Here is a 70764-nt window from a genome sequence, read left to right as displayed (position 1 = left end):
GGGATGTGATGGTGGGCGAGAAGCTATCCAGGGAGCTGTCTTAGGACCCCTCCTGGGCAGAGGAGCAGCAGCCTGCAGTTATGGGGTTTAAAGCTCTGGCTGCTTTCCTGCTGATCATTTCATTGCTGAGGATGAGTGGCTGTGTGCTAGAAGAAAGAGGAAGCCTTTGCAGCTGTAAAAGCATGTGAGCATCTCATTCACATGCTGCTTACCAGAGTGGTGCTCAGCATGGGCACAGGGCTGGGAGTATATCTGCATGGGACTTCCTATTATTATAGAGGAGCATCCTCTATTATTGTTGTTGTTATTATTATTATTAAAGCTCTAAAGCTGAAATGAGAATGGCAAAGGGTGGTGCTGCGCTTTGCAGAGGGTGGTGGTAGGCAAGAGGCCACAGGTGTAGATAGAGGTGGAGATGGAGTTGTTATACGAATCAGGTGGGTTTATGGATTGTGCTGCAGATGAGGAGCTCTGCACTCACTGGGAAAGGACAGGCAGTAGAGGGGTTGTGAAGGCCCAAGAAAGAGGAGGACAAAGATGAGGCACTGGCAGGTGGAAAAGTGATAGGAACTGGTCACTGGGCTTAGGATGATGGAAAGGGACAAGGAGAATCCACTGCCTTGAAGCGTGCTGAGAAAGCAAGTGAAGAACGAAGGGAGAGGAAGGCAAACAGGCTGAGGTGCTTGGTGACCAAAGCAAAGATGAAGGTGAATACTGAGAGCTTGGGAAAGCTAGGACTGAGCTGTAGTAGTTTTGGAACACTGAAAGCATAAAAATACTAACACTATTTTAAGCCGATAATGATGAAAGATGAACTGAGGACGAGAAGACAGGATCAAAGTGTTGAAGCACTGAGGTTCTGAAGCAGAAGGATCTCTGTCTTTACAGAGGCATTTTACTTGCATAGGCAGGGGGATGTGGTGCTGCTGCCTTTAGTGGGGAGCTGGTTTTGTGGACGGCTTTGCTGCAAAGGACAGTGGCAGCTCCTGGCAGTGGGGTCCCCTTGAGAACCTGTGCTGCCCTCTCAATCTTTGAATGAAGCAGCCTGAACCCACTTCAGAAACACCAGTGGCATCTTTCTCTGATGGCTTTTCTTTCCAGACCACAAACCGCCTAGAGAGACCCAATCCTGTGCTAGCAATGGCCTCTCAGCAAGTGATCACAGTCCAGCCACAGTGTTCAATGGCCCCACGGGCAGGCGAGTGGCAGTCAGGGCTGATGGACTGCTGCTCCGACTGTAACGTGTGTGAGTACTTATGTACCCCTTGCTCCTGGTGTTGGCTCACAGTGTGTTTCTGGTGTTTTCCCCACTCATTCTGCAGCATCACCTCTGCTGCAAACCCCACTTTTGTGGGTACCAGCAGTAAAGCAGCTTTCATCTGAGGTCAAGAGCCATGGCCCCCCGACCAGCTTTGTCCCCTTACCTCTTTCTTTGCACCCCTCAGCCAAGCCCATGCCCATGTCTTGCTGTCCACAGGTCTTTGTGGAACCTTCTGCTTCCCCTGCCTGGGGTGCCAGGTGGCTGAGGACATGGATGAGTGCTGCATGTGTGGCCCCAGCGTGGCCATGAGGACACTCTACCGCACCAGATACAACATCCCGGTCAGTGGCCCAGGCATGCCCTGCTGGCAGTGACAGTCACAAGCTGGGTGCTGGGGTGTGAGCTCAGGGGAGGATAAGGTGGAGTCCAAGGGGAAGAGCAGTGGTAGGAAGTTGCATGGGCAGCCCCACAGGCAGTGAGCCAGGGACACATCTGCATCACTGCTGTGAGCTTCTGGTAATCCTATTGCACATCACCTTATCCCAATCCTTGCTGGGTGTCAGCAGTGCACTGCAGAGCTGGAGTGAGATGCCCAAAAGTGTTGGTGATGAAAAATAGGAACACTTAAAAGCTGATGTGGGAAGGGGGTTATTCAATGTCCCTTGCTCCACAGGGCTCCCTTCTGGGTGACTTTGCCTCCACTGTGTTCTGCCCCATGTGTGCTCTCTGCCAGCTGAAGAGAGACATCAACCAGAGGAAGGAGCTGGGCATATTCTCGTAAGGTGGGTGTGCTGGTGCTGGTTTATAAAGTCACTGCTGCACAGAACCAAATGTGTTCCCAGAGTCTCCCTTTCTAGAGACACCTGACTTAAGACACAGGGTTGCTGTGGTGTCAAAACAGCAATGGCCAAGTGAAAGAGTGACCTGTCCCTCAGCAAAATGTTGCTGAGAATCTCTTGAGGATGGGGGATCTGCTAAGGGCTCATCATCTGGGTCCAACCAGCACGGCTGGGACACACACACAGTGTAGCAAGGCATGGCCCTACTCCCTGACTCTCCCATCTCATCCCACTGCAGATGTTGCCGTCCTCACTACGCCCTGCAGAGCTGCTGTGGGCAGGAGTCTCCAGCGCCTTGGGCTGTTGGGAAATGCACCATGGAGGGGTTGTCTTGATTGTGATTAATTCCCCCTTTGCTGGGCAACACCACCAATAAACAGCAGAGTTTGTCTTCCTGCCTGTGTGTAACAACTATTTATTTCTCTGCATCCTCCTGCCGCACCAGAAGAGAGCATTTTACTTTTGTATGCTGTGTGGTCAGAGCAATGCTGAGGTTATCAGAGAAAGGAGACTTTCGCTTGCAGCCCTACACTGGGATAAAACCAGATCACAAATTTCAATGAGAAGTTAATACAAACCAAAGGCCTGCTGTGGACAGCTCAGCTGCTCTGTAGACACTGGAGCATGCAGAGCTGGTGAGAGCATCACTGTGCTCATAGGCCTGAGAGCATTGAACCCATCCCTGTTTCTGCCTGGACCATCTGAGCAGCAATGGGGGAGTGATGGTGATGGTGTGGGGATAGCAGTCCCATTCACTTCCCTCTCCACAAACCTTGCTGGGAGTCCATAGTGTTGGAGCAGGGTTCTTGGTGTGGTGAGACATCCACAGCTGCAGGTGTTGGGTGTAATACACTGTGGTGGAAGAGCTGGGAGTATCTGAACCTTGCTGGGGCTTGGGTGTGCATTATCCATTACCTGCCATGGTGAAGAATGGTGAAGAGGTAACTCAGGCTGGGGCTGATCCACTGTTTTCACTGCTGCAAATCCCATTGTGCAATTCCCCTGGTGTGAAGAGGCTGTGGCCCCTGTTGACAGTGTGTACATGTGCATTTGCACATTTGAAACACGATGTGCACAGAGAAGCAGAAGAAAGCGGTTGTGGCAAGGTGACAGCCTGAGCAGGGGCCAGAAAAGTGTGCGTGTTGCTGTGGGTCCAGGTGTTGCCATGCTGGCTTGTGTGTGACCCACAGCCCTGCTGGGTCACCTCTCCTCAATCCTGGCTGCTGGTCCCAAATCCCCATCTCTCACAGTCTGTTAGGCATGGGGACTGTGCCTCTCCCTGTGGCACAGGCAGCTGTGTGATTCAGGGTGGCAGGGTCAGTGACAGCCCTGCTGCTCTGGAGCTCATGGGTGAGCTGAGAGCTCCCAGGATCAAGGTCTTCAAAACCACCCAACCATGAGTGCTGGGGTTGCCCCTTTCCAGTGACAGGTGAGCCCTGTGCCCTCATCTCCCCTGCCACCATAATGGTTGTTATGGGGTCCCCCTAAAGTCATTCCTGCTTGGGGCCCTTCTATCCCTTGGCCCATCCTGGCAGGGGCTGCTGGGCCCCCATGTCTTTGCCCATCCCTACTCATGGTATCTCTTCTCCAGGTCTGTTTTTCTCCCAACACATACTTGGGACCAGAACTTTGCCCCCTGCAGGGACCTGAATCCTCACAGGGCTCTTGTCGTAGAATCATAGACAGGTTTGGATTGGAAAGGACCTCAAGATCAGCTGGTTCCAATCCTCTTGTCATGCACAGGGATGCCTCACACTAGACCATGCTGCCTAAGGCCCCATTCAACCTGGCCTTGAACACTGACAGGGATGGAGCATTTACCACTTCTCTGAGCAACCTGTTCCAGTGCCTCACCAACCTCATAGTGAAGAATTTCTTCATGATGTCTAATCTAAGTTTACCCTCTTACCCCTTCTCTTATTACTACAGTCCTTAATGAAGAGTCCCTCCCCAGCATCTTTGTAGGCCTCCCTCAGGTACTGAAAGGCTGCTATGAGGTCTCCATGCAGCCTTCTCTTCCTCTTCTCTTCCTCTTCGTTCCTGCAGGCAATGCTGTGGCAGTGCAGTGAGGAGCCAGGAGTAGCCAGCCCTGGGCCTTGGTGCAGGGCACCAGTGCCCACCTCATCCGAGGAGTCTTAGAGGTGCAGAAACTGCAGGTGATGCCCAGTGAATGCCCAAAGCAACTGCTGGCAAGAATGGATCTTGGGGTCATGCTGCAGGAGAGGTGTTGTGCCACAGGGGCAGGAGGGTGGTGGTACTGCACTCACAGCAGAGCCCAGTGAGGCGAGCATGCCACGGCTGTGTCTGGCTGTTCCACAGAAAAACTCTGCTGTGGGTGGTGGTATTGGTTGTTGCTGCATACATGGCTGGGGGGCATTCTGAGGGCTGCTGGGGCTGTGTGGGGTGGCAGCAGGTCTGTGTCACCACATGGGGGGTCTCCCCCTGGTTTGTCAGAAGGAGCTATACCCCGGGGCACGTTTCTCCTCTGGGGGTAGTTTCTCAGCACAGGGGCTGTGGGGGAGGTGAGCGTGACTGCTCCGGGCAGCAGGGTGACAGCAGCCCACGGCTTGTGACCCTATGGGAGCTCCACGCAAGGCTGATGAGGCTGTGCTGTGTCACTGCCACAACCTGCAAGGGTGACACAAGGGTGTGAAGACTGCAATACCAGGTTTGTAGGATGCTGTAGAAACTTTGTTTCTGTGAATTTATTACAAGTTACGACTAACAAGGCAAGTACATACGTATGATCAGTTACCTACAGGCACACCTATACGTGGTTTTGAGGTGTTACCAGCACAGTATTCGCCAAACCACTGGCAAGAGCCAGCGTGACAAGAGCAGTCTCCTCACACACCATCCATGTCAGAAGTGAGTCAGGCACCCCTAGCAAGGGTCTGCCTGGGCACGAATGCGGCTGACCCAGCACCCTCCCGCCCGGGACACGGCTTTGGTCCTCCCTCACTCGGCTCCTGCGCGGACAGCGGCTCCCGCGAGAACCGACCGGGGACCCCCGCGGCCGCACTCCCACGGCTCCCGGAACACTCCACTCCCCGGCGGCAAGGACCGCTACCTTCCTCCGCTCCGCCACCGCCTACCTCCGTCCCGCCAGTCGCCGCCGCACCGGGCTCCGTCCCCACCGGCGCCCGACCCGCGCACTTGGTCAGGGCGTCCCGGGGGAGGCCTGCGATCACGATGTCAAAAGACGGCGGCTCCGTGTACAGAGGTGCTGCCCTCTACGGGCGTCGGCTGCCTGCTGCAAAACGGCGGGGTATTGGAAGAGTGAAAGCTGTGGGTTGAGAGAAGAACAGTTTAATAATTGAAATAAAGGATAAGAGGAAGAATGCCAACAATGACAATAATAGGAAACAACAAGAGAAGAACAATCAGAAAACCCAAGTGATGCACAATATAACTGCTCACCACCCACCAGCCGATACCCAGCCAGACCCAAGCAGCCATCTGGGCCTTCTGAGTGACTCCCCCCACTTTATACACTGAACATGACGTGCTGTGGTAAGGAATACCCCTTTGGCTAGTTCGGGTTGGGTGTCCTGTCTGCTTCCTCCCGGCTTCCCTTGCCCCTCCTCACTGGCAGAGCATGAGACTGAAAAGTCCTTGATTAGGGTAAGTGCAACTGAGCAACAACCAAAACATTGGTATGTTATCAGCACTGTTCTCACACTAAAGCTAAAACAGCACTGCACCAGCTACTGGGAAGAAAATTAACTGTTACAGCTGAAACCAGGACACACTGAAATACCACCAGCCTTGAATAGAAAGACCTTCTCAGTGACACTACAGCACCAGCAAGCCCTGCCCGTTCTGCATCCCCAGGGACACTGCAGTATCACCCAACTCATGCTGTTATGCCTCCCTGCTGACAGTGCAGTACCACCAAACTCGGACTGTAAAACCTCTGGTTGGATATGGCGATACCACCAAATTCAGGTTGTAAAACCACCACATTGCCACTGCAATACCCCCTGCAGTACCACCAAAACACTGCCCTAATATTGGTCAACAAGAGTATTACCAGCTTCTGTAAGACCTCCACAGTGCCACTGCAGTACTACCAAACTCCTACCAGAAGACCTCCTCTGCAGTACTGAAATGTCACCCAGCTCCTCTCTGGAAACCACCCTCTAAAAGGCCAGGGCCAGAGGTACCCACCTTAGTATAGGGGCTACTCCAAGCACGTCCTGCTGAGCCAACAACCCCCACCACTCATGCATTCCCAAGAAGCCCCATGGAGCAGGAGGCTCCAGCCCATACTTCAGTTACAGGCTAAATTGAGGAAGAATACATCAGTGAAACGTAGCCCACTCCAACCTACTGAGGAGCCTGCCCACTCGAGTACAATGTGTGATGTTAACACTGCAGTGGTGATTTAACTGGTGCTTTTCAGGGGTATGGATGTAATCACTCGGGGTGTGAATGTTAAGCCTTGCAGGGAAAAGGCCCATCATGTTAGTTTCATAATAAGGCAGACCAAAGGGACTCCTGACAGATTTGCATATAATGCCAAACTGTAAGTACTGTACAGTACCATGCCAGCCTGATCCACCGCTCAGAAGTAATTCTTGGTGAGCATCCTATCAAGCAAGATTAGAATCAGGCTCCACAGTCTTTCCTAGCGTTCATCACTTCAAGTCTCTTAATAGCAATTACTCAAACAAGATGTGCTTCCTTGTCCTGTTCCTGTAATCATAAATGATTATCACAGATTTAAAACATTGTCTCCAAGTGCTGGGGTGAAGGTGCAGAGCCCTTTTCACCTCTGAACAAAAAGGGGCAGACCCAAGGACCTCGCTGTGGTTGGTGTGGTGGCTGCATCCATTCCAGCTTCTGAACTTCTTAATGGACAGCCAGGGTGGTGAGCGTCTGCCAGATTTAATATTAAACAGCACATGCAAATGCATCAAAGCTATTTGGAAGCACTGTCTGATAAGGCTATATCCCACTCGTGGTGTGTGTTACTTATTGTGAACTGACCAAAGGTGAGTTGTGTGCTATGGGTGTGCCCCACATCAGACGAAGCACAAAACACAAGTCAGAAAGGTTGAACTGCAGGTTTAATCAGTTACTAATATTAAATATTTTTATGATGTGGCCACAGTTTTGTCTAGAGATAGATGAGAAATGATCTATGAATGCTTGTTATGAATGCATGCTCATCTGACAAACAAGCAGACGGGGCAGGCATGGCCTTGAAAACATTAAGATAAAACAGAATTTATTTGGGTAGAATTTGTTAGTGAGCTTTGTGCTCACTTCTGTGGGTGGAGGTTTCGAGCCTTGCAGAAGTACATGAGCCCTGGGTTCACCTGATCTCCTTGAGGCCTCTGCTGTAATAAAGCCAATGAGATAGCAGAGTCTGCACTCAGAAGAAATCTGTAGTCTTATCACTAAGGAATCGTGTTCTAACATTATTATTGTTAGTATTGCTATTTTAAATGTAAATAGCTATATACTATCTTTCTACAAGACTATCAAGCATTTCAGCAGCTAACAGAGTTGGTAACAGTCTCAGCAGCAGCCTCTCTAGTACACGTACTTTAAGAAAGAAAACTTCACAGTGAAGTTCACTCTTGGCCACCTCCCAAAGCTGCAGAAAGACAGGCTGAATAACTTTCACTCAGTGTTTCAGACTATATTGAAAGCATGAGCTGTGTCTTTTCTTTAGTGTTCTCTATGTCTGAAGACAGGAACATCTTTGTATTCACAGAATCAGGCATGGAATTCCAGGTAGGAAGGGACCTCAAGGATCATCTGGTCCAACTTGTCTTGGCAAAAGCAGGGTCTAGACAAGATGTCCCAGCACCCTGTGTATCTGAATGTTAAAGGTGTCCAAAGCTGGGGAACCCACCAGAGAGATTATTCCAAAGGCTGATTTTCCTTATTGTGAAAATTTTTCCTCTTGTGTCCAATCAGAATCTTCCCAGGAGTAACTTGTACCCATTATCCTCATATTTTTCATGTGCCTCCTTCTAAAAAAGGAGTCTCCATCTTCTTTGTAGCCACTCTGTAAATGCTGGAACATGGTGACAAGGTCTTCCCTGAGCCTTTTCTCCAGTCTGAACAAACCCAGTTCTCTCAGCCTTTCCTCAAACAACAGGCTTCCCACTCCTTGGATCATCTTTGTGGCCCTCCTCTGGATCCTCTCCAGCCTGTCCTCATTTTTTCTGCATAGCAGGGAGCAAAACTGAACACAGACTCCAGGTGTGGCCTGAGAAGAGCTGTGTACAGTGGGAAAATGACACTTTATTTCTGCTGGTGATGCCCATGTTGGTACATCCCAGCATCCTGTTGGCTTTCTTTGCCACAGCAGCACACTTCATTCACATTGAGCTTCTTGTCTGCCAGGACCTCCAGGTCCTTTTCCACAGAGCTTCTCCTCAGGCAGGTAGATCCCAGCCTGTGCTACAGTCCTGGATTATGTTTTCCAGGTGCAAGATCTTCCACTTGTCCTTGTTGAACTTAAGGTTCTTGTTAGCCCCCTCTTCCAGCCTATCCTCTCCCTTCCAAAGTATCCACTTCCCCTCTCGGTTTGGTATCATCATCAGACTTCATCGAGGTACACTTGATTCCATTTCCAGATCACTTATGAAGACAGTGAACAGTGCTGGGCCCAATATTGATCCCTGGGGGACCCCACTACTGACAGGTCAACAGTTTGAAAAGGAGCCGCCAGTTCCCACCAGTGCACACACCACTTCTCCAGGCCATAACACATCAGCTTCTCTAGGAGGAGGCTGTGGGAAACCGCACTGAAAGCCTTGGAGAAATCCAGGTAGACAACGTGCAGCTCTTGCCCTACACCAACCAAGCAGGTTTCTTTGTTGTGGAAGGCCATCAGGTTTGTCAAGCGCAATTTGCCCCTGGTGAATCCGTGCTGGCTTTTCCCAATCATATGCTTCATTTGGCTTGTGGTATCCCCTAGGAGGATTTGTTCCATAACTTTCCTGGAGACTGAAGTTAGACTGATGGGACTGTAATTTCCTAGATCCTCCAGTCTGACCCACTCAGAAATTATCTGAAAAAAAAACCCAAAAAACATATTAGGTTTTACCAGTAGTGCAAATATCTGTGAGATTTTAACATCTGTAGTTTTTAATCTCAATTCTTTGTTGTTTTGTTTCAGCATGAGTGCCAGTCATGAGATCAGTAGCTACTTCTTACTGCATCCTGTGCAAATGCTTTTTCGTGACTCACTTGGGAACAGCCCAGATCTGACACTACGAACAGTCTGCTGAGATTTCCAGGCCAGACAGAAGATATGCTCCTTGAATGAGACAACAGTATTTTTGCATCTATTTGGTCATATGTGCACCTTCTCAATTGCTACTGTGACTATGCAATGGTTTCAGCTACCTGCTAGGATGCTTAAAATTCTTGTATAAATACAGTACAGAGTTATTTATAAAATTACTGATAAAGAACAAGATCCCAGGAGTGTGATTCCTGAATGATGGGGTACTTACCCATCCCAAGTTACAGCCAGCTAAAAAAGCTGGCCTTGTGATGTTCTGGCCTGGGCAGCTCTTACAGGCAGCCTTGATGTTTACTAATTAGTGATGAGTCTTGGTAGGAAAATGCGAGCATAAAGCTTATGTTTTTAACTGGAAACTGTCTGTAATGTATGCTTTTCTGCATCTCTCTGCCAAGGGGAATGACTGTGAACGCACTGGTTCCTGCTTTTGCCAAAGCAGTGGCAGAGCCCTCCTGCATGATGGTACCTGGGATGCTGGCCAAGTGCAGGCAGCCTGTCTAAACTGAAGGATTTTCTTCATCATCCTCCAGGGCCTGGCCAGCCTCATCTTGAGTTACTGGACTCAGAAGCTACAGCAGTCCTGGCGAGCCAAACTGTGTCAGAGGGCAAAATTGAAGAAATGGTGTGCCTGTCATCAGTGCCGCTCCAGATGTTAGTGCAGCTCCTGGAAAGCTGAGGGCTGCACTGCCCAGTGGGCCCAGTTGGGCAGACAGCATGTGCCAGAGACCAATGCCCCTGCCTCATATAATGAAGCTGCCTCAGCTTTGGTTCCCTCCATAACATCACTTACCTGCCCACATGTTATCATGTGAAAACCCCACTCTGATGGCCTCTGTACAGCGTTCACACTATTGCAGGTATTTTCAACTGAAGAAAAACATACTAAGGTAATAACCATCTGGAGGCCACTTGGGGAGAAGACTTCACAACCAGCTGTGCCTTGTCTGACATGCCCTGCTGGCATTCAGCAAGCAAATCTAGAAGAGGGTCATAAAGATGTTCAGAGGGCTGGAGCACCTCTGCTAAGAAGACAGGCTGAAAGAGTTGGGCTTGTTCAGCCTGGGGAAGAGAAGGCTCAGGGGAGACAGTATAGAAGCCTTCCAGCCCCTAAAGTGGGCGTAAAAAATGCTGGAGAGGGACTTTTTATGAAAGCAAGTAGTGATAGGACAAGGGTTAATGGATTTAAACTGAAAGAGGATAGATTCAGAAGTTCTTGACTGTGAGGGTGGTGAGGCACTGGCACAGGCTGCCCAGAGAAGTTGTGGGTGCCCCATCCCTGGCAGTGTTCAAGGCCAGGATGGACAGTCTTGGGCAACATGGGCTAGCGCAAGGTGTCCCTGTCCATGGTAGAGGTGTTGGAGCTGGATGAACTTTAAGGTCACATTCAGCCCACATTCAGCATTCTTTGATTCTGTGACTCAACATGCCCTGCCGGCTCTGCCAGACATGGCCATCACTGCAAGCCTGTGGCAGTGGAGATGCTGTGCTTCATTCAGATGTCACCACTGCTGATGCGGTTGGCTCGGGGCAGCTAAAAGACTTGCTCAGATGAAAGGAAAAAAAGTGAAAGTTTTGTCTGGCCCTGCCCTCCCCACGAAGCTCTGTGGTGCAGGGAGAGGGTGGAGACTCCCTTGGGTAACAGAGCGCAGGGAACCCAGCTCACGGCTCGCAGCCGTCTTGCAGCAGATGTGATGACACGGGTGGGACTGCCCTGCCCTGCAAGCTGAGCGAGCCACCGGGGCTGCCTTCCTACACACCACGCTCTTCTCATCTCTGCCTCCTGCTTCCTTTCCACCACCTCTGCCGCTTCCTCAGCAACCCTGCAGCACTGACCCAGACCTGCTGCTGGTAAGTGAGCTGGTAGCAGCAGTTCAGCCCTTTTATTAAGATATAGATAGATAGATAGATAGATAGATAGATAGATAGGTTTAATTCGGGGTAGTGACTTGCTTTCTCATCCATGAATTGCTTATGCTGCCATTGCTAAGGAATTATATTCAACAGCTGCTTCCCTCCAATAGCCAAGGAAAACACAGAAAAATGCTTGCTACATTTTCCTAGCTTTTCAAGGGAAATTAATAAAAATATGTTTTATAAATGGGGGACAAAAGCCTCAAGGCTTAAAGTAAAACCACTAAAAAGGTGAAAAGTTAGACTATTTTGCAGGAGCTCCCATACTCAGAGTTTGCCCATGCATGTTAATGCACTGCAGATAGCACACGTGCAAATGCCTGCACACACAGGGTGCTGTTTACTCAGTCCCCAGTTAACACAGAGGGCTCTTTTCACAGAAGGTAGGTTACAAATCCCTAGTAAATCAGTTGGCAATTGACTTACAGATTGCCTGAATCGCATTATCCTTTTTTACTCAAATGGTTTTAACTGCCTACACATGTTCCTGAGGAAGATGACTGTATGGTCCTGGGCTGGCAGTGCTAGGCTGTACTGTCCTCTTTGTGTTGACCACATCCATTCTCTGGCCAGTCTACACCCCTGCAAGTGCATGTGAGTAGGGGAAATAAAGGTATGCTTCCAACCTCTCTGAATTTATATGTATCCAAAGCCTAAAATGTGCATCTGTAGTACATGGTACTGTTTCAGCTTGCAGGTTGCAAGACTGAACTTTGTACCCATTAAAACTAAGAGAAATAATAGCTCACTTAATTGTGGTTTCTCTGACAAGTTCAAGTATTCAGAAAAAAAGAAAACAGGCTATTTTTTAAGGGGGTTGTGACAACTTCCTTTAGAAAACTCTGCTGGAAAATGCCCATGTCTCCAAGATTCTTCCTTCTAAAGTAATTTCAGTGCTTATTCTCAATAGAGAAGTACTTTGAATAACTGCCTGGATTTAAAAACAAAACAAAACAAAACAACCCCCAAATAATTAAAAACCCTTTAAAATGCACTTCTGAATTTTGCCATTCAAAATTTACTACAACTCCTGTGCTATTGCTTTCTTCATTTGAACTACAAATCCTGCTGGTGCCAAAAGCTTTGCTGGAAGACTGGCAGGAATGAATGCTACTTAGCTTTCTGTATAGACAACATATCTTAAAGCATACAAATAATTCACTGAAATTGCTTGACAGACTCCAGACATGGTATTGCTGTGGTTGAAGTCTGTTTAAGTCAATGAAACTTTGCAGTATATTTTGTTGTTGTTTGATGTTTTTAGTGTCCCTGTGTCTGTAGGGGAAAATGACACTTTGTACTTTAGATGTCTCAGAAGAATACACAGGAAAGTGACTGTATGAGACCTTCATTTTTTGGGCATCACAACAGTCAGTGGTCAAAGTGACCTTAAGAAAGCAGTTTAATTTTGCCATTAATTAAAGGTTAAATCTCAAGATCCAGTAGTTTGCCTACTGACAAATTATTATGACACTGTCTCTGAAGAAAAGGGGTTTGTATTGGGCTTGAACTGAAATTGATGCTGGCAATAAAAACATTTTGGAAAAAAATGAAATTTGTAAAATTCCTAAAGAGTTCATAGATTTTTATATTTAGCTAATGCAAAAATAATGTATTATATCCAGAGCTAGTATCATGAGGATATGAAATGCATTAACAAATATTTCTGAATACAGCAGACAGTATATGTTGTCATTGAATCTTCTGCTTATTTCTGATCTGAAGTAGGTATTTGTATGACATTGACAATGAGTTCTAGGAAACTTCATTTAAAGAATTTTAGTTTGCAAAGAAGTTGATTTGATTAACATTCATCATGCCTGTTTCTTTGTCCTGCACGTGCTCTGACTTAAAATGTTTTGTGGTTGTTTGTCACATTAAATGTAATAAATAATTCTTTAAACAAGACCTAAAGCAATATTCTAAAAAATCCATTCCTGAAGAGCTATTGCAAAGAGTCAACAGTTATATGAGCTGTAAAGGCTCATGTCCTTGTACTCCTGTGGTGAAGTTTATCACTAGATCAAAAATTGAAAGGTTGGTTTCTACAATACCAAACTGTTTATCTCACTGCAAATACTTACCCACAGTGTAAAAAAAAGGTCTCCAAAAAAAAAGAAAAGCAAATCAAAAGCCTAACTCTAGTACACAGGTATAATTTCCACTGTTAGCACTTCATCTTCTCTCAGCACACTGTTAGCCAAGATCCAAATTTCCACTCTCGGTGGTTTCCATGAGTTACCCACACAAAGCCAAGGCTGCCCTAATCTTGTGGTGACAGCCCCAGTAAGAGGGTAGAAGTTGGGCCGTGGGCCTTCCCAAGGCTTCTTCGCACCAGCATGTCCAGAACTGTTTCATTTTGTCATTCCATGGAGCTGCTGTGATGAAGTCCTTGCGACAGTTAGTTACGCTCCTTTGAGAAGAGAGACGGCTAGCACAGATTTCATACAGCAACAGAGAAACAACCATTCCAGTTTTAAGCGGATGAGTATTCTTCAGTTTCTTTCTGTAACAAATTCTAGTAGTTCTGAAACGGTAAAATTATTTTTAGTATTAACCCAACATCTGAAATAGATTTTTTTTTCCTTTAACTCTGATAAATGGTGTATGCCCACAAATACACCTTTGCCTGAAAAGGCAGCCATCAGGAAGAATAGCACACAGACAAATCCATGTCTTCCAGCTAGAGCATCCTATCCTATCACTGCAAGCAACAGAAGCTCACTGCAGCTATGAGGAGCCATGCTGATTTACATCAGAGGTCTAGCTAGAATGTATCCAGCCTCTGCTTATCGCTGCCAGTAACCAACTCCTTCACCAGAGACAGTATCAAAGAACGCTATTTTTCCCTGAGAGATTTGGACAGTTGGTGGCCTCAGGCTCTCCTGAACTGGAGGTTTCTGGTCGACAGCTGTATTAAATAGCCATTGAGAAACTGTCTGCTATGGATATGTCTAATCCTTCTCGTAACTCGTTTATTTATCTTGCTTGTGCAGTGTTCTTTGCAGGGATGTGTACAGTCTAGTCATAGCTCAATTGGTAAATTAAATTTAACTTCAAAGTACTGTCTGTTCTTAAGAATGACTGTGAAAGTTGTGTGATCCTGTGTTTATGAAAATAGATTCTGATTCTGTGCTTATTGTCTGCCAGTCAGGTTCAGTCTGGAAGATTAACTCTGTTTCATTCCTACATGAAAAGTTTGTTTTCTAAAGAGCATTTCTGCAATTTCTGTACAAAACTTTTCTGAGTTAGGTTTTGTTGCTGGTTTGTGAAAGAAAAAAAACACCTAAACCCCAACAAAACAACTAACAAATGAAACAATGAAGAATTTAATTATTCTGCTGATAATACTGGAGGTCAGACTCCACTTTCCCCCATTTGCTCATAATTTTATATCAGCAATACTGAAACATTAAGCTGAGAAAAAAATCTGATGAGTGAAATACTGTTCTCATATGCTGAGTGTTTGGTACTTTGCTTGGCATACTAGCGAACATCTGCTCAGTGTGTGGTGCGACTTCCAGCAGAAAGTTCCCACTGTGGTTCTGAATGCACGTCTCTGCTTTACCAAAGCATCCTTGCAAATGCCAGTGTTTGATGTCAGCCAGGTTAGCCCAGGAATTACTAGATAAATAGCCTTAAAAAAATTAACTGCCCTCCTAACAGGTAGGTAGGTCTCCTCCAGCACAAGTAGAAAAAGTGTAGGCAGTTTATCAATAACAGGCTTCCAGTCTTTAAATGTTGCACATTTAATTGATGTTCAACTTACTTAAAATCCATTTTAGCTAAAATTAGAGCTAGACCCATTATAATTATATTTTGAACATGGTTTCTTTTCGTTCTAGGAAAATTGGGCCAGGATTACTGCTTACTAAACCAGTAAGACCTTGTATATTCACCAGCACAGAAGACTGCAGTTTTGACAGAAAACGCAACCTTGGGCTAGATTTGGGATAGCATCACTGGGAGACAGATGAACCCTCCTTTATGTGCATATAGGCTTGTTGCTGAAAGTAGGGCTTCCAGGGGTTTAACAGTGCTGATAGCCACAAAGGAGAGTTCAGCTGTCTGGTCAGGCACCCTTAGCAAACTAACAAAATAAGGGCTTGGTTTTTTATGCGATCATATGATTGTGTTAGATTAAACAGCTTTTTTTTATGTCTCTTTTTATTAACTGCTCTCATACTAATTAAACGTTTCTGAAACAGTCTCATAATTTGCCTTCTACCTTGCTGCAAGCTAGGGTGCAGGACTGATCATCCCAGAGCTCCTAGCTGCTCATCTTCCCTCTCCGTTCTCATGAGCTACTGCATTAATAACGTGTCCTGTAGTGACAGCTAGAGTTATTAGACTCAGGTGAGTCAACATGATATATAAAGAGAGGCCATATCCTGCCTCCCACCTAAATAGCCCTGTGACACTTAGGAAGCACAAAGGGGACAAAGGTCTGCCTGCACAGGGGGACGCCCCTGCAGTGCAGGTAGATGGCTCATAGGGAAGAGCCTGTCTGACGGGGAAGTGAGCTAACTTTAGTTATTCCACAACTACCTTCTAGTTATTAGATGGAAAGCAAATCCAAGGAAGAGAGTTACTTGGTAGCGGTGTCAGTTTCCATGTTGCTATACTGTTGGCAAAATTATTTGGATTAAAAAATAACCAAACAATTTTAGATTCTGTTACCTTTACTCAGGAGTGCTAGAGGTTGGAGGAGCATCTTTACTTTCAAACCACCTCTTTAAAAGAGTATCTAATAGGCAAACATTAAGCACATTCAAAACTAGAAAGAAGGCTGATGAAGTGGACAGGCAGAAGGTCATTTTGGACCTCAGTAATTTTGAGCAAGTTTTTCAATGAGTCACCTGTTGTACCTGTGGTTTCCAACAAGAATGCAGTTTATGTACAGCCCTCTCTGCCAGGGGCAGCCCTCCCGAAGGAGCATAATGTCATGCTAGTGTCTGCTGTGAGAGGTATCTACTTCCATGTGCCAGGAGAATAGATGTAGTTGGTACCCATGGCCAGATGCTGGTTCAGTGAGGTCCTGGGGCGGAGGGAGGAGGGGTTGGTGTCACTGCGAAAGGACCTGGGGTTGCTCCATGCTGGACACAGCTGCCTCCAGCTGGGACTAGCAGACCCACCACTGGCCAAAACCAAGTGTGTCTCAGTGATGCTGGTAGTGCCTCTCTGAACACCTGTTTAAGAAAGGGTAAAAGATGCTGTGCAGCAGCTGTGAGAGAGGAGTGAGAAAATGTCGGAGAAACAGCCCTGCAGATACCAAGGCCAGTGAAGGAGAGGGAGGAAATGCTCCAGTGGCTGGAGCAGTGGTTCACCTCAAGAGGGCAGCAGCTGGGTGGGCATCAAGGTCAACCCACCACAACAAAACCATCAGGGTGGAGGGAGAGTCTTCTACATCCCTAATACTGCAGGGGTGTGTGGCAATATGGCAGACTCGGCTTCTCATCAGCTCTGTGAAATCTCCAGGTCTGAGCCCACAGGACGCAAACTTCATGTCTGAAGGAAAGAGACATAGATGGACATCTACAAGTTTCACAGTAGGTCCAGTGCCGAACCCTGGATCCAACAGACACATCTTTCCTCTCTGTACCTAATTGAATCTTTCCCATCCTTGTTTTTTCATTTCTAGAGGAAGGATGGCAGAAGGCCAGCCACACTTAAGTATTCAGATGTCAGACTTGAATACAAATGGCACCCCCAGCAGAAAGCAGTCCTCTGCAGACTTAGCTGTTAGGGGAGGAAGCGTACTCACTTTCCACAGCATCTCCTACCACGTGAAGATGAAGACTGGGTTCCTGTGTTATCAAAAAACAGCTGATAAAGAAGTTTTGAGAGATGTCAAGTACGTATTTAAACATCTCTTTAGAGCATGTTTATGTAGTTTTTCTTTCTGGACTGTTGAGCCTACTCGAGTCACTGAGCCACTAAGCACAATATACAGAATTTGATCAAGATTAGAAAAAATGTGTGCATGTATGGTTCCTTTGTGTTTGCTATCTACTGTGCTCAAGCTTCCCAGTGGGTCCCAGTGGTCCTCAGTCATTAGGCTTGTACAATAGTACTAGTCTGTACAATAGAGAGCTCACACTGCTGGCACCCGAGAGGGACAGCCTTCTTGACTGCTAATCGGCATAGGGGCATACAAGCCAGCTGTGGTTGTTCTACACTACTTGGCAAGTCTCCCACTGTGCTGTGGTGTGTAACTGAGATACCAACAGCCTGTCCCCAATGCTTGCATCTCCTTTGCTAAGGTAGCCTTTGGGAAGGTTAATTTTGGGGGTTTTCACTTAAAGTGTTTGATACAGTAATATAAATGAGGATTAGGTTAACTTTGAAGATATTTGAAGTTTTCTCCCATCCCCAACATTGAGCACTACTGCAGTAAAGCGATCACATTATTATGGCCTTTGTTCAATAATATATGCATAAAGTTTGTCCATTCATAGTTCAGTAGTTAAGCTAAGTGGCAAGCACTCGTACAGTATGCCATTCCAAGGCACACATGACTTTCAGCTCCCTAGCCCCAATCTCTATCATAAATATTCAACCTTTTGTGTAGCTCTGTCTGTCCCACTCTTTGCACATGCAATTTCCACACCTTCTAAACATGAGCTCTTAAAATCTTGCCTACTTTCCTCAAGAGGCGTAAGTTATGGTAACTCAATTGATTGACATTGGTCATTTGCAATAATGTGAACAGAAGGCCCATTTTGTGGCTTATTGTAAAAGATGGATGTTAAACACGCATTATGCTTTTCTCTTTTAGAAAATGCAACATCTGCATTTATTTTATTACATATTGTTATTTTGTGTTAAAATCACATAAAATGTATACCATAACTTGTGTATAATCTATATGCTTCTTAACCTGTGGAACCATAAATTTTCACAATGACAAATTGAAGGCAACAATTACAGGAAGGAACAAATATGCTCAGGAAGAGCAAAAGGGGCAGCAGTTCTGGGCCAGGTCCACAGCCAAGTACTCAGATCACTGATAACAACCAGTACCAGAGTGCAGTTCAAGATAAACCTAGTATCATAAAAAGCAGGCAAGTATTTATATGTGCAATGTGATTCTTGTGTACACCAAAGTTTGTTGAGCATGCATTTTTAGGGGCTAGTCAGGAAAAATAGCAGTTATACCTTCACATTCTCCATTGTCCTGGTTTTGGCTGGGATAGTTAATTTTCTGCCTAATAGCTGGTGCAGTGCTGTGGTTTGGATTTAGTATGAGAGAATAATGCTGATAACACACCAATGTTTAGTTGCTGCTAAGGAGTGCTTACCCTCATCAAGGACTTTTCAGTCTCTCATCCTTTACCATTGAGGAGCCGCACAAGAAGCTAGGAGGAAGCAGAGACAGGACACCTGACCTGAACTAGCCAAAAGGGTATTCCATACCACAGCACATCATGCCCATTATATAAACTGGGGAGAGCCAATGATCGCTGCTCAGGGCTGCGTTGGGCATTGGCCAGTGTGTGGTGAGCAATTGTGTTGTGCATCACTTGTTTTTCTTCAGTTTTATTCACCTTTTCCTTTTTAATTACTATGCCTATTATTATTATTATTTTACTTTATTTAAATCATTAAGCTGTTCTTATCTCAGCCCATGGTTTTTACCTTTTTTCAATTCTCCTCCCCATCCCACCAGGACAAGGGGAGTAAGCAAGTGGATGTGTGGTACTTAGCTGCTGGTTGGGCTTAAAACACAACATCCAGCAAAAAGATAGAGAGAAGGCAGCTGTTTTTCCATATACTGAGTAATTTCTGTAGGGTCTTTTTCCCCAATACTTAATCTTTTCTATCTGGCCTTTGAGTTCCATGTGGCTTAAAATTGGATACAGAGGAACTATCAATCAACTGCAATTTCTGTAAGTGCAGACAAATCCCTAATATATTCTGTCTTTAGGGCCATTATTCTCTCTGATAAGAGAATAATACTGTGAGAACTGAATGGGTTAAAATAAGTGGTTGCTTCACTTCTAGAGATTCATGGAAGAAAAGTATGCATACCAGTTTTGCTATATTTTACTCACAATTTCTGTATTCATTGTACAAGGAGTAGTTCTTGAATTAGGAATAAAAAAAAAAAAAAAGGTGGAGTTTGACAGATCATAAATATTGCTTGTGATCAGGCAGCTTCATTAATTCCAAAATTAATGGGATGCAGAATGTAGTTCTACAGGTAATTTACACTAGCCTACCAGGTGACACAAGAGACAAGATCACCCATCTATTTTATAAAACCTATCTGTTTTGTCTTACAGTGGCATCATGAGACCAGGACTGAATGCAATTTTGGGACCCACTGGCAGTGGTAAAACTTCGTAAGTTCCCTCTTTGCCCTACTCAGAAATTACACCAAGGAGAGAATGACTCTGCACATATTTAGCAGTAATGGACAATACTTTCAGGGAAAGATTTTGTTTTCATTTAGATCTGTGCATATCTCACTGGTTTCTGAGAAATACCTGAATTCAAATAAGACAATCACCTTACATGACACAGATGTAATTCAATTTTAGTCCACACTTTCCTGAGACACGATCCTTATGTATCATTCTTGGGTATGCTATAGAACAAATGGACACAAATGCACTATGAAATTGCACAGATATAATTTCTTAGGAAACCAAGACAAGAGAAACTCAGCCCTTGAAAGTGGCTGGGTTTTTTCTAAATAGCTAAAAAAATCCATGGGATACTTTCATGTAGCTTTGTGTTCCATGAACTGGGTTTGTGGTTCAGGGAGCTTATCTCCTGCATACTCATCTGATGAAGTAACCAACTTTTCTCCTAGTCTGCTCGACATTTTGGCTGCAAGGAAGGATCCCCAGGGGCTTTCTGGTGACATTTTGATCAACGGAGCTCCTCAGCCTGCCAACTTTAAATGTACCTCTGGATACGTAGTACAGGTAAGTATTTTTTATCACTCTATCGATTTTACTGTCCTCTTCTGACTGCAGTTGCAAGAAGTTGCTGCTGTGTTCCAAGCACATTGCGTTGAATCAAGAATCAAGGCTGGTGTGGTATCAACTCTTCTTCACACATCCACCCTCACTGGAAAAGATACTTTGCTTTGTGTTTGGATCTCTTTCCTTAATGCTCTAAGTCAACAGGAGCAGGCTCTTTGGATCTGTTCTTGTTCTCCATTTGGGTGAACAGCCATAGGCTAAAAATATGCATGGAGTATTTTCTAAGTATGATGCTTTCTAGTAGTCTACAGCTTGTACCTCTGCATGCCCAGGGACAATGTCACTAGGTCTCATTTTAAGAACAGCTTTGTTCTGCTAGGGTGTGCTGGGGAGAAAGACATGTGAAGGACAAAAGAAGGAAAACTGTATCTCCTAATTTCTTCCCCTCTCCACTAACCGTGCTTAGCAGCATGCTTGCAGTTTATCAAGACCTGAAGAGATACATCTGTGAAAACCCCTCAAAGCACACATAACTCTCTGAACTGTCTACAGCTCACAGATCCCTTTTGCAAGAGACAAGCAGCTAATACTGAAAAAAAACTACCCTCCTTCTCCTTTGCTGAAACAAGCTTGGAAAACCTTCACCCTACCCCCTGTGGAGCCAACATCTCCTTCCTTAGGTCCCTTTAGCCCTTCAGTATCTCACTTAATGCCTCCAAAACTCTGACTAAGGTAAGAAGAGGCGAGGGATAGTTTTAAATACGTCATTATTTGTGCATTTGGTATCATGCATGATGGAGGATGTTCCTGTACTGCATTGTTTTATGAATAAAGGCAAATACAATTACGTGCATGAAATCAACTCTGCTATGACAGACATTGAAGATGCACCTTACTGCATGTTCTGGCAGTTGCTACCATCCCTTAGCATGCAGGGACAACATAAAAGACAGGTAGATGCAGTTTTCAGAGGAAAAAAATAGAATTGCTAAGTGATCACCAAGTAGCTAAATTTGCCTTATTTTGTTTTGGTTTTTTTAAATGAAGGATGATGTGGTGATGGGAACCTTAACTGTAAGAGAAAATTTGAAGTTCTCAGCAGCAGTCCGTTTGCCAAAGTCAGTGAAGGAATATGAAAAAAATGAACGAGTGAATCAGATCATCAAGGAACTGGGTTTGAGTAAAGTGGCAGATTCCAAGGTAAGGTGTGTGAGTATGGTGCTTAAATCATGAACAAATCATAGAATCATACAATGGTTTGGATTGGAAGGGACCTTAAAGCTTATCCAGTTTCAACCCCAATGCCGTGGGCAGGGACACCTCACACTAGACCAGGTTGCTCAAAGCCCTGTCCAATCTGGCCTTGAACATTGCCAGGGATGGGGCGGCCACAGCTTCTCTGGGCAATCTGTGCCAGTGTCTCACCACCCTCACAGTAAAGAATTTCTTCCTACTATCTAATCTAAATCTCCCCTCTTTCAGTTTAAAGCCATTGCCTCTTGTCCTATCACTATCTGCCCTTGTAAAAAGTCACTCTCCAGCTTCCTTGTAGGCCCTTTTTAGATATTGGAAGGCGGCTCTAAGGTCTCCCTAGATATTAAGTGATTTCTTTAATTAACCAAATGGCTCAGCTTGGCAGATAAAAAAAAGAGTAAAATTAAATAGACTATTTTGGTAATACAATAACATTTCTGTACGGCGATCTGCATAGACACCGCTGTAATACTGGCATATACTCTTATATTGAGGGGAAGGGAAAGGTAGTCTGTTGCTTGAGAAAAAAAGAGAACACCTCAAGTAATACTGATGTTGAGAGCTGGCCTGTGTGAGGTACCATCTACATCTGCACTGAGAGCAGGGTCAAAATTTCTTACAACATGACCATGTCAGCAGGATGCTGTTCACTCAAGTATTTGTTCTCAGGCCAAACAAGACAAGTTTCTTGTTCTGTGGCAGGTTGGCACCCAGTTCACTCGCGGGGTGTCTGGAGGAGAGCGCAAAAGGACCAATATTGGGATGGAGCTCATCATAGATCCTGACATCTTGTTTTTGGATGAGCCAACTACAGGACTTGATGCCAGCACTGCTAATGCTGTTCTACTGCTACTGAAAAGGTGATGGCCTTGGAAACAGCTTCCCGTTTTCATCACTCACTCTGCTACATTTCAGTTGTATTTGACTTAAATCACAGCTAGAATAGGCAAACAGGGAAATCAGAAATGTAATCATTTACAAGTGAGCCAAGGTGCAAAAAGATTTAGGAAAAAGGATGTATAAATTCTCTCACTCCAAAGCAGCTGCTTATGGCAGTGCACAAAACATCTTGCACAAAGCATGTGCATGCCAGGACTACAATTTGTCCAGGCAGCTTCCTTTTTCATGTCTGCCTGAGCCAGAAAAGTAATTAAAATGCCTGTTGTCTGGTAAAGTGGTCAGTTTTAATATGGACAGTAGGTAGAATACAGCTGGCTGTTTTGCCATCAGCAAAAAGTCTATCTTTGGGAAAACAAGCACAACATGTTTTTCGTTTGCAAATTTTACATAGTTTTGCATTTACTACAAGCAAACAGGACTCAAACGCCTCTTTTCAGAGCTTTCTGTTTGCATCAAAATCTTCCCCTCCAACACTCCCAGTGACAGAGAACCTTCTTTTCTCACAGAGGCACTACAAATATTACCCGAATATTTTCTTTTTTTTTCTTTCTCCCCACCCCAGCCTACTTAGTTAAACAAATTTAACTGAGGCTTAACTAAACTTGCAAATTCTCTTATCTAAGGGCTTAATCAAACTTGCAAAACTAACATCTCTTTTTGTTCTTCACATTCAGGATGGCAAATCAAGGTAAAACTATAATCTTCTCCATCCACCAGCCTCGGTACTCCATATTCCGACTGTTTGACAACCTGACACTGCTGGCTGCAGGGAGGGTGCTGTACCATGGCCCCACTCAGCATGCCATGGATTACTTCCAGTCTGTCGGTAAGCATAACTAACAGCAGGGCCAACTGCAGCAACATCTTTAGTTTGCACTAAAGTGAATGAAATGCCAACAGCGCTTGATCAGAATTGAGCATTGTGTATTAGCAAGCAGTGATTTTAACAGGCTAAGCATTTTTCTTGTTGTTTCACCTCTGGACCCATATGTGATTTGGATGATAGGCCTGACCTCTAATCAACTGTTCCTGAGCTTATCTTAATTAGACAAAGCCTAGGCTAGAGCTGGGAAGGGCACATTGCCAGCTGTCACCTTGCTTTCACTGATAGAGCTGTCCAGCAATGCCATTCATCTCTTGGATAAGCACAGACCTTTTGAAGCCTGCAGTGCTTACAGTACAGGCTGCTCAACCAGCACAATAATGTGCCTGTGAACTGTCAATCTGTGCTTGCAGCCCAGAAAGCCAACCTGGACTGCATCAAAAGTAGTGTGAGCAGCAGGTGGAGAGAGGTGATCCTGACTCCCTACTCTGCTCTCGTGAGACCCCACCTGCTGTACTGCATCCAGCTCTGGGGCACCCAACATAGGAAGGACATGGACCTGCTGGAGTGACTCCAGAGGAGGGCCATGAAGATGCGCCAATGGCTGGAGCACCTCTCCTATGAAAACAGGAGGGAAGAGTTAGTCTTCTTGAGCCTGTAGGATAGAAGGCTCAGGGGAGACCTTACAGCAGCCTTCCAGTACCTGAACGGGGCATACAAGAAATCTGGAAAGTGACTTTTAATAAGAGCAAGTAATGATAGGACAAGGAGTAATGGGTTTAAACTGAAAAAGGGTAGATTTTGATTAGATAGTGGGAAGAAATTCTTCACTGTGAGGGTGGTGAGACACTGGCACAGGTTGCCCAAGGAAGTTGTGGCTGCCCCATCCCTGGCAGTGTTCAAGGCCAGGTTGGATGGGGCTTGGAGCAACCTGATCTAGTGGAAGGTGTTGCTGCCCATGGCATTGGGGTTGGAACTGAATGGTCTTTAAAGTCCTTCCAACCCAAAGCATTCTATGATTATGATAGCCATGCACTGCCTTCTGCCAGTCACACAAACACCTCTTAAAGCTTGTAATGCTGTCACCGCAGGCTACGAGTGTGAGCCATACAACAACCCTGCTGACTTTTTCTTGGACATCATTAATGGAGACTCCACTGCAGTGGCACTGAGCAAGACCAATGAAACTGAGACAGGTATAAAACAAAGAGCTGTATGAAATTGTTGTCACGTGTATTTTGTCAGAAGAAATCACTTGCAGGTGTCAACCAGTAACCATATTGTACAAGCACATGATTGTTTGTATGCATGTGAGTATCACATACTGATGATCCATGGTGCTTTGTAGGAAAACCCCTCATAGTACTCTTAAATCCTTTTTGTTTATGCATGAAAACCAATTAGCATAACCTGAAATAAGTACCAAATTCACATAGTCCTACTACATAAAATATTCATGTCGTGTGTGAGACTAGTTTGCCTTTCATAAATAGATATTTAGTAATTTTTCATTGCTATCGATTTCTTCATATGCAGTGATCTGCATACTTTTGTGTCACACTCAAATAACAAGATGTTAAAGGTGAAAGAATATCTTTCTGCATTGAAGGTGTAATACATGGGAAAATAAACTATTTTGTTACCTCTCAACACAGATAAAGACCTTTCATCTTTGACGTAAATGAACTGGAGTCCTGCCAGAGAGATGATAAACCAGGAGAGTTGTTACAGTTAGGGACATAATTTGATGTGGTTTTGACCTGTATTTTTACCTAATGGAATAGTCTGTCTGTTATGAAATTACCGTTTTCCTTCCTCAGAGTAGGGTGGGAAAGGAGGAAGGAGATAGGGGACCAGTGTTCTGAAACTGCTCTGAAGCTGTGGTAAGGCAGAGATGATCCCAAAGTAAGAAAGCAAATCTCACCTATGTTCAGTAGCATGTTTTTTCATCCTATCTGTTGCTACTCGTTAACAGCACACTCCTTTCACATGAATGAAAAGGGAAATGTAGTATGAAGTAATAAATATGCTCTGTGCCCAAACACAGATTTTCACTGTATCTTTACCAAAGAAGCAGCATTTTACAAAAATGATGTCTGTGTTCAGGGTTTGACTAATGTTATAGCTGGCAACACGTTGTATTTGTCATTGGAAAAGGACACACTGTCCTACAGTTGAGATTAAAGAGTCCAGCTGAAATTTCTTGGAGACTTGACAGACTCAAACGTTTTACTGAAGCAGACACATGCAGGATTACCTGGATCTAGAAGTCTGAGAGGTGTAGGATTGTCTCATCAAATCTGCGAAACAGACCTCTTACAGAAACCCAAGGGGGTGTGGGGATGAAAATTCAGACTGTTGTGAGTTTGAAACTTCATTGGTGACAAGGGTTTACCTACAGTAGTCTGCTGTGAAGCTGCTGCCTTGGGACATGTTGCACTGACAAACATAGAGATTTGGTCTTATTTGTACTGACTCTTTTGACTTGTATGCTATGAGACTGAGTGCAATGAAACACTGAAACTAAATGTACACATTAATTCTGCTTCGTTAGTTAACTCTCCCACCCCAACATAACTCTCCTGGCTTACCTCCCAAACAACCTTCCCATCCCTTACAGAAACAGTTGTATTTCTTTCCATTTTTTTCAGCAGAGAGCACTGAAGAACACACTGAATATGATTTAACCTTGGCTGAGAAGTTAGCAGAAGAATACTTCAACTCTGCCTACTACCAGGAAACAAAAGCTGTATTAGAGAGTATTTCTTCAGGAAATAAAAAGAAAACAAAAGCAGTTTTCCAGCAAATCACGTATGCCAACTCCTTCCTTCATCAGCTGAAATGGGTGTCCAAGCGCACATTTAAAAACCTGATAGGAAACCCTCAAGCTTCCATAGCTCAGGTAACACTATTTGTATATACCCTTTTGTGACATACATTGCATTTATTCCACTCCTGTGTTAGATAATTCACTGGGATAATTTTGCCTGTTGATATTTTAACTGCAGTAAGCATCCAAAAGAAGAGTTTTCAAGGTCTGGAAATCTGATTCACTAGAAGATGTCTTAAATGCTTCCAAATGAGCAGCATGAGGGTCTGTTCAGTAATTTATTTTGGACTACTGAGAGGCTGGGAGGCAAGATCTTGTCCAGCAGGGTATTCTGCTGCTCCCAGCCAGGGACAGGGTATCTCCCAAGTAGTTTCACACATTAACTCAAGAACATTCTTCAGACTTGACTTCAGGCTTGGCACTGTGGGGTTTGGCCACAGATTTTCTTCCCTGCCAGGGAAAGTTAACAGACTACACTTGGATGCTTAACTGAACTTCAGCACACAATGAAGTGCTGCAGTTTGCTCAAGTGTAAAAGTATTTTCACAGTCTCAGAATGTGTGTGTCGTTTGGTCATTTCACTGTTCCTAATGGCAATGATGTCTTTTGGAGAAGACATGATGAAGACCTCAATAGAGACTAACACCTGCCAGAAAAGGTGAGCATGTTCTAAATGACTGGCCCTCTCAGTGCTTTTCAGAAGAACCAACACTGAAAATGTTGATTTCTTGAAAGCTGCACATTGCTTTCAAAAACAAAGAATGCCTGGCTGCAGAATAACTAATCCTCAGGAATCCCCTAATTCATGGGCCAAACTTTGCAGTCCCAGCACCACCAAAATTTGCAATTCTAGAAGAGCCAATAGAAAAATTGATCCCAAGCCAGGGGTATAAATTATCTTCACCGTGATTTATACAATGAGTGAACAAACATCCAATGTGGAGAAGAAATGAGCCCAGAATGCCCAAGGTTAAAAGGCTTTAAGTATGTGTGTGTGCCTGTATGTTGATACTATGAAGATCCTTAATAATTGCATTGTAAAAGCTTGACCTTGTGACAAGAATTAGATTCTCAAGGATCTCATAATGCCCTATAGTTAATGGTCCTGACTTGTTTCTCACAATCTCTTTTATCTCCCCTCCCTCGTTAGGGATGGATTTTACAAGCATTCTTTTTATGGGTACTTGGCTCACTAAGCCTTCTTTCAATAATCTGCTCCAAATTGGTCTTGATATGATCCCAGCTTTCCACTGTAATTGGTTTAGGAGCCAAATAATCCCTGACATTTGCTCCTTTCTGCAGGATCTTAGCCATAGGGTACCATGGATCAAATGGTTTATAGTGTTAAGACTCATGCACTGCTTGGGCTTAAAATGTCAGAACTGCCTGATACTGTCAGTCTTGCTGAGATTTTTGTCATTTGCATTTAGTGTGATGTACACATTTCTGTCTTTTCAATGACATCCTTGAGGCAGCTGGTGTCTTTGCAATTTAAATGGTGTGCCAGACTGCAAATACCACGGCACCTGTAGCCTGATCATGGTATGTTGCTCATGTTAAAAACAATCCCATGAATAAGATATGTAATATTGCCCTGCAGTTACACACTGTGGAGCATGTAAATAAACTGTCAATCCCAACCCACCATTCAGGAAAGGCTTCTTTCGGTTATTGGTTGCTAAGATCAAAGTAGCATTGAGATGGCTCCAGAGAAACCCCTGCAGAAGCACTCGACTAGAGCCATGGTCAGCCCTTGAACTGAAGCAATCCTTATCACTGAGAGCAGATAGGGAATCATTGTCTGTCCCAAGGAGGATGAATGATGGAGAGGATAAGCAGGGAGAGAGGAGTGATGTAGCAGTACATCACCAATTAACTTAATCGTGACATCCAAGAATGGCTGAAACAGTGGTGGAGGAAAAGAGCATGGCTGATGTTCCCCAGATGTGATGAGGGGTTCCTCAAGGCAAAGGTGCTATTCTCTATTTCTAACCTGCCCGATCAAGCCCCTGCTATTATCCTCCTCCCATAGCTGGTGCTAGCTACACTCACCCACTGTGTATTTCAAACTACTGAAGCACTGAAAGCCATGAGAATAATACTTGTCTTCTATTTACATTTAGCTGTGTGTTACGGCTTTCCTTGGCCTGGTTATAGGTGCTATTTTCTTTGGACTTCAAGAGGACTCTACTGGACTGCAGAACAGGTTAGTCAGTTTAGGTAACATATATTAAAAAATTTGATAAAGCTCCCTCATCACTGTGATTGATAGGATAACAAATAGGTTGGAGGATGAGAAGGAACCCGTGAGCTCTTTATGAACTATATTTACCTCTCTAATGCAAATGTTTCCCTTCACATCAGTAGATAAGGCCAAGCCTACATTAGTGACTTCAAAGTGAGGATGCCCTTCTGCCTCTAGGAAGGTCCTTGCAGAACTGAGAGAGGGATGCAGTTCTGCCCTGCCCTACCATGCTGTAACCTAGGCAAGCAGTCCAAATGAAGTGAGTAATGCTACTTCGGTAGGATGACATTTTTCAGGGCCAGTCAGAATGCTGAAAACACTGAACAGCAGACATCATGTTAAAAAGGCTTAATTCAGCATGGCAGCATTTTAACTTCTTTTTTGCAAAGATTTCGCCAAGATAAAAAGATTAAAATATATAGATTTGGCTACATAAACTGGGTAACTAAAACTTTGCTCTTGCAGCTACTTCTGTATACACCCTTGAGTTAACCAGCAACAAGTCAGAAGGTCCATCTAAAGCCAGATTCTGCAATTATTCCGGTCTGTGTATGATTTTGACAGCTCTATGTACATGACCTGAAAAATGGATTTGCAACTAAAGGAAGCTTTGGGTTCTTAGTCTTGGAACACTCCATAGCATTTACTTTAAAATTGCCCAGTTTTAAATTGGCTCTGAAAGCCTTAAATTTTAGTGGGAAAGGTAAAAACAACTTCTCACATTGCTTACTCAGTTCCTCAGAGTTTGCATCAGACAAATGCCTCACAGACTGAGAATTTTTAATGTGCCTTTTCCCATGGACTTCAGAGTGGGAAGTCACATACTGCTGAGCTCCAGGCACTAAAGCTGGATTTACATACACTGCAGCAGAAGCACTACACTTACATCACATCTTTAATAACAGCTTGCTGGTTTGCTTTTTGTAGAGTGGGTGCAATGTTCTTTCTGACAACCAACCAGTGTTTCAGCAGCATCTCAGCTATTGAACTCTTTGTTGTGGAAAAAAAGATATTTATGTAAGTAAAACATATAAAAACATTATCAGGGACTACTCTAGAGAGCTTGTTTGTTTGCCCTGCTGTAGCCAATTGTCACTTAAGTACACCTCGTGCAGTTTTCAAATGAATTCATTGTTAGTGCTCATTGCAAATGTACTCTTTCAGCCTGCTAGTGAGTTACCTGCAAATCCCCCAAATGGTACCTGTCATTGCAAACAGCTCAGAGTTTAAAATTATTAACATATGTGGCAAAAAATTCCCTGAATACTCGATGTAGGTATTGATTAGTAAGTTTGTGATTTGCTAGTGAGGGCAGAGAACATTATCTAATTGCAATCTTCTAAGCTATGCAGATTACACTGTACAGAAAAGAAAAATTATTGAAGCTGTACTCGCTCTCTCTCCGTTTCGATGACATGACACATATGTTTACAAAAAATTACGTACACAAGTATCCATATTAATTTGCATAGGAAAAGGGCATCATGGCTATAGTACGTGTCTTACTGGTCTTTTACATTACAGTCCAACCATGAAACAATTCATTATTTCCACTTTGAGTTAAAATAAACCTTACTGTTTCTTAGTGATTAAATTTGTAATATGCTGTGTATTTGTTCCAGACATGAATATATCAGTGGATACTACAGAATATCTGCATATTTCATCTCAAAACTAATGGCTGATTTAATACCCATGAGGACTATACCAAGCATCATCTTCTCCTGTATAATTTACTTCATGTTAGGCAAGTGTAGTCTCCTGCAGACAATAAATCAATGAGGCATTAGCATTTTGTATATGTGCATGTATGCATGTATATTTGTATAGGCCAAAGTACTATACCAGCATGGCAGTGGTTACTTTGCTTGCTTTTACTATAACATGCAATTTACAGAAAAGACACACTTTTAAAGGTTTTAAGCTTCCATGTCTCAATCTGTGACATGTCTCTTCTCCACTGTCCGTAGAAGGAAGTGTGCCATTACTACATAGGTTTGGTTTATTCTTTTCATTTATGGCCATCTTAGTTTCCAGTGACTTTTACAAGATACTTTTTCCATCTTTGCAAGAGCACCTATCAAGGAAAAAATGTTGTTTTAAGAAGTTAATATTGTGTGATTTAACACTAGCTTATTCTTTTTGGTGAAATGCCTTCTGGTTAGTGAGCAGACTTTGCTATCGAAACTATAACCATGCAAAAGCCTCTAGGTCTGTTAGGAAAGCTTTCTGCTGGAAACAAGTGAAATGTTATACAGCTGCTGCTCATGGAAGTGCACTAGAAATTCCTCCTTTGGTAGACAACTTGAAGCTGCAGCAAAGGCTTCACCTTAGACTGTGTGGAGTACAGTACTGTAATTTCTACCCATTCTGCTATCTCCAGTGCTACTGCAGTTACAGGCATACTACTTACTCATCCTGTCCTCCATTGACAGAGCATGTTAGACAACATGCATTCTGCAGGCAGGATACACTGCCTAAGTCAGAAGAGTATTCAGGTTATGGTAGAGCTTTTGGCAGGGTTATACTGAAACCATTCTTGTTCTGATCTTTAAGGTTTGAAACCAACAGTAGAAGCTTTCTTTACAATGTTGTTTACCCTTATGATGGTGTCCTACACAGCCACTTCTATGGCACTAGCTATTGCAGCAGGAGAGAGTGTGGATGCTGTAGCAAACCTGCTCATGATGATCACATTTGTTTTTATGACTGTGAGTAGCATTATTCAGTATTCTAGACTAAATTCCGACATCTAGATATCCTATCAGAACAGAGTTCAGCTGAATTCTGAAAAAAGACTATGGGGGTCAAGCGTGTCAAATACTTTTCTGATTTGAATATTCTGAGACTATAGCATTAAATATTCTGATTTGTCCTTTTAATTAACAAGAACTGTAAGGATTGGGTGTGAGGGGGAGTTAAGAGTGGTTCCTCTGTACTCTTTTCTGTGGCTCTGGCAGCCAGCATACTGCCTGAAGAGCAGCAAAGCAGTCCAGAGCTGCATTTTGCTTACTCTCATCTTTGCCAAAGGCAAATTTGGCTAGCTGAGGACATGACCCTGCTCTCTCTCAGGGAATTGCTCTCCTCAGCTGCGGAGCCAACCATCAGTCATATTAGGACTAGGCAACACACAAATAGGTACAGTTAGAAGACAGGCACCACAAACAATGAGGCAATGCTGAACCAAGAGCTGAAACCCACATTGCCTCAGACTCAGGGCACACAGGCAAAACCAAGTGCACAAATTCAGCAGCTCCTTGCTATACCTGAGTAAAAGCAGACAGCTCAATTGAACCCACGTGTGGCCCACAGATGGAAAGCATCTGGATTTGATGCACATGTGAAAGCATTCCCCATTACTCATTTCAGAAGAAGGACCACAGGGCGTTATGGCCCAAAGCTGGGTAGCAGAAATGATTCCTACCCTTTCCCCTGTTCTTCCACTGGAAGAGCTTTTTCCTCTAGAAATGACTTCCCAGTTGTTTTTGATCTGAAGAAGCAGAGTCAAGAGCTAGAGAAGGACACCTGGTAACAGTATGTAATTTGTAATATGTTGTTGTGGTGGTGTTTTTTTTTTTTTGTAATCCTTGTATCTAGATTTTCTCTGGGTTGCTGGTCAACCTCAGAAGCATCGTGTCCTGGCTCTCCTGGCTCAAATACTTCAGCATCCCTCGATATGGAATGACAGTAAGTGCTATAATTTCCTGGGCACAGGTTTGGAAAAGCTTTGCTAGAAAGGAATGTCTTTATTCATGATAAAGAAAACTTCAAACTTTATGGGATAATGAGCAAAAAGTAAGCTAATTAAGTACAGCAACCTCAGAATATAGGGCAGTGTCTTGAAACAAGAAGAAAGGCTTCTCATCAACCAGCACCCACTGCTGTTTAGAACTCATTTCTGTTAACACCAAACACCCATTTTGGAAACACCTCACATGACAGAGACACTAAACAATTACAACCACTAGAATGCAGCTGGACAAAAACAATACAGAGTAAAGAACAATGTTATCCCAGAAAAACAATTCTTCTCTTTTCCATCAGTAAAACAAAAACTTGTTAAGCTAAAATTTTTCTCCTAATTTTTGATAATTTGAGGTAGGGTTATGTTTTGCAGAGAGATCTGGGCTTTAATATGCCTGTGCAGAGATAGTCTAGCCTGAGGGACGTGTTGAAGCCTGGCAATTGAATTATATCTCATGTTGTTAAAGTATCATTACCTACTAATTTCAATAGTCATTGTTTCTTTTCTTTTAAAAGGCTTTACAAATCAATGAATTGACTGGTCTGAACTTTTGCAGCAGCAACAACACCACAAATTTAATCAGCAACAATAACTATCCACAGATGAGCCAGCTGTAAGTATTCTGGTACAGTAAAATGAATCCCACCACTGGTAACTTACAGAGTCTGAGAGCATTAGTCTGTGAGATGCTCACGAATGACCAGCAGAATCTCTGAGTGTTTATGTGGAAAATGAAATTTTCACTGCGTTTTTGCATTTTGTCTGCAGAGAACATTCTACTTACAGTCATATTTAGTATTGATAACACTAGAAATACCCGGTGTTGTGCTTCTCACTTTAAACTGTGTTTTCTGAAACACACGTGCACACACTACAGTTATACAGCCTCACAAAATCCATTTCAGCTTCCTACAGGAAATCATTGTAGCTAGAAGAAAAACAAATTTACAAACAGTAAAATAGCAACGTGTAGCTGGTGTTTGCCTGGCCTACTATAGACATAAAATCACATTGCAGCTTCTAGGGTTCTGCTTGGGTACTTCAAACTGACTAAGCTTACAAATGTGTGTGTATTTACCCATAGGTGGTGTTTTGGAGAGGAATATCTGAAAAATCAAGGCATTGATGCGAGTAGCTGGGGCCTGTGGCAGAACCACCTGGCTCTTGCCTGCATGACCATAATATTCCTTACCATCGCATACCTGAAACTGCACTTCATGAAGAAGTTTTCTTAAAACCAGAATGAAAACCACAGTTCCCACTATTCAGTAGTTTGATAAACTGTGATCCGACTTGATTCTTTTTTAAGAGACCTTCCTTTGTACTGTTGTTTATGATTACACAAATCAACAATGTGAATGCCATTCTTGTATATCAAATACTTAGTATTAAAGTACTTTGCTGATGTGTAGCATTCCTCAGTTCTCTTTGCCAGAAAAAGGATACAACTATTCATTTCTTCAAGAGACCCTTCAGACTTTCTGCATGTTCTAGCTGTGAATTTGTTAAACAATGAAATTAGTATTTAATGGCTTAACCTGAAAACCAAAACTAATGGTTCATTCTTTTAATTAGCACCTACACTCACTGGCAAGCCAACTTTTACTTTGCTTTTACTTTATGTCTCCAGATTCCTTTCAGAATGGTTTAATTTCTTCTTAGGGTCTTAGATATTTTTTCTGCAAGGGAGGATGCTCATGGGCTCTCTGGATGATAAATGTACCTCTGGATATGCAGCAGAGGTAAATACCTGCCTTTGCTGTTTATGACCTCCAAGGGACATATTCTGCATTAAAATTAACTGAGTCATTCCATGGAGACTTGAGCTCAGATGTCAGGTATTAAGCTTACTGTAATAAACCTCTGTAAACTAGTTTCCATAGCTCAGTATCTATATACAAATATGTGGAGAATATCTTTCCATATACTGAGATACAGATAATTTACATACATGGAATTCTCCTATCTCACATCCCATAATTCCATGGAAAGGATTTGGTTTAGGCTTAAACAACACAGCATTTAGGACAGCCTGACTGGGTTAGATATATCTTGAACATGTCACTTATTTGCTTTTTCTCAAGTGTCTCTTCTGCTTGAGATCTGGGAGAACAGTCACAGTATTACCCTGTTTTGTGAGATGTGACCCTAACCGGCTTTCTCTCTGCTTTGTTTTTAGGATTTAGCCAATCTCTATTTTCACCTGCTTCATTTATATTGTTATATTTTGTAAATAATATATATGATTTTTTTTAAATAAAGAGATCCCAAATATTTCTGGAAGGCAAAAAAAAACTGAGGCTAAGCAGTAATTTCAATGATCTTTCTTGGGACGATATTTATAATGTTATTTTAGTAATCAAACCATCAACAGGCTCAAGTTTATTTAATTACTTTCCAGGAGAAGAATTTATCCTCAGGAAGTATCATGTGAGCACTAAATCCCAACTTACTCTTTTGCTCAGATTTTACATATGCATTTAAATTCAATGACAATATATTCATAAAGGCTATTTAAACATGGAAAAGGTCATCAGGATTCATACTGACATACTTCATACTACTCAGATTTGCATGCATGGTGTTATTAGTTATTCACAGCACAATTTCTCACAGAAGGGAGGGGAAGAAATGATAAATGCAGAAGTTGAATGCCTGTTCTGTATTTTCTTTTACATTCAGGATGGCGAGGCAAGGCAGGACCTGTCTCACTATTCCATATTCAGTGTTTGACAGGAGGCCAGGAGTACTGTGGCCCTGCCCATAATATCTGACAGTACTTCAGATAGATCAGTGAACTTTCAACAGTTGCGGGTTCTGGTCACACAGTGACAGGCACTGAGTAAAACCTTTCACCTTGCACAATGTTGGTCATGTTTATAACAAAATAAAATACTAGATTTTCATTAGAACCCAATTGGTTATGCAAGGTATCACTTAAATGAGCTGTAGCTCCCTCTTACGGTAAGGTCTGAGGTGCTACACTGCTGTGTAAAATGCTATTTGAAGACAAGACTTTCCCATACAGCTTTTCAGGAGTAGCTGCATTAAAATGAACCAGTAACTCTGGATTTAGATTCAGGTATTCTGATTTTAATTCAGATATTCCAGCTAAGTGAGTTGCAGCTATTTGGAACAGATATATATAGGCATGTTATTTATTGTATTGATAGTTCAGTTTCTGAGTCAAGAGTGCATTTTAATAGTACTTTTTTAAATCTATGGGGAACGTATCATATCCAGCCTTATCTAAACTTGGTAATAACTGCACTGTCATCTTTCTAACTTTCCATATTTCTAATGCAATGAACCAACACACGGAACTATTTGTAAACTTTAGATCCAATCCTGACCTGAAGGCTTGCTCTTTGCTATTTCTGGCAGTGCAAGGTTTGATGCTGAAACACGTACCTCCAAGAATGCACCATCATTCTTGGTGGTAAAATTCTGATCATAAAATATAAATCTGCTTAACTTCATCTATATTTTGTATTTACAGATTGAATTGATTTTTGGTTTCAACTCGGGTCTTATCTTTCCAATGCTTAACTCTGTATTTCACCCTGCAGAGAAGTTAACATACTGCCTGTATGATTTCACTTCCATTTAAGTGGCCGCCCATGTCACCAGAGCAAATCCCAAGAGTTGTTGCCCAGGAAGAAACCTCTTCATCGCTATGAAAGGACAGACTATGCTACTCCTAGGACATCACTTTTTAGCCTATTTGCTCCCACTGATTTTAATAAGTACCCATACACTAATGAACTGACAGCAGCACAATCTAGCCAGCAAACTGTTAGCTGAGCTCTGCAACTCCATAATGAGATATATAAAATTCTGTACCTTAGTTCCATGAGCAGAAGTTACAGTACTCATGTCACACTATGGGCTTTATATTAACATTTCCTCTTTTTATCCAGCATTCTACTTTCCATATATATCTTAGCAGAAGATAGGACCAATAAATTGCTTGAAGTTGATCACTCATGGCAGACTATTTTCATGGTTCTCCTCTTTCATTTGGACACTGACTGGTACAATTAGACTTGCACAACCCAGGAGATACTTAATCTCTACATGCACTATAACATGTACCTTAATGAACAAGGAAAGCAGAAAAAGGGGTAGGCAGGGGAAGTAGTTAGTAGAAGGAAAATGAGTCCGGAATGCCCAAGGTTAAAAGGCTTTGAGTACATGTGTGCATGCCTGTATCCTGATACTATGAAGATCCTTAATAACTGCATTGTAAAAGCTTGACCTTGTGACAAGAATTAGACCCTCCTAGTAACCCAGGGTTAACGGTCCTGACTTGTTTCTCACAATCTCTTTTATCTCCCCTCCCTCATTAGGGATGGATTTTACAAGCATTCTTTTAAGAGAACATGCTCATTAAGACTTTTTTTCATTAATCGGCTCCAAATTGGTCTTGATATGATCCCAGCTTTCCACTGTAATTGGTTTAGGAGCCAAATAATCCCTGACATTTGTTCCTTTCGGCAGGATCTCAGCCATAGGGTACCATGGATCAAATGGTTATAGTGTTAAGACTCATGCACTGCTTGGACTTAAAAATATTGGAACTGCCTGATACTGTTTTCTTCCTGAGATTTTTGTCATTTGAACTTAGTCTTACACAAGAACTTAATCATTCTGATAATATCACTAACACAGGTGAAAAGGTGTTTCTGTGTTTGAAAATCCCTGTTTCCATTTGCTTACATTTAACGTTTGCTTACATTTTTAATAAAAAGTCTAGGAAACTTTGAAAGACTTATATTTAAATTTGATGTGAAATGATTCAATCTGGTTGAAGATTCTGCTTTTAAATCCCTGTCTGAACTACTTTAAAATAATTAAAAATGGATCACAAGCTGAAGGTTGTTACTTTCTAAAGAGGTACTGTTATTTGTTTGAATTGATTAGTTAGAAGTTTTACTATAACCTTACAAGCTACTACTTTTAATTTTTATTGTTGTCAGTACAGAAAGAAAGGGGTTTATATTTTCAGTCCCAGTAACTGAAAGTAATTCTTTGTTCCTTGTAAAGAATGCTTCATTTGCTGTAATTAATAGCATAGGCACTGCTAAATAGCAGGGGTACTGCATTTTTTACTGACCCTTTTTCCTCCTTAGGGATCTAGTAAGAAGCGTTTTCCGCCAAACATACCTACATATACCATGTGAGGTATTCATTTCTGCTTGGTATGAACATTCATTTCATTCATTGCCTAAATTACAACTTTTCCATCTGTTTGATCAGCTGTTACACTCTCTCAGCCATAAATTCTGTTACTAGCAAGCGCCTGATGTTACACTGCTATGTAACAGGCAAGAACAGATATTAAACTGCCTAGATACAACTAATAGCTCCAAACATGCTGCCCCAGTGCTGCTTGGGAAGCAGCTTCCTCCTCTTTGACTTATTTTACGACAAGTAATTGACTGAGGTCCAGTTTTCAAAGTGTAATAAATAATTACAGGAAAGACATCTAATTTCAATTAAGATTTTTCATTTTTTAAGTTGAAAACTGTATCTTTTCAAGTGACTTCAAAGTACTAATTGAAAAGTGTGTGTGGTTATCAATGAAGATGGGTTCAATATCCCAAGCTTTCTATCAGAGTTCTTGCTTCCATTGCGGGCCCTGATGTGGTTAAAGGGTAGGTGAAATTGCACCACCTGCTAAAGATATGTGACAGATTTGATACACAAAGTGACAGATTTGATACACAGTTCTCAACAGAATTATCATGTGATTCTGCAGGGATCTAGTCTTGTCACTCACTCATCACAAGTATAAATGGCCTTAATAATCCTTAAGACAATTTACAGAAGAAATTTGCTGCGTATTTACCTTTTCACTCCAAACCCGGCACTGAGAGTGTTACCATTTTGCCATCTTTTGAGACCTCTGTGCTGGTAGGTACAATAAAAACCTTGTAGGCCATATATTCACTATCTGTGAGGAAAAACATTCATTTAATTTGGGTTTTCTGGGAGTCATCAAGGGAATTGTAGAGTAGAATCCTACTTAGACAGAGAATGACAGCCCATTCCACAAGGATTTTCGATGATAAGAAAGCAACAAAGGTATTTCAGACATCCACTAGAGAATAAGGGATTAAGACAGCAACACGACAAAAATTAAATATTGCATGTCTACCTCTTTTCATCAGAGAGATCGGTTACAGATTAAGAGCTCAAAGCAACACTTCCTTTACATGTGGGAACAGATGGGTAAGTTCAATCTTATCTTGTCTTATCTGACAATACCACTTGGTATTGTCAGATAAGTATCTTGAAGAATGTATGGATTACTGCACTTCCAATTGCCATCCCTCTTTGCTCTGCATATTACTGCATATTCTATATAAGCAGGAAACAAAACGAAGCCCCATTGGTGCCTAAATATACAAGTAACAATTGCTCACAGTTGTTTTATCATAACTTTAACTTTTTTCCCTTCTTCTCTTTTTTTTTTGTCTTGTTTAGATTTACTGGAACGAAGTATTTGAATACAGAAGGCATCCAAGTGATGCCCCTGGGATATGGAAGAATTATGGGGCTCCTACCCCAAACATGCTTCTCAAACTGCAGTTCCTGAAGTTTTCAAAAGTCAGCAACACTATAGCATACACACAGTATGAAATAAAAGGAGGTTCCCACTTTCCACATGCTGTGACTTCTATAACACACTAAGGGCTTGCTTAGTTAGCTTAGTCAACTCAGTATGTATATATTTCATTAAAGACTACAACGGATTTACATTAAGCACTCAATTTCATTAATAAGACTTCTGACCTGGTGAGACAGCTGCCCAGACAGAACTATGGGCCTGGGATCTCAAAAGACCATTCAGTTTTCCAGATGGTTAGGACCACCTGAAACGAAGGCAAAAAATAAAGGGAAACAGAGAAAAACAGAAGTCAATTTACACAGCAACTGTGACATAATAAAGGGACGAAGTTATCAGCTGCTACCTAAAATGGCAGAAAACAGACCTGTGCATTTGCACAAATGCACATGAGAAATAAACTGCGAAAAAAAGTACTGCTTGGGCAATGAAGCAGTCAGATCAGCCCAGTCCCCTCTGTTCATTTACACCCTACACTCCTGTTTTATGTGATTAGGTAACCTAAGAATAAGCTACGGGATAGAAGTAACACACACAACATAGGATTCTTAAAATGTTCTGTTATAAACAAACCAAGTGTTTGGCACAAAGATTGCTTTATAGATTATATAAAATGTTTATTAGGAAGTAAAGTGCTCAGTTTTACAGATCAATACAATCTTGATCATTGTAGAAGGCTTGCATAATTAACAGCTTCCTAATAAGACCAAATACTGCACATTACTATGCAAAAACCTTACCTTTGTAATATGTGACAAATGGCATTATAATCTAGTGGAAAAATGAAATAATAAAATGTTTATAACATTTGTCAAGTGCCCATGCACTCACTGCAAGGCCACTGTCAACACACACGGGTACCCCATGAAAACTTACTGCACTTCAAGATGAAGTTTGTTATTAAGTAACGACACGTTACAGAAATATATCTCAACAAATACAGCTATGAATGCAAACACTTTCCGAATAAACATATACTACAAATAGAAGATTAACTGTTTGACTGAATTTACATTTTGAAAGATACACCTTTATAATAAACCAATTTAAAACCATACTGACAGGTTTAGTTTTGCTTTCTTTCCCCCATTAAGGCACTGCCTCACCAACAGATGACCACCAGATCCCTGCTGCCATAAGCCTCAGCATGCCACATGCCTTACTGGCTGCAGGCACAAACCTGAACACAAAGTATTCCAAGTACGGTTCCTCCTGATTGCTGGACAACTCCAGCTGGGTCATTTGGCGAAAGTCTTTGATTAAGTACATGATTATTAAATACTATTTTAGTATTTAGGTAACTCTGGACCCTAGAAACCCAATATTAATTACATGTTACACACATGTAATTAGTTAGCATGCTTCAAAGTTTAAACTGTAAGTCATGCTACACACCAACACACTACCCATTCTAAATATGAAGACTATGCATATTTGAATTGCTTTGTATGGTATTTTCTGTTTTCCTTGCACATCAGCTGGCCACGTGTTCTGCTAGTGTTCTTTGGTTGGTTTGTTTAAAGTTACAAATGCCAGTTCAATACAGAAATGCTTTCCTTGGGAAGGGTTCTAAGGTCCAAAAAGTTTCAACTGAGGCAAGACAGAGCTTAGCCTGAGTGTCTCGTTTCACACAAAAGCCCTAACTACTGTGCTGTGCGCTGTTTTGGGAAGCTGACAGGGTTTCTTCTGAAGCAGTATGAATTTCTTCCTAGTACAGGAACCACAGAAAGAATAAACACTTCACCTGTTCTGTGAATCACAACCTGTTTTCCCACGCTGGTCTGCTCTCAAGCCAAAGCTACTAAGAAATTCCAGTCCCAGCACTGAACTTCCTCCTGCACCACTTACATTCAGTTTCTGTGCATATGGTTTCTCATAAACTTAAAAACAGGGAAAGGAATTAAGTCTATTTAGTTCTAGCAAGTTCTCTGGTTAGGAAGAAAGAATTCTGAGTCACTGTACATCCAGGCAATGCAATTGTAAGGTCATACACAAGGTGTAAGCTTCGCCTAAGCAGCACAACTGCAAGAATAAGGTGTTAACTTCCGGCAACAAACACTTTTTGAAACACAAAGCATCAATATAACATATACATATGCTACTTATACTTTGTTAAATAGGCATTTTTCCCTCTATATACCCTGCTACAGCTTTGATGTGTTTGATTGTGTAGCTTTCCCTCTTCCTTTACAGCAACTCTAAGTCTTTAAATACAACTGCCATCTTCAGGAAAAAAAGCACAACTGAAACTCCCTCCTAAACCAGTATTCCACAGACGGAAATACGTTGCTAGGCAAAACCACAAACACTACGCCCCAATGGTTTCTGTAGGAAACCAACCTAATTTCAGTGTCCTTTCATAAACAAAGCTTCTACGGCACAGAAAGCAGAGGAAACTAAACACTAAAAATCAGTGATTATACTACAAACACCTTTCGAAAGGCATCATGTGTTGCACCTCAGCAGAGAAGCATATGTAGAAATATACCTAATAATATTACAAGCAGTTCTTTTAAATGTACATACAGACTACACAGTTGAGACATGGTTACAACTTGACACAGCACAGGATCAGACTGCAAACCATCAGCAACTTCTCTGCCCCCTTCCCTGTTGCACCCACAGAAGAGTTGATGTTTCTCAATTTTGTGAGCTTTGAAAGAATCTATTTTCTGCAAAGTAACCATATTTACCTAAGAATTGGTGGAATGTTTATCCCAGGAACACTTAGATCATGAAATCATAGTATTAAAAAATGGGCACTTTGCAACAAAGCCCAAAATTATTACTTTCATTGGGTGTGAAGAGGCAGCTCTCAAATAGTGCTTTTGAAATCCTAATGGAACACAAACACCTGCAATGTGTACATTTCTATTATGGAATATGTGATTTACCATTGTACAAAGTGAGTGTACTTTCTTCTGTTTAAAAAAACACAGTATTTCTCAAAACCAGGAAGAAATGAACATTTGAAGTTGATTAAAATGTTAGTAACACCAAGAATAACTCAGAAACATAGGCAGAAGCAAAGTAAAAAAGTGCTATTTTATCTCTGAAAAGTGTCAGCTGTTAACAATGAATGAGGCAATAAATTCATGCCATCTTCTTTTAAAAATTGCTTTTAAAAGCATTGGGAAAAAATCCTATTTTCCAACAGAAAGCAAAATACTTGCAGCCTTTCAATGGAGTGGTTTTAGCCACAGCACATTATTTTGTCTGAAGCTTGATGCTCTTGTGGAAGTGTCCCCATAATACATGTATGGAATCAAACTTCTGGCCAGGTAGATTTTGTAACAACTGTTTCCATTCTGCCTCCTGCACTTTCATTTGCAAGGCTGACAGTTTACTGTGGGCAACTTGAACGTGACACATGGCTTATGTAGGTCTGAAAATGCCTTTTGAAGAGAATATTTACTTTTGCCCATCGGTGAGAAATGTCCTTAGTGGTCTGATGAGAATGACCACCTCATGCTGGGAAACAGTGGAGTAGTGTATTTGCTGGCTTAATACTGACCTGAAACATTCAGAATCGCCTACAAAGTTAATCCTTACACATGGATGTTATTCCCCCCATTTCCTCCTCCCCCATCAATACCATCTGACTGGGAGGATGATGGCCGAGAGTTCCTTGAACGAGGCTGGCCATTCAGTCCAAGTGGTGTTCCCAACCGATGGCTCATTTGGGATGCCGTGTCATCTGATTCCCACCTCTCCAACTCCTCTCGCACAAGTCGCTCCATTTGTTCTCTATGGATTTCATTGTCACGACCCAGTCTTTCATCCTGAACAGATTAAAAGACGCAACCTTGAAGCTCAGCTTCTAAACAACAGCCTAAGCAAATCCCTACACAAACATGGGAAAGTCTTACACCACTCAAGTATTTCCATAGGCTAGTGGAGAAACACTGCTACTACAGTAAAAGGTTTTCTTTTCAGTGATGTAATGCCCAGGTTGTCACCTTCACTGATGACAGCACAATTTGTATTACAGTTTTCTTACCTCTGTTACTCCATCTAACAGCCTTCCTAACACATCTCTCCTTTTTAGTTTGGCTCTCTCCATCGCTTCAAGCTTCACGATAACCGCATCAATCTTGGAGACTATACTGCCGATAGAATGCTCCATGCGATCCACCCGCCTCATGAGCCTAAGGGCAACAAGTGTGAGCTTCAGTAACCCTGTCCGAGTCAGTATCACTGTAGTATGCCAACACACAAAGCAGATAAGGATGAGAGCCTTTTAATTCTGGCATGCATCTGACCCTCCACAAATCAGTCCTAATGTCCAGGCAGGGACAAGGTACACAAGAGCAAAAGGATAACACAGAGATAAAGCAGATGGGGAAAAAATCCCCAGAAACATATTCCACTCTGTTTTCCCTGCTTTTAGGGCATCCTCATGAAAATTTGTTGGTTCTAGTTACTGAAATTCTTCATTCAGCTATTGTTGCTATAATTAATTAATATGGAGATCTATTATTTTTGACAAAATACACACACACAACTAACTTAATCTTACTAAAAAAAACACCTTAAGTTCTCAGTGAACCTAAAACAACCTCAAGGTTTTACTTCTAAAAACCGTAGAAAAGTCTTCTGGCGTTATTGTATCATTTTCCCTGTTCCCTACTGTACCATTTGACCATTTTTTCCGTCTTTTCAATGACCAGGTTTTAAAGACAGGGGCTTTTTTTGGTTGGTTGGTTTGTTTTTGGCTTTATGTCTAATTCACATCAGCCTCTCTAAAGTAATTCCAGTTCAGACACTAAAGAGTGACTTAAGTACCTTCAAAACACAGCATTTACTTTTATGAATAATTTGATTAATAGAGTTACAGGAGACTCTATTATAGAACTGAAAGAAGAAAACCTACAAGAGAAAAAATCCCCCAAACACCATGCAGATTTTTCCTCCTCAGAACAATAAACTTACACTTGGAACTCTTCATAGGAAACCCCACTAGAGCTGCTGCCCCTCCTCCTGGAGCTGTGTCCACTGTCTTCATCCTCATCCTCCTCAGAGTCGTCCAAGCTCCGGGGGAAGCTGCGGCTGCTCAGAGGACGTGGCAGAGAGCTCCTATCCAGGTCCAGATCCTCCTTTGTGAAAACACAAGACACAGACAAAGATGATGTAAAGATCTTCACCTGTACATGAGGGATGGGGGTGTCAAGGTCAAAAACCTCTTGCCCTCCATCAGCTCCTCCTTGCCTATTTACAGTCCTGCTCAGACAGGCAGGGATGAGAGCAAATGTGAAGGGAAACAAGAGGACTCTTCTAGGGCAGAATTGTTCAGAAACAAGCATGGGGAGAAGACTGGCAGATGGCAGTGGTGGCATATCACTCCTAACACTGAGCTCACCCTCTCTTTCTCAAGGTCATCTCTCATCTGCTGATGTTCATGCTCTGTCAATTCCTGGTCCCCATCCTGGTCATATTTGGTAAATATTGCTTCAATCTCTGCATCCGTGTGCCCCTTCCTGAAAAGGGAGTAAAAACAGTTGCCTTATTTCCCATTTTTTGGACGCCAAGTGAACTTCAAGTATTAGAAAAACACTTCACTCCATCAGACCTTCATCCCCCAGCCAAAGGCATAACTGATCCTAGTGCTGCCTATGAATTCACAACACTGATAATAAACACCTCAGCTCTCACCTTTTATTACTCAGTAGCACAAATCTCCCCTAGACTGCACCCTGCTCCTTCACAACCATCCCTTTTATACCTCTTTGTTTGCTTTCCTTGGATTCCTGACTGTTCACAATCTCCTGCAGTGGCTCAGATAGAAATATTACCATTTCCTCAAATGCTTTAGATCTCTGCTTCCTAAGGCCCCTTCTACCCACAACAAGAGAATGTGGCATTCTCTTGCTTCTCACAGAAGCATCAAAGACATGACATGTCTCTGGGATACTCTTCCAGATAAGAAGTAACAGCTTCCTTACCCTTTCAGATCTTGCCGGAGCTCATCAAAATTTAACTTTCCCCCACCTTGTCTCAGGCTTTCTGAAATGTCATCAACAGTAGTCTTCTTCAATTTAAGTTTGATCATGGCTTTGTTGTAGCCCTAAAAGAAACAGTGATATTTTGTGTTTTACTTGTCATGAAATGTTAACACTTGATTTCTAATAACTTTCTCATTATAAAAATCAGCTAGTGTATACTACCATTCAGTGCATCCCAAAAGTCCTGCAGGAATCTCTCTTTTCCTCTGGTTTACCCATCTTTTATTTCAGCATTTAAATGAGCAACATATAAATACCTCTGCAGTTAGAGTAAGGCTTTCATCCTTCAGTTTGCACTGCAGATCAGCAGGAATGGAGTATTTTGTACAGCAAGACCTTTAGCAGTCAGTTACTGACAGTTAAGTGACAGTTTTAAATAATGCTGACAACACAGGTACAACTTCCTGCAGTTATTTTGCTTCTCTGTCATGCTTCCGTTGTAGGAATGACATAAAATCTTCATCCCAAAAAGCAGCACTCTCTGTTTTTCTCTGCTCTGTTTTAATAACCAGTTTGCAAGTTTTAAACTCAGAGTTACTGGTCAGGCCGAGTATGTGGTTAGACATTTCTGACCACAGTACAGCAAAGCATCCATGCCAGAGCACACGTATGTGCACATGTTTTTCCTAAACTGGGATTCAAGCCAAGCTCCTAACTTTGTATTCAACAACTTTACTGGCAGCTGCCCCTGGAAGCTCCCAACGCATTATCCAAGACTCGCCTAAATTTATTGCCCAAAATGAGGTAGTTCTGTGACCAAACCAAACAGCAGCTTAGCTTCATCAGTTCAGTGTTTCTGTACGTACTTGACAGTCAAATCTTATGTTGTATTCAGCAGGCTGATCATTCAACACAAAGTCTCAGATGACTAAAATATGTTGTGATGGAAGTTTTCATTTATTTTACACTCAGCTCAGATTAATTTAACTAGAGATGTGTATATTCATCAGCTGCTGCCAGCTTCGCTTTGTAGCGATTTATGGAGTGAGTTTAGATGTGAGGAATGTTAAAACAAACAAAATGTTACTTTTACCTTTCTGATAAGGTCAGACAGTTCCATTTCTGCCTTCTGTTGTGCCATATCTGATTTGACTTCAGAGTACGTATCATTGATGATGGCCAAAAACATGTTCTGTTCATGAGAGAAATGAAAAAGCCCAATTGAAATTTCAACAAGCCTAAGCCCCGCTCCTACGACCTTCACATGCAGACCTATACGTGACTTTTAAAAAAGGCCAGGAGAAAATGGTGAGCTTTTTCTAAAGCACTAACATCAAGAACTTCAGATATTGAAATGGGATGCACTGCAGTGTAGCAACTTCTAGTCAAGACTACTGGTTATTAATGTAACTGGAGTATTACTTTCCAGAGACAGTTCATACCTACACCAAGCAGCGGCAATAAACCATGCTTGTTTAACATTATATATTTAAGTTTGACCTTCTATGTGCCAGGCCAAACTTACACAGATAGTTACTATTAATTAATCTAGAGAACACAAAAAAAGTGCCTGAGTAGTCAAGTCAACTATTCATCTCATAATAACCAGCACAAACATAAATTTCTTACCTAGTTACAGCTCTGCTTGCATTTCAGGCTAAGATAAAAACAAAACAGCTTGCAATCAGACATCTGGCATGTACACCACCAACTCTGAAAAGAGTCTGGTTGCTTGCCCAAATGAAAGAGAAAAAAAAAAGTAGGTCTCACTAACCCTGCGCCAAGCATATAGTTTGAGACATGCTGTCATTACCGAAAGGCTCCTGCTGAACATGGAGTAAATATGACTGAATTGAAAGCTGGATATTCAAGTTGAAGAAGAATTACTTAATTCACTGGCACATTCAATGTGCCACTCTCACACAGAAAGGCAGTGTTAACCTCTATTTCCTTATGGACTTAAAAAATTGCTTTAGGATAAATATCTTCCAACACTGTACCTTTATGCATTATTGTCCAACACCAGAGAAGAGGTAACTTGACTACCGTATATTTGCTTTCAGCTACTCAAAATTAAGACCTGGTGCTTTCTGGTCATCTTCCCTAACTTAGTTTCCAGACCTCAGACTAGTCTCAAGGAGCTTACAGCAACATTTCACTCCAGCCAAATGACAGGATTGTGCAGGTGTGGATAGGCACAGAAATTATAGTGAGTATTTTGGATAACCTGGTCATGCCTTCACGCTCTAGTACTTTTCTGCTACCCCTTCAGAAAAAAAATAAACTTCTCTCCCTTGCTGAACACTAGCCTCTGCTCCTCTGCATCTTGTGAGGTGCTTCAAAACAAATATAAAACCTGCTTCGTATGCTTCTTGGGCCAAAGTGACCCATAAGTTATTTTCTGTTTGACTACTGGTATATCCTTCTGAACACTTAAGATTCAATGCTTCCTTACTAGCCAAGATGAAGTCTTCTCCCACAAATAATATCTGAATGCCATTTCTCCTCATTTCAAAGATTAATAAAAAGCCTCATTAAGTACAAGGTTCATTAAGTAACTCTAAGATTTATGATGATACAGGACTGCTGTACTGTTCCAGGTTAGTAAAATCCTACTTTAATGCTTGCCATCTTATCAAATCCCCCAAAGATACACAGTTTGGGGAATCATCTGAGGGCTTCTTGCTCACATAACAGCTTCCGTGTGGTGATATACTAGAAACAAAATTACTACATCTTAATGTCAGTACCAAACTAACTGAAAACTACATTTAAGTACAAGATACTGAGGCTCTTCTCTTATATCAAGATAAAAATGAATTTACCTGGTCTCCTAAGTTTCTAAGAGAGGGGCCTCCTCCCTTCAGTTGCTACTATCAAAAAGACTAATATGGATTCAATATTAGTATTAACAGAGAGTTTACAAAAGATGCGTACTCACAATGTACTCACGGTTTGAATTTATTTGTCAAACAATCATGTCTACATACTGCCTCTCAGATAAGCTAAGCTTCTTGCAATACTGTTTTCAGAAAGTGGACAGGTAATCTGCACTGGGAAGGTGAGAAAACAGGGCCCAACTCTGCCCTGGAGAAGGAGAGAGGCCTTTGCAGGGAAACCTGCATATCTGACAACCGCTGCACTGCTGATGAATTAGACACTGCTAGCAGACAAGCTGTGTGTTGCATGCATAAACTAGATTGTTGTAAATACAACCAGGTGTTAGAGCACCTTTATAAACTAAGGACATTATGTATGGAACATTACAGCTACTTTGCACCAGAAGATATGGGCTTGCTTTGTATGTCAACCAGGCACTATTCAGCTTTTAGAAATAAGTAATCCTTTATAATGATAAAATTACATAAATTAGAAAGAAAAGAAAAAGGAGAGAAAAAAGTAAATACACTCCACCAGAACATGGAGCACTATATGGGAATGACAACAAACATACAATGCAAATTCATTTTAAATGAAGAAAAATTGAGGAGTGTAGTGACCAGCCATGGAACAGTCAGGCCCCTACATGGACTGCACACTCACCAATATCAAAAAAAGCCCCAAAGTAGCAGCAGAAATCAAAGAACAGATGCAGAAATGGCCACCTACCCACCCCACATAAACAAAAGTGTACATACCAAAAGAATGAAGAACATAAAGAACACAAATGTAGTGAAATAAATTGGTCCCAAAATTCGATTAGCTTCTTCAACCTCTGTGAAGTTGAAGTCTCCCAAAATGATGCGGAACTGAGTAAATCTTAAAAAACAAAACACATCCAGGTGTTGAACAAAAACACTTTCAGAGCTGTGCAAGAATTCTAAAACCATTTTACCATAACAGTCTGACTGATGGGCAGCAGAGAGGTCTGCACTACTATAATACTTTGTCAGGCACTCCAATAGCCAATTCCTCAAACCTACCTCTAGGCATAAGCAAACTCGCAGTCAGATATCACAAACAGAACAAAACTGGGGTGGATACTTCTGACTTTTAGTCAAAACTGATAATAGGAACCACAGAGAGTGGAGCAGAGCAAACCAATGGTTACCATTGTGAAGCTTTAAGACCCACTCCTGTCCCTGTCTTATCACTTCTGCCTCTTGCATACAACCTCAGTGCTCTCCACGTCTCTACAGTGCCAAGGCAGGAAGAGGCTTGGCACTGCACAGCACTGCCATCATATTTCAAGTTCCTTCAAGTTCCTTCACCTCTCTACAAAGAAGTTTTTGCAACACTGCCCCGGTGTAAGGGAAGAGGGGGAAATCAATAACTAAACATTACCCCCTTTAGAATCAAGTTACGTTGCACCAAATCAACTGATTACTGACCCTATATTAAAGTCCAATCTCTCTCTGGATTACAGCAGATACTTACAAATTTACTAGCTGGCTGTCCAAGATGCAATCTGTGAGTCAAAGAACTACACATGCTACCAGGAACACAGTGTTATTACACATACAACATTTCCATAAGCATTAGAAATATAAGTAAGCATATAATGATTCAACTGCTGAAGACAGAGTTACTGCTTTATCTAGGAATGTGACCAACTGCTATAAAACCCATGTCACTTCCACAAATCAAAGCTTGCCATTTTTGGCTCACTGATCAAACTATAGCACATTTTTAATCTCATAGCAAAGACAGGTTTTGAACTAAAAATGTTATTAAAAACATGCACTTGCTACTGAGTTACATCAACAGTGATATGTCTGCAGCTTATCTGTTTAGATGGATGTTATAGGATTTGTCTCTCATGAGGCAACCGAATCTATTTACCAATGAACTGAGAAATTCTTAGCACTTTTGTACTTACATGCAGTCCTGGAAAGTACTGAAGTCATCAATTTGAGTGCCAAAGACAAGATAGGCCAATTGAGCATATGCTAAGAAAATAATAAAAAACATAATAGCAAAGCCAACAACATCTTTGACGCAGCGAGACATGGTAGTGGATAACTGACTCATTGTTCTGTTGAAGTTAACGAATTTGAACAGCTGTCAAAAGAAAACATGACAAAAAACACAACTGTAAAGACAAGGAAAACAACAATTTCTTAACACAACTGTTCTCCAGCCTTTTACATATTAGATATCTTACTTAATTTGATGGGAGACGAAGTCAGATAATTTACATTTAGAAATACACCCTTTCCTAAAAAACACTGAGGCTTGAAATGAGAAGAAAACTCTGTGAGAATGACATTTCTTGTCTAGCTGCAGGGGGTTGCTTGTTTTTCACTCCTGTATTTGTCAGCCAGGCTTCAGAGAAGTGTAACCAAAACACCTCTTGTTTATTTTCAAAGAAGATGTTAGCTACGAAGTAGTAAAATGTGAGAAAAGCAGATCTCACAGCTGACCTAGCTCTGAGCAGGTGGACAGAGACTTCCTGAGGCCCCTCCAGCCTGCATTATTCTATTATTCTGCAGTTTACCATTACTTCCTATAATAAGCCGCTTTACTCCTTAAACCATGATGCAAAATAGACACAGCTTTGTAATTATAAAATGGTAAGAGACAGCTAACTTACTTAATAAACTTAAGTATCAGTTTGGAGTATCATAGTGGAAATTCATTTATCATTGGTCTTGTATTTTTCCCTAGTTATCAGTTTAGTAATTAAATATTCCTCTGCAATGTTATATATACAGAGGACAGGAAATGAACATGGACTTGAAAAGAAATATCACTATAAAGGAGGCAGAAAACCAGAGAAATTAAGTCTAAAGTAATATACCTAGTTTTCAAATGAATTGGACTAGGTTTACCAACACTCTAAAGATTTAGAAACTTTGAATAGATAGAATTGGCACAGTTAAACCAGACTAGGAAGAAGCAGTACCAGTAAGTTACTGACTTAATTAACTCAGGAATAATAAAAACATTTATTTACATTTCTGCTGTGACAAAGCACTAGCACTGACTACATCTTTGAGACTTAAGGCTGATTAAAACTTATGGCAAATTACAACCTTGTTTTCAGCAGCCTGCAAGAAGTTACCCCTGTGCTCTGACTTTCCTTTGTGCCCAATTTTATGAAAAACATAGAATCATATAATGGTTTGGAAGGGACCTTTGGAAGCTCATCCAGTTCCGCCCCCCCGCAATAGGCAGGGAGACCTTCCACTACACCAGGTTACTCAAAGCCCCATCCAGTGTGGCCTTACATGACTAAATCTCAAATCATGTAATCAACAGAATTACATTCTAATGTCAGAATAAGGATATACATCTTGGAGTTACCTTAATCCAGACAAAAAACACAGTGACTGCAGCTATGTTGTTGAATTGCATTTGCCAATATGCCAAAGGTTCAAAATTGGGGAAAGAGTTCTGATCTTCCAGCAGCTTCTTCAGGAGCATATCAACAGTTGATGTTCTGTAGATGCTAATTCCTATAGCTGCCACAGAGAGCTGAGTACAAAAGAAACATACAAATTTACCAAAGGTGATGAGGGTTTTAAAACACTTTGCCATGTATACAGAGTCATAAAGTACATAATCCTAAAGTTAAACAATGTCCACCAGACCAGGTATAAACAAAGTGTTTTATCCCTTTGTGTGAACTGAATTTTATACTCGCACTTGAATATACTTCACTGACTGCAACAGTAAAGCATCTTACTCCTGCCCCTGCCATTAAATATAAGGAACAGCACACAGTTCATGTAAACATCCCCCTCAAACAGCCTTTCATATAAAAAGCACTGTGATACAAGTATGATTTCTCTGGAGCACTGGCTTCAAGACTTAAACCTCTGATACATCCAAGCCTGAAGATAGGAAACAAGAACAAGACTGGGTCTGTTTCAGTATTGCTTACTTTGTATTCTTTTGGCAGGCACAGCTTGACATAAATCCAGAGAGAATTACATATGTATTTTTAAATCAAAGATCATGATTTTCTGTTACACCAAGATTGCTGATGTGCAACGCTGTCCACTTAACCAAGAAAGCAGCCCTGACAGCTGCTAGAACTCTACAATTCGAGACACTTCTTCAAACTTGGTATTAGCTGCTGAGTATTTTAATAACATATAAAATCTCTTTGTGGTTCTCTGCAAACATATTCAAATCCCAGTCCCATTCCTCCAAACATAAATCACTGCTTTAAAGCAGCTGATTTTCTTACTTGAAAGTCACTGCAATAGTCAGTATCAGATCTGTAGAAGAGAAACATGGGCAAGTTTGTTATCTTTCATAATGACTACACCATTATAGACAAAAAGTGTGAGGAAGCACACTGGAGAAATACTCTAATTTTTCAGCAGGATGTGAAGGTTGAAACCAACAAAGAGAAAAAAAGCAAGTCTGCAAAATACATCAATATTACAACACAGACTAAAATAGTCTTATTCAGATTGAATAGCCCGTTAGACTGTAAGTATCCTTCCTAATAATATTCCTATCCCTTAAAGCAATACTGAGTCATTAATGTCACTCACAAAGGGCATTTCAGAAAGTAATTTTAGCCTTATTATAAAGATTACTTACCACAATGATAAGAACATCAAGGCAATTCCAAAGACTTCTGAAGTAGTGCAATCTATGAATGTGAATTTCTAAAATCTCTTCCACCATGTAATAAAGAACAAAGAGACAAAATGCCATTTCACAGGCTGCCAGGAAAAAATCAAAAGTGGAGATGTAGTGAATCAGCCTCACTGGCTGAAATTGCCAAGATGTAACAAGGCCTCCAGTCGCTGGAAACTCCACTAACAACCTGCATCAAAAACCAGAAAAAAGGGCAAAGAATAAAAGATTTCATTTACACAGCATTGATGAAAAGCACAGTGAAAATACATGGGTTTATTTCCATAATTATTTAAATAATGGAAACAGGCAAAAGCCCACATTTGATTCAGCAAAGACACTACACAGAACAGAAGGTGTAAACCTGACCACACTCAATTCTGACTAAAATCCAAAGCATTTCAGGAACAATGAGATAAACAGAGACAGAAAGACCTGTCTTCATCTGCATTTGCTTCATGGTGTTGAAAAGACTGATGTTGTGTATCCACATATTAATAAGTCAACTCTCTAGAGAAGTCGCCTGCAAACTGCACCCAAGCTGCTGTAGCATCAGCAAAGCCAGAACTGTCTCCAGACAATGAGTGCAGCTTCCATGTGGAGTCTCACTTCTTTGACAGGGAGGCATCCCATTTCAGTTGTTTGCCTCCTTTATGCAAAACACTTACCCACGTCCTGAAAACAAAGCAATCACAAGAAAACCCCAAGTCAATAACTGACACTGTGCAATTTGAACACTCTTATGGCTCTGTTCATACCTCACAATGCAGAATAGGTTGATGTTTGCATTGTATACAGAGAAATCAATGAAAGCTGCTCTGGTCCCTCTGTCAAGCCACAGGTTCTTCTTAAGGCTAGCAATCTGCACAGCTGTCACTTCTCTGTTCCTTGAGAGGTCTTGGTAATAACCAGCCCCACTGTAGGTGGCAATCAAGCCCCAGTGGCTGCTCCCATTCAAATCCTTCTCATTGGTGTACGTCCAACTAGTTCAGAAGTAAAACAGAGCACATTAGTCTTTCCATTTGCAACTTACGATTAAGAAAACAGACACCACCAAAACCTGACCAAAAAAACGTATCAGTTACTTAAAGCCATTTAAATTTAAGAGGTACTTGTAGAAAGTTTTGATGTACCCTGGAGAAAGATCTTACAAAGTTCCTTTGACTAACACAACAAAATGAAGATAGAAAAATGGGTCACAAGTATATTAACTGCCAAAAAGAAAATACATTTATCTAGTCACACAGAATTTTTCCTAAGGGAAAGAAAGAAAATTCTTTTCCACCTCCAAAACTTTTCACAATTAACTCACAAATTGTCCTCCAAGAGAGGCAGTGCTATTCCCATTTTTAGCTAGGAAAGACAACTCAGTGAAACCCACTGCAGTAATACAATCTGGAATTACAGAACAGGCGCTCACCAGTTGTAGGGCTGCACTCAGACCACAGAGTGTCTCCCATGCATAAAATGGTATAACGGCAGCACCTCAACTCAAGTGGGTAAGAGCACAGTGCTGTCCAAGTTTAGTAAGGTTTCTCCATGAGCAGAACTGGCAACTGCTCATTTTACTAGGCTTTACAGACAGAACAGACAATAAATGCAGAGTTGCCTCTGCCAAGTGACTTATTGTGTAATTCAGCATAACCAAGATCAGAAAAAAAAAAATCTATGTGAATACAGGAATACTACGTACGCTGTTCCATTTCGAAGTCCAAACGGAGCAGTATCTTCATTAGCTACAGAATAGACATCATAGCAGTCCTTGATTTCTTCCTTTAAATCTTCAGGTATTGAGCATGAACCATTTCTCACTTTCAGCTGCCGAATACGAGGTACCCCAAGGAGCAGGTTCTCATAATAAATGAAGCTTTTGTTTTCTGCCATGGTTTTGTTGTTGTACCACATTTCCCAGTAGAGACCATCCAGCAAAGGGCCTTCTGTGAACTGGGGAATAAGACAGGATTTCAGTTTGCATGTTTCCATCACGGTTTTTATAGATCTTCATTCCATGGATGTGTTAGAATGGCAGTTGTTAATTTTTCTGACATAAAGCCTTACCTGTCCTCCAAAGACATTCACCTTGCCTCACCCTGGCCCTTCAGCACTGCCTGGGTTCTAAACTTTCACGTATTAAAGGCCAACTCTGTTCCATAGCTTTGACACATAGATCTCCATGCACAACCACCACCACATTAGAAAAAAGATCCTGGTAGGTTAAATACACAGGACAAGCATATCACAACAAAAGAGAGATAAAAACTTGGGCTTAGATTACCTTCCAGAAGTCGTCCATTGTGGATAAAGTTTTGAAATCAGTTTTCTCCATTTTTGATACAGGTGTTTCCAGGAAGAGCTGCGACATGACCCTTGTGTAATAATACATACTGGAACTCACTGTCCCGTAAGTCACTGCAAAAGATTTAGTTAAGAATCAGAGGAAAAGGGTAGGGGAAAGATAAGAGAAAAAAAAGGGAAAAGAAAAAAAAAAAAGTATCTTACTTTTCTTGTTGAAATTTTATAGACTTTGCACCAAAAAGTTTAAGCTTCAGAGCAAAATAAAATCCACACCAAGCAGCATTTGTCTTTCAACTGTGAGTAAGACATAGAAAGCAGTGAAGAACAGTCTGACCAATGAGTTTAAAATACTCAGTTCTCCTTCCCACACCTCATTCTATTATTAAAGTTTCTACAAAAACTAACTTCAGGAAAAAAAACCTGCATGATTCAGCAGCCTGAAGAGTGCCTTTTTAGGTGACTTGTACTATCTAAGGCATCATAGAGAGCTGGCACAGATGGCATGAGATCTCAGGAAAACTATGCCCTGCTTGAGCACATAATAAGTCAACCAGGATACTGCAGGGCACTGTGAATGACATTAGCTGCCTAGGGTTGACAACGAAACCCCACCCAAGATATGCAGCGCTTCTAAGATAATCTCCCCACAGAAAATACATGACTCTGTGTTACTCTTACACTGGGCAGAACATTTGGCTGATGATGGCCAGAGCATAAATTATAAAATGACGTACAAAGGCAAGATGGCTTCAGAGAATGGTCTCTGGCTCCAATAACATCACTGCTTATAAATACTTAAAGCCATTTTGTGACAGAAACTCAGAAAGGCCTGAAAGATTAATTCTACACCAAACAATCTCCATCTGTTTTGACAATTTTATAGAAATATTTTGTCTTAGGGAAGAAAATGTGAACAAGAACTATTTTTAATAGACTTCTGCTCTGCTCTCAGAACCAGTCTACCCACGTAGTTTTGCTTTTTCTTTCCACTCCACAATTCTCTCTCACCTAAATAAAAACATCACTCCATTCTATCACAACTGATCATAAACGACAACTTAAGTGTCACTGACATTTCAGGCATATAGAACAGAATTGCCCACACTAAAAACTGAATGCTTGAAACATACCGGCTTTCCAAAGATACACTAACTTAATGCATACAGATTATTCTCCTAGTAACCAAATAAAACATCTATTTCACACTTCATCATAAGTTCTATTTTGCATCAACTTCTAATTTTTGTGCAAATACACGAACATGCCTCATTTGAAGTTCCCAAGGCCAAAGACGGCTGCTCTCAGAACCGTTACATTATACCATATCTATTATACATTATACCAACTGTTCACAGTGCTGTGTGAGGCTTGTGATAAATCTCTATCTCTGCACCAGCATCACTAAGGTTCTTCACCTTGAGAAAAGAACAGCAAACTCTGTTCAGGATACTCTCTTAAACTCCATTTAGGTCCAGGAATATAATTCAGCACGAGGCTGGTGATCCATCAGGCTCCTCACTTCTGTACTAAGTCCGTATTTAGTAGAATCTGCTCATATTCAGTGTCAATTCTAGAGCACCTACTTTCAAGCAATCACCTACTTAAAAGCCAAAAAAAAAAAAAAAAAGTAGGTTGACTGTTACCCTTTTCTGTGTTCTATAGTGTTACAATACTTCATATGACATCATAGACATCAAAACAAATAACACACTTATATCATGGAAGTCTCCAGCTGTGATCCATATACACTTGAGTACATGTAGGTTACAGATGCATTTAGAATGTCCAGCATCATGCAAACACAAATTATTAGGTATTTCTAAGTAGCTGGCATCATCTCTGCCTTTCCAGCAACCGTCAAGAGCTTTTATTCTTAGAATGATCTGTACATAAGCTTGGAGAGAAATTCAAAACTCAGTGATGTAGTTAATTTTTAGTCCCAGATGATAACTCAAACTCTTCACATTTAACAGTTCTGTTCAGCAATTTCAAAATGTGTAGCAGAACCATTACACTGCAGTGTGGTACTACATTAAAAAAATACTCCTTAAAAACAAAGAATATTACCACCCTGCTTAAAGGTTCAAAATTTGTGAAATTACAGAAAGTTGCAGTACTTTAAATCTCAAGCAATAATCCATGTGCAGAAGAATTAATTCCCAGTATTTGCCTATGCACCTGCCCATTAATTCTTCTCCAACATCACTGAAACAATCTTCATTCTGGAATTACAAACAGCAAGCAGTACAGAAATGGATACACATAATGCTGAATGGTACTTACAGACACACAAGACCACAAGGAAAACCATGTACGTAACCAACTCCCGTAAAACACTTTTCAGGTATCGCTCTCTGCTGGTGTTGCTTTCTTCCATGAGTCTTGTTCCCCATAGACCTTAAAAGGAAAACATATATAATGATGCATACAGATGTCTACATAAGCAATGTAATAAGGTTGTGAAAGCTTAACCCGTCTGCTCCAGGTTCTTCTCTGGACTTTAAACCAATTTAAGGTCAAGCAAGAACTTCTTCCATACACTGAACAGGGCCTGAGACAGTATTAGCTATTCATAAGATACCATAATAATCTATTAACAGCTCAGCAGAACTCTGAACAGATTCTGCTGAAGATTTGCCAGAAGTGCTGTCCCCTAAAGCCACATGGTAGGAAAACAAATACAAGTATACAAAGACAGACAAACAGAGTCATCCTTCAAGAAATTATTTGTTTGGGGTTTTTCTTTGTGGTTTGCTTGCTTTTTAATATGAAGAGCATTCTTAGATGAATGAAAATGCATGATCAGTATTTAAATTTTATTAGGAGGCTTAACTAACTTTCTACCTGAAAGGGTATGCCCCTGCCCATGGTACAGGGGTTGGAACTAGATGATCTTCAGGTGCTTTCCAACGCTAATTATTCTATGATTCGATGTCAACCAAACGTATTTTTTAAAGAACAAGTTGTAACCATCCTCTCCTAGATAGGCAAGGCATGTCCAACAGAGACATAGGAGGGACCTTGGTAAGTATTTCTATATGATTTCTTTCCTTGCATATCAAAGGATTATCACAGAAACATTAAGTAGCAGCCTAAATGAGCAACTGCTGCCTGTCAAACTGGGCAACTGCATTAGCTGAACTATTTCCTCCTGTTCCTAGCTTCACGTTCTCAAGAAGACAGTGTAAGAGAAGCTACTGAACTTGTGTGATCCTGTCCAAAAGGGTTACGGAAAAGCAATAGGATCTTCCAAACTGTGTCTCTGAAAGAAACAATAAAGAAACAATCACCTGAAAACAGAAAGCAGTTAGTAACCACCATACTTATTTCCTATGCCTAATACAGGACAGAAAAAAAGCTGGGAACAGCTGCTGATGCATAGACCAGAACTGCTACCTTCAAGGAACTTCTCTTCATTTAAACCTAAATAAAGCAAGGTGATTTGACCTTAGTTTATGGTGAGAGAGAAAGTATATACAAATAAAAATTCACTGTAGAGAAGTGCACCAAACTTACACTCTTTTCCTTTGCAGCTATTTTAAACAGCCAAACTTTTAAAATGCCCCATATGTTCTCAGTAGATGGAAATGAAGTAACCTCAAACTCCCTAGGAAAAAATCCTGGATCCATCAAACATACCACAGTAATTTTAAATCAAATGGAACAGCAACAAGGGATAGCCAAAACACACTATAAAGCTCACAAACAATCAAGAGTTCAGTTGCTTTGCAACTGCTGCTGTAAGACTACACGGACAAAGGGCTCATCTGCCTGCTGCAGAACCTCATTTGCTAACAAAGAGATGTGAGTAAGGAAGCTCTTCCCTCTAACTGCAAATATGAGGTGTATTCAGGAAAAAAAAAAATGTGTCAGATGATTTTAGGAGCCTTTCAGCTACCACATATTTAAGTTGCGACCTAACCACAAAGTCAACCAGGAAACTTCTCTTGCATAGGCACAGCAAGCATTAATAGTCTTAGCATTAATTTCTCTTCACATTCCTTTAGCAACTTACAACCTCCACTAGTGTCAGCCTCCAAAACAAGAGAGCCTTTTCAGAGCTGTTCTCTAAGCCTGGAAATTTACAGATAAAGACTGCAACTTTACTGCACAGAATGCCAAATCCTCACCATTAGGTCATTCTTGAAGACAGAAACACAAACCCAAGAACATTTAGAGAGTCACATAATAAAGAACTCAACAAATAGAGCCTTTAGCACAGCACTACGTTGCACTAGCAACCCTCATAATAAAGGCAGGAAAACATTACAGAAGAGAGGAAGAAAAGGCTGCAACAGGCAGTGAGCTAAGCTGGCGAGGGAGCCGAATCCCGGCTGTCAGCACATTACTCACCAATAAGAAATGTGGTGAGCAAAAACCTTGCAAGCTCAAATTCTGTCATACTAGAATCTTGTTAGGGCTCAGCCAGGAGCAGAAAGTTACATGTGAATAAAAGAACAAAACAAAACCCAGCACCAGAGATCATACAATGAACTTTGTGTTAAATGAGCTCTGGATTTATGTGTCAGCTACAAGCCCCTTTTTTAGAAGACACACACATTGTTCTCCTTTCGCATTATTAGAATATTGGTTTAGATGCATCAAGAACAGTGGTGGTAAGCAGTGCTGAATTTAAGTTGACATCCACTGCAAGCACCAAACGCACTTCATTTCTATCCATTTTCAGTCCATTCCTTATGTAACTTTTCTATTGATCAACTTTTTGATAAAATCTATGTACGCTTTATCAAACAAACCTGAAACTAACAATTCTCTCACACTCATTCTGTAGTCCAACTGGCTTACTCAAGGAGTATATGAACTCAGAAGAGTTGTCAAAAAATAACGATCAAATGCAAATAAAAGATGAAATTTCAAACAATAAAGTCTAGCTCATTAGGTACATGGGAGATTAAAGTATTTCTGTTTATATATATATAAAGTGTTATATAAATATATAAACACACATATATAATGTGTATGTACTTATACACATAATCACAAAGCCAAGTTTATAAGGTACAAAGCGCATATAAAATAATTCAGACTTGTGTGAAAGTTAAGTTCTGAAAGCACCCAAACCAAAATACGTATCACTAATCTGCCTACACACAAATTCAGATGCTGGGGAAACAATGGGGCTAGGGGAAAGAGAGGAAAGTGACCATCAGGCAAAGATGCTTTGCCCCCAGACAACAACAAAATAGTCTCAAATTCCTTAGTAAGGTATAGTCAGAGCCTACACTAGTTCAAGTCAGTAAAAATGTCATAATGCATTCTTTGTGAAAGTAACAATTAATGACTGGAAATATCTGATGCTTCCATTTAGCAGTAATTAAGAAAACCTTTCAAGAAATATCCCGCATATGCTCCTTAGTATTGATACACGAGGACACAGTAGCACTGGGTGACCAAGTACAACTCTGAGGGGCAGACCTTTCCAGCTTGGCTCTGGAAATGGACTTTGCTCTTACCCATCGAAACCATCTCCTTAACAGAACTGGATAGTCATCCCCTCCTCTCCTCTCCTCTCAGCATCTGGGGTGTTTGCTGAAGAGATGTGCAAAACTAGGGGGGCTAAAGCTAAAGAGTTAGAATCTGAAAAGAACCCACAAAGAGAAAAACCTAAGATACAGGTAGTCTGAAGTAGCTTTCTCTTCACTTAGGAACTCATGTCTGCTATCTCCCCTGTAGTTGCAATTATAAAAAATCCCATCATCTTAATCCTCTCTGCTTTTTTATTTCACAACTGACAGCAAGGAAAGTGTAAGCTGTCATTCAATATCCTTCAGTTCATGCATGGCAATCTGTTTTGCCATGGTAATTCTATCACTTTTGATATCCAAAGGATTAATCCCTCTGGTTGAATTCTGTCTAGTGAAATGGAATTTCATTAAATAAATCTATGCTAACTTCTCTTTAGTCATCTTGAAATAAAATTTAATAAGAAGTATGCCCCTTTCTAGTCTTCAAAGATGAAACATCAAAATAACTACTGAGTGCTCTTTCCAGTATTAAAACCTCTCTTATCCTTTAAGTGCTCTATATTAATTTCAAGTCCTTTCACTGCGTAGCCTGCAGCAACAGCATTCTTCAGAAGTTAGTTACCTACACAGCAGGCAAGTACAGCACCCTGCAGTACCTCCACAGCAATAAAGTTACACCTAGCCATTTACTGTGGTTATGAATTAATGGCAACATTCCCATGAAAGAGCCAGAAAAGAATCTGTCTACTACAGTAACTTTGGCTACACCTCCCTACAAACACAAAATGTACGCAGGTCAGGAATCAACAGGAACTGTGGATAGTAACCGCAGGGATAAATCCACTCCTAACATTCCTATAACATGAACCCAAGTCTTTTCATTTTACAGCCAAAAATAGAATACTACCAGTGTACGCTATCTCCAACAGCAAGAGGCAACTTGGTCCACGGCCATTATTGAAAATATTGGTTTTCTTAAAACTGCAAGAATGTGCAACTTTGCACCATTCTCCACACATCACACACTTGATTAATCAGCTCACACTCAGTAGTGTAAAAGAACCACACTAGTTGAAAGGATGCATAACGTTACGACGTCAAAGGTGGTTCTCATCTTTCAGAGCTCAAGCTATGGACATGCATCAGCTCCAAAGTGATTAATCTAGCCCCAGATACATTGCTTTTAGGCAGCAGGACAGGCCCCTGACAGCACAGGGCCAAGTATCTTCTCTGGCAACATCTGCCTGATGCTGATGAAGACTCATTCTGCCCAGCACAGCATACAGCTTCACCAAAAGCTGATTCCTCTTTGTTCTGCTGTGCAACTGAACAAGGTTGAAACAAGGTGAAAATACACAGACAACCTTAAAACAAACAAATAAAAAGCTAGAAAAAAAGCATATTAAGAATAAGCATCTTTCCTTCACCCTAAACCACCCCTAAGTGCAGATAAACTATAGGTGATTCAACAAATCTATTACAAAGCCTTTGTTAAATTATATCTCGGGGGGGGGGGTGGGGGGGTGGTGGATTTTCCTTTCATCTGCAAATACTCTGACCTTACAAAAATCACATGCTATTAAGCTCTGACTTCAGGTTCAAAACGGCTCAGAAACCAACACCAAGATCAGTCCTAGTGTGGATGATCTGTTTTGAGCATTGTTGCAGAAATCATGACGGAGATGAAACAGGAGTAACTCATGTCAGATCATCATGAAGCCACTCTCACCTCACGTTCAAACACCACTACTTTTCACCGCAGTTAAAAGCACATACAGGAGGTTCCTTCTTGGCAACAACTAGTATGAAGGGAGCATCTGAAAAGTCTACTTAGGTGAGAATTTTCATGAAAGGACTTCACTTTCTCCATGCTAAGCAGCTCCTTTCCTAGGCATTTACGTATCTCAGTGACAGACTAAATTAAACACACCTCCGAAAACTCTAGAGCAGTGTCATTCCATGCATAACACATAAAACCATTCTACAACTGACATTTTTTTTCCCCAGCCATTCTGGTCTCTTTTTATGAGGAGACGTAGTTCATTGAACACTCTCCCAATAAAATCTGCTGAAAACATGCTTTATTCCATAGTCTCCGTAAATCTGACTTGCATCCAAGTAAAAAACTGCAATGATCAAGACAGGCTTACTTTGGTGCAAGACTAAGGCAGAGAAATCATTATAGCAAATGATATCTGAATGCACATGAAAAACCAAAGTGAAGCATACAGGGCACGCAACAGCCTAATTTACAAAGCCCTGCTTAAAATCAAGTTCATATTGACACCTCTGCTGACGCTATGCCAAGCAGTAACAGTACAAGCACTTCAGAACACTCGCATTTTAGAAGGAACCTTATTTCCTAACTATGGCTTCCTTCTGCAGATTTATATATATTTTGTCTGACACTTAAGCAAATCCTACATTTAAAACCTTCACGATTTGATGCTGGCATTTTAAGCTTCTCTAAAAAAGTAGCCAGGACTAAGACCTGGGAGGCAGAGCTCTATGCTCCAGAGGAAACCAAGGCGAAAAGGGTGTGTGCATCTGGGACGGGAGAGGGGGGCATAACCAGGGCAGAAATGGGAATACACATGTGCATAAAGCGGGGACACAAACATGGATGGACTGACGGGAGACAGGAAAAGAACAGGGACAGAGGAAAGAGGATAGGCAGCAAAGGGGTGGGTGAAAGAAAAGGCACAAGGGACCACAAACAACCCATGAACGCTCCCCTCGCCGACAGTCCGCAGTAAAGGGCAGCCCAGCAAGACTCGGAGCCCCGCTCCGGCAGGAAGGGCCAAAGGCTCTCACCTCGCAGCCGCCGCGCCAGTCGCTTGGCCCAGGCCGCCCGGCGGGGCGCGGCGCCGTCGGGTGGCACCTGGTGGCGGCTCGGCACCTCCGTTCCGCCGCGCCCCGCGGGGACCCGCCGCTGGCGCCGCCCGCCGCCGCCCATGCCCGCCGCGCCGCTGCCCAACGACGACGAAGCGCCGGCCGCGGGGCTGCCCCACTCCACGTCCATCTCCAGCACCGGCCCCGCCGCCGCCGCTCCCTCCTCCTCCGGCTCGAAGCCCGGGTTGTCCCGGCTCCAGGCCTGCCGCGAGCAGGCGGAGAGCGGCGGCGACGGCGGGCAGGAGCCGGCCCGCGCCGCCTCGCCCAGCCGCTCCAGCTCCAGCTGGTCCCTTCCGCGCCGGCAGCCCCCACTGCCCGCCATCGGCCAGCCGCCACCACCACCGCCCGGGGCGGGGCACCCCCGCCTCCGCCCTTTCCCCGCCCGCCGGCGCCTGCCCGGAAAGCCCAGGGTACGGAGGGAGATGTAGTTGCTCGGCCTCCTTCCCTCACGGGGGGCGCGGCCATTGGGCCAGGCCAGGCCGAGCCGAGCCGTGAGGCGGGAAGCCCGAAGGCCTGGGGCGCGTCAGTGGAAGCGGTGCAAGGGCCGGCACCAGCACGCCGCTCAGCCTCGGTAAAAGCTCCACGGAGGGGTTTTATCTACTTAATAAATAAAATATCAGCTATTTCATTTTAAGGAGAGGGATTACAACTCCTCACGCAGCCGGGAAGCTGCCCTCTGACCCAACCCAGGAAACGGTAACACAGCCCACAGCTACAGGGTTTTGTGTGTTTATTTAAATCCAGTTACAGCAAAATACAGGCTGGCGGTACATACAGCAGCATGCCACAGGGGTAACGCTCGTTCTGTGCGCCTGACAGCATCAGACTCGCTTCCCCATGCACTTGCAGCCAAGGGGAGGCCACCGGGTAAAAGAAGCTGTCCCGACCCCCAAAAGTCACCACGCGCTCTACATTTACAAACAGTTACCAGACACGAAGCTACCCTCCCTCCCCTTAGGTAGGAATTGGAAGAGAAGGGAAACGTTACATCTGCCTCCCTTTAAAGAGTGACTTCGTTGTTCTCAATGCTGTGACCGTCTCGAGCATCCTCGGCACTTTCCAACGTTTGGTTGCTGTTATCGTCAGGGATCTCAGCGGAAACGCGGACCTGGCTCTCCCTGCTTTCCATGCTGTGGTGGCTATCCTCTCTGACACCAGCCTTGCTATCATCATCCGCCTCATGGCTATCGAACTTCTGCTGGCTGTCATTTTCCAGGCTCCGGTCACGCTGCTTGCTGTCCAGCTCGCTGCTGTCTTGCCCATGGCTCTTGTCAGCCCATTCCCTGCTGATGTGCTTCACCAGGGAGTGGCGGGCAGCAGGATGCTCCTGGGAGAGCCCCACTTGCTGGCTGTCTGCATCCAGGGCGCTCTCATCCTCCTCGGTGGCATCATAGGCAATGAGCTGTGTTAGAGACCAAAACAAGAACCATTATCACTCCTGAGAAACTGACCTGTCAACAGGTGCTGCTGTACTGTACCAAAGCAAACTGCATAGGGTGTTGGAGCACTCAAAGCCTGCATGATGCACCTCTGCCTGGAGACACTGTGTTCTTTTATGGGGTTACATGAACCTTTCACATAACAAGAAATTCCAATTTGAACTTGCCCTCAGATTTTGTGTGTGCAAGTAGAGCATGATAGTTCAAACGGTAGTATTGCATAGCTTGCAGCAACGGGCTACACTCCTACCTCAGCACACCACCAGCCATAAGCAGGCCCTGTTTTGGGATATCCAGAGAAAGGAAATACATTCCTTCACTTGCGCCTACCTTCCCCTCACCAATCCTTTTCAAAACTGACATGTCCATTTTAAAGATTCAAGTTCACTATCCGTTTTCCAAAATCTGGGTACCAATGCTCACCACTATTTACCTTCTTTGCAGCTTTGCGGAGTTTGCTAGATTTCACCACTGAGGCTTTTGCCCTCATTCTGTAGGCCACGCTGTCGCCTCTGCCAGCATTGTCTCCCCGGGTGAAGGGGAAAGGTGGGAATGGTGCAGTTACGGGAATGTCTGTGGGAAAACTTGTGACAACCTCATCGGATTCATCTGTGTCATTGGAATCATTATCATCATCATCATCATCCACATCTTCATGGCTCTTGCTTGACACATCAGGGAACTGCTGGAAAACATTCATTACGCATCAGGCAAATGAAGACTTACGTGAGATGTGCAGCCTGGTATCTGTTCTGCTCACCCAGAGCTTATGCAGTGTTGAGGAGCTGTTCTGCTCACCCTCCCTGAAGCTCTGGGGCTTTTTTTTTAGAGAGAGATGTTATCACAAGAACCACGATCAATTGAGGAAAATGCGTGTTGCTACACACTGGCTGTCCTGCAGCACTCAACTGACGTTTTACTGTTCAAAATACTTACCTGTTCTGGGACATCCACACTTTCCTCTGAAGAGTAGAGAGTCTGAAAACAACATAAAACTCACTATTAGCACACAAAGACACGTACAGTAGAGCTGATCAGTATGTTGAATATTCTTTAAGCACTTAATCCTAAATTGAAAAATGCTCTGCTTTCTCTTCCAGTCAGTTGCCTGTACCTGCTGAGGTGACGCCAGGTCATTCTGTGGCTGTTGCAGACTCTCCCAAGACTGAGAATTCACGTGGTGGTATCTTCGTGAGTGATGGCCCTTGGGGTCCTTCAAGAGAAAACAAAAAGGTGGGTTAAATCCACAAAGAAGCATATAGGAGCAGGCAGAGCTGCCTGCATCACAATCTCTGTTTTCAGACAGATGTGACATCTGCAATACATACTCCTGCGCAGGATGTGTCCTCAGCAATTCACTGCGGTAAGAAGAGGACAATATAATACAGAAGATGTGCCTCTCCCACTGGCAGAATCTGGGGAGCTTCAAATCAGTTTCCCTGGCTCACTTTCACTGAGTGAAATTTGGAGCTATTTCTAATGACCATAATTTCTTCCAGTTCTCATGCCTTTTTCCCAAGAGTGATTTATCTCTCACATGAAAAAGACTTGAAACTAAATGCAGTAGCCAGTTCTTCAAACAAAAAGTTGATTTTACATGGATAGTAGCTAGCAGTGGAGCATAAATCAAACAGTTACATATAAGGTTAATGCAACTCACTCGCACCACTCAAAAAAAATAATGGGAATTGGGTTAAAGTCTTGAATTGGTGTCTCCCAACACCAAATATTGTCATCTGATCCACAGTAATGAATGTGGATTATAATAGTTGTGCCATGTTGTAGACCTTTTCGCTTTTTAACTGACAGCTTTCACATTTTTCATTAAGAGAAAAGGTTTCCAGTGCTGGTCCAGAGACTAACAGAAGTCCACAGCCAGGATGCCTAACAGGCAAAACTCTGCTGATGTTGGTGTCTCTCCTCTTTGGCTGCCTGAGGAGCTGGCTTATAACAGCTAGGTGAGGACAAGTTCTGCAAGCAGCTACAATCATAAAACAAGCATCAGGCAATGTGTATTAGAGGAAAAAAAAATATAAAAAAGGATTTATTAAAGAAAATTAATAGAAAGACAAAAGGAGCTTACATATTTTTCTTCAGAGCTGGCAGAAATGGCGTGCTGCTTGGTTTTACTCACCTTCAAGGGAGAGAGGAAAAATGCATTTGTCAGTATTAATTTCTTGCTAACATACAAAGAAAATACACAATTTGTGTATTTTGTGATTTACTTACTGGCCATGCAGCAGTGATGCTGATAAGGCATAAACACAGAACTGCCACCTTCATTGTGATGTTTTACCTACAAAATATTTTGGAACAGTGAGTCAACAAGGTAAAATACCACAGAAATACCACAGGTGTTTTCTCCCTTCTGGTGTACTTCACTGTGCTGAGACCAGGTCTCTGCTAAGGATTCAACCTGTCCATTGGTGATCTTATTCCTCTGTCCTCCATCACCACCCCACATGCAGTTGGTTTTGTAATGACTTAGCAACTCAAAAGCTACAAGGATTTTAAAACCAGGTACTGGGAAGTGCTGAGCAGTGGTGAGAGTAGCCACAGAAGGTGAGGAGTCTCCTGTCATCTACTGACTTGAGCTGGCAAAGGAAAAGCTTTGTGAAAAACAAAGTGCTATGAAGATAGCTTTGGGTTATCTTTGTTCATTTAACATCATTTTGCCAGAAGAGACAGGACAAGACAAACTCAGCTTGGGTTCTCTCTTCAGTTATTTTAAACCTACTTTTCGGGGTTATTAACTGGAGTTGCTGTGAGTAAATTCAGTCTATATGAGCATAAACTGCTTTATTGATGGACCTTTATTTCCCCCTCCAGAAGTTTGAGCAGAATCACCTGTGTTTCCAAGCAAGAGATGAAATGAAATATCTGCTCACATTGCAGCTTTAACAATTTAGTAAATGAGTGATTCATGCTGAAATTAGGAGAGTGCTGAGCTGCAGTAAATTCCGGTGCTGATAGACCAATTCCCAGGATAAGGAACATCCCTGAGAAATTAAACTGATTTATTGATGAACAAGAGGCATTTAAAACTTCAGTATATCATAGCGGGAAAGAAAGGCTACTAAGGGCACATTTAAAATACATTAGTAAGGCTGCTCCTGAGACAGGACACTCAATCAAATGTGTTGCAATTTCAAGAGTTAAACAGAGAAGGGTGTGTGTCCCATCCATTCAGTAGTGTACAGCACAAGCTGCAAGCCTGCCAAGAGAAACAGGGGCACTGCCAGGCAGTGGTTAAACAAGGAAGGAAGCTTTCTGTGTTCAAGTATCAGCTTTGAGCTTCCAGCACTTGATTCAGTGGCAAGGTTTTCTCCTCCCAACATCTATCAGCACTCAGGTTTAAATTGCTATTATGTATAATACCTTCATCGCTAAAGCAACTTTGCTCCTATAAAAGCACACCTTTTTCCATAGAGAAACATCAAACATCCCTGACCAGTGAAGCAGTTTTCAAAGATCTCCTGCCCAATGCTCCCTTGACTAAAGCTTCAGACAAAATCACACATAATCAGGTAAAAAGAGAAAAAAATACTACCTTTTGTGGTGCTGGAGGAGTCAATTGCAACAACAGCACTCTTGGTGATCCCAGTAGCTGCTCCAGCCAGTTGGTTCCCAGCAGCTTGGGCTTTCTCCCCTTGTCCCCTGTCTGCCTAACATCTCTGATCTCGGGGAATTTAAACCCTGTTCCAGGCACAGCCACCAATCCCTGTGAGGCGGAAACAGATGAGGTCATGAGGTTCCTGGCCGCAGTCCTGCCCATGTTCTCCTACACTTCCTCTTTGGCTTTGTGGCTTTTGAAGCAAACAAAAACTGCTCTATGGTTAAAACATTACTTATGGGCAAGATCATTAACCAGCAGTTCTGTTGAATGCACAGCATTTGGTTGGTATCGTAGAAGGACTTCAAGGCACATCTGTCCTCTTGTTAAAAGGCAGAGCCCAGTTTCCCAGAAACATTTCATGCCCTGTTCTATAGGGGGTAGGAATATGTAATGTGAGAAAAAAAGACATCTGAAAATAAAATTCCCCAAAAAGGTGTTAATGCTTCCACAAAGTTGTAGACTTGCTGTCTAGGATATACATGTTGCAATGTGAATTGCAAAGACGGTGCAGACTTTTTGGTCTGACCTGAGTCTCAGGTGGTTTGATTGAGTCATCTGCTACAGCTGCCTGCTGCACCAAACCTCCTCCCAAACCCTTTTCAGGGACTAGTTGCCAGATATTTTTCAAGGTAAAAAAAGAAAAAGAGGTGGGGAAGGAAGCTGTAGCTCTAGCATGGGGAGTGCTATAATAGCACTGGGAAGCAAAGGACTTCATGGGATGAAATTCCATGTCTGTTGAAGAGCAGTGGATCAGCCCTGCTGATGGGCAACATCTATTCTGGCAGTGCCTCACCTGAACGGCCATAAAAGCTATGGTTTGATTCTGCCTCATCTGTAATGTGAGACTCTCTTCCATTCAGTGTTTCTGTAAAATGACAATGAGGTGTCATTCAAACACAGGAAAGCATGCCAAACAGCCCTTCTAGATGTCAGAATATTTCTAACTGTTTCAAAGCAGTTATGTTCTTCCTCATTTCTGATATCCAGCTAATGTTTGATGTGTCCTTCATCAAGGAGCAACAAAATAGACAGCTTGATGTCCCAACCTATGTTTCCAATTATCTTGTGGTTACTAATTCTTCTGTGACATGTTTAGAAACACCATGAGAGACATACCCAAGTTAGCTCAACAACTGTCCATCACACAGACCTATCATAATTATATTTTTGAGTTGAGGTGAGCAACAGCTAGAAGTTTAACTTAGTCTGCTTAATAGAGTATTCTAATACCCTAGGAGGAGAACTGATTAAAAAGACAGTATGTCATTACTGACATAGTATGTCATTATGGACATACATGTCCATAAACCCGTGTATGCATCCACCTGAATGAGGACTATCCTAGCTTCTAGTTTTGAAGCTACATGAACATTATTATTTACTAACTCAGGAAAGACGTTTCAAGCAAAAAAGCTTTCAATAACTAGGATTTCAGCAGCATGATCTGCAGATTTAGATAGTTTATATCATCTCCTATTGTATCTGCAGCTCAGAGCTTCTGGAAACTAGACAGTTTACAGAAGCCTTTGAATGCAGATGCAGGACTGAAGCTGTAAATGGACGCTATCTGTAAGTTTTGTCTTGAGCACTATCTAGTAGCTCATACACCCAGATTATAATACATCACTTTTACTTAGTAACTAGGACTGCTTCAAAAGGCCACTGTTTTTGACTCCAAGGAACCCCAAACCAGCCCCTTAGGTAGCCAAATACCTTTGATCCCCAAAACTGATACAAACGAGCAGTACAGCTTGCAGCTCCCCTGACTGGTAAGAAAGAACTATTTCCCTTTGATGGAACTGACAAGAAACTGAGACACAGAGAAGCTTGGTGGGTCACACCAGTGAATGTGGGACTGGGTATGCTGACTCATGCTTTCTTGTACACACTTGCTCAAATTTTAAGTTTGCAAAACCCTACTTTCTCTAACAGCCATTCATCGAGAGACACAGAAACAAAAAACAACGTTATACTCTACTGAAAGATCCCCTAGAGCTGTTGTTTGGCCAAAACAAGAGCCTTTCAGCACCTGCGATCTGCATAATAGCATATTATTGTCCATCAGACTTTCAGGAAAATACATATTATGTCAGGACTTGTAAACAACCTGTTTCACCAAGTTCAGCTGCAGTTACCAGTCATGCTGATGGAGAGCTCAGAGCTATCAGAAACATAGTCTTACTGCAGTTTGTGAAGACCTTCCTGTACAGGTCAATTATTATTGTGGCTTTTCAAGGCAAATGTTTTCCAAGTACCTAGGATGCTTGTCTCCAACCAGAGACACTATGTGACCCCCAGGGAGTTGGTTTTGGCAGACAACTGGTATTTTCAATGTGCTGGGAGATGGCAGAGTTTCTGAGCGCTATTGCCAAAGCTGTATGGTTGATTTTGTAAGAAATAAGGAATAACAGTGAAGTTTTGCAGTAATCCAGAAGCAGGACATGTAGCTACAGTTTTTACTAAATAGCTTCATTTTATGCAAGATCAGCTGGTACAGAGCTGTAGTAAACTTAGCATTTGCCTCATGCCTGTCATTATGTGGTTATTCATCTGTAAATCATTTTGTCTGGCTGAGGAATCCTTTGCCTTGGTAGTGCTTCTCATCCTCTCAAAGATAAGGAACAAGCGGAGCAAAATGGGAGCAACTTTCATCTTTTTCACTTCCCACACTAAAATGCCTAATTCTGGAGAGAACATTTGCCTGGCAGTGTAACAGTGCACAGCAGAAGCAGTGCTCACATTTGTACAAGTGGGAGCCATGACAGGCTGTAATTTGTTGCATGTAGGTGACATTTTCTACTTGGCTATTCTGTCAAACAAAGCGTTTGACCACAATTTCTTCCATCTTGGGCTGCATTAGGAACATGTGGTTAGGTTGCTGTTTCATGTAGTTGAGAAGCACTATCAGTGCCTCCC

General features: G+C 42.1%; 5 protein-coding genes across 7 annotated transcripts in view; 3 read left to right on the top strand and 2 right to left on the bottom strand.

Annotated features, from left to right (window-relative positions):
• Positions 1-2496, top strand: part of LOC134155510 (placenta-specific gene 8 protein-like) — an 11159-nt gene extending 8663 nt beyond the window's left edge. Inside the window, exon 5 of the mRNA XM_062602780.1 lies at positions 2339-2496. Within this exon, the coding sequence (XP_062458764.1) occupies position 2339 (1 nt within the window). The 3' untranslated portion in view covers positions 2340-2496. The remainder of the gene's footprint in view (positions 1-2338) is intronic.
• Positions 1-2496, top strand: part of LOC134155508 (placenta-specific gene 8 protein-like) — a 5272-nt gene extending 2776 nt beyond the window's left edge. The window contains exons 2-5 of one of the 2 annotated variants that reach the window (XM_062602777.1): positions 1102-1246; positions 1478-1602; positions 1935-2043; positions 2339-2496. In XM_062602777.1, coding sequence (XP_062458761.1) covers positions 1141-1246; positions 1478-1602; positions 1935-2042 — 339 coding nt within the window. In that variant the 5' untranslated portion in view covers positions 1102-1140 and the 3' untranslated portion in view covers position 2043; positions 2339-2496. Of the gene's footprint in view, positions 1247-1477; positions 1603-1934; positions 2044-2338 lie in introns of both variants that reach the window. The other variant, XM_062602776.1, reaches the window with a different exon arrangement.
• Positions 2497-11010: 8514 nt separating this feature from the next.
• ABCG2 (ATP binding cassette subfamily G member 2 (JR blood group)) lies at positions 11011-34298 on the top strand. The gene is made up of 16 exons (XM_062602792.1): positions 11011-11218; positions 16923-17135; positions 19567-19626; positions 20100-20214; positions 21262-21414; positions 22171-22328; positions 23043-23194; positions 24283-24387; positions 25843-26093; positions 28145-28227; positions 29194-29283; positions 29889-30013; positions 30823-30977; positions 31864-31953; positions 32527-32624; positions 33096-34298. Exons 2-16 carry the CDS (start codon positions 16930-16932, stop codon positions 33244-33246), a joined length of 1992 nt encoding a protein of 663 aa, XP_062458776.1. The 5' UTR covers positions 11011-11218; positions 16923-16929; the 3' UTR covers positions 33247-34298.
• A 4936-nt stretch (positions 34299-39234) lies between these two features.
• PKD2 (polycystin 2, transient receptor potential cation channel) lies at positions 39235-63135 on the bottom strand. Its single transcript, XM_062602848.1, has 15 exons — positions 62716-63135; positions 56699-56812; positions 54396-54529; positions 53814-54064; positions 52879-53103; positions 52082-52310; positions 50831-51001; positions 49404-49585; positions 48223-48343; positions 45678-45776; positions 44585-44706; positions 44002-44119; positions 43575-43738; positions 42643-42790; positions 39235-42424 (listed from the first exon to the last, which is right to left on the bottom strand). Exons 1-15 carry the CDS (start codon positions 63113-63115, stop codon positions 42191-42193), a joined length of 2712 nt encoding a protein of 903 aa, XP_062458832.1. The 5' UTR covers positions 63116-63135; the 3' UTR covers positions 39235-42190.
• Positions 63136-63506: 371 nt separating this feature from the next.
• SPP1 (secreted phosphoprotein 1) lies at positions 63507-67928 on the bottom strand. 2 transcript variants are annotated; one of them, XM_062602781.1, is made up of 7 exons: positions 67783-67928; positions 66462-66528; positions 66316-66366; positions 65347-65445; positions 65169-65210; positions 64666-64917; positions 63507-64195 (listed from the first exon to the last, which is right to left on the bottom strand). In XM_062602781.1, the coding sequence occupies exons 2-7, from the start codon at positions 66513-66515 to the stop codon at positions 63794-63796; spliced, it is 900 nt and encodes a 299-aa protein (XP_062458765.1). In that variant the 5' UTR covers positions 66516-66528; positions 67783-67928; the 3' UTR covers positions 63507-63793. The 2 variants fall into 2 exon arrangements, with proteins under 2 accessions (XP_062458765.1, XP_062458767.1); XM_062602783.1 differs by having other exon boundaries at positions 64666-64914.
• Positions 67929-70764: the final 2836 nt, after the last annotated feature.

Source organism: Pezoporus occidentalis, unplaced genomic scaffold (genome assembly GCF_034315485.1).
Source record: "Pezoporus occidentalis ecotype Australia unplaced genomic scaffold, CSIRO_AGI_Poc_V1 ctg79, whole genome shotgun sequence".
In the NCBI taxonomy this organism is placed as follows: domain Eukaryota; kingdom Metazoa; phylum Chordata; class Aves; order Psittaciformes; family Psittacidae; genus Pezoporus; species Pezoporus occidentalis.
Note: the sequence above shows the minus strand (reverse complement) of the source record. Positions and strands in the feature narration are given on the sequence as shown.

Excerpts from the sequence above, each read along its gene's own strand:
- ABCG2 (XM_062602792.1), top strand. The coding sequence starts at position 16,930 with ATGGCAGAAGGCCAGCCACACTTAAGTATTCAGATGTCAGACTTGAAT. Across the intron at positions 20,215-21,261 it reads CCTCTGGATACGTAGTACAG|GATGATGTGGTGATGGGAAC; the intron begins GTAAGTATTTTT and ends TTTTAAATGAAG. Across the intron at positions 23,195-24,282 it reads GGATTACTTCCAGTCTGTCG|GCTACGAGTGTGAGCCATAC; the intron begins GTAAGCATAACT and ends CTGTCACCGCAG.
- PKD2 (XM_062602848.1), bottom strand. The coding sequence starts at position 63,115 with ATGGCGGGCAGTGGGGGCTGCCGGCGCGGAAGGGACCAGCTGGAGCTG. Across the intron at positions 48,344-49,403 it reads AGTACTTTCCAGGACTGCAT|ATTTACTCAGTTCCGCATCA; the intron begins GTAAGTACAAAA and ends TTGTTTTTTAAG. Across the intron at positions 44,120-44,584 it reads CTCCGGCAAGATCTGAAAGG|GAAGGGGCACACGGATGCAG; the intron begins GTAAGGAAGCTG and ends CTCCCTTTTCAG.
- SPP1 (XM_062602781.1), bottom strand. The coding sequence starts at position 66,515 with ATGAAGGTGGCAGTTCTGTGTTTATGCCTTATCAGCATCACTGCTGCA. Across the intron at positions 66,367-66,461 it reads GCATCACTGCTGCATGGCCA|GTGAGTAAAACCAAGCAGCA; the intron begins GTAAGTAAATCA and ends TCTCCCTTGAAG. Across the intron at positions 65,446-66,315 it reads CCAGCTCTGAAGAAAAATAT|GACCCCAAGGGCCATCACTC; the intron begins GTAAGCTCCTTT and ends TTTCTCTTGAAG.